Source organism: Erigeron canadensis, chromosome 7 (genome assembly GCF_010389155.1).
Source record: "Erigeron canadensis isolate Cc75 chromosome 7, C_canadensis_v1, whole genome shotgun sequence".
NCBI classification, from domain to species: Eukaryota; Viridiplantae; Streptophyta; class Magnoliopsida; order Asterales; family Asteraceae; genus Erigeron; species Erigeron canadensis.
The window spans coordinates 33,603,843-33,657,427 of record NC_057767.1 but is presented as its reverse complement, the minus strand read 5'-3'; the positions used below and the strand labels follow the sequence as shown (position 1 = coordinate 33,657,427).

The window sequence follows — 53,585 nt, the reverse complement described above, 5'->3', positions numbered from 1 at the left end:
TTGGTCTCAACCCACTTCTATCGTTATCTTCGAATTCTTTTTATTTATTACTGTCTTTTTTACAGCCAGACATAATTAAATAAAAGAAAAAGTTATATTTTTGTCCTTCACATTGACAAGATTTTTAGTTATTTTTCTTAAGTGAATTAATTATAGAAAAAACCAAGAAGTTGATCAATTTTTTCACTTTTCACTCCGTGACTAACAGCCGTCTATTAGGTCCGTTAAGTGAGGGGCGATTCGTCATTTCACTATGATCCCATCTTATTCTTCTTCTTCCAAACTCAAACACAAACCCAGATTATAAAAATCACTGCGGCTGGAAAACAAAATGTTAACTCAAAAACACACACCAAGCGCGAGCACACACACACGATGACTCAACTGCTTTGGACTTATGGTCTACTTGATAAAACTGTTCTGTGCACTAGTACCTTATGAATAAATAAGAATCTTAATCGGAAATATAACGACATAACGTTAGTATCTGCTACAAAGTGTGAGAAGAGTGTTTCAGCCCGAAAGACTTGGTACTTCCATGTTATTTACAAGCCCAGAACAGGAAGAAAAAAACTTAGTATAAGTCCATTAGCATTCAAAACAATTCATATGCCAAATGCCTCTACTTCTCTGCCAAAATGGACTAACAAGAGAAATCCAAACATATAAATGTATAAAAAGTAACAAATTTATACCTTACTAAGCGTTGCTGGCACCATGAAACGAAAAAGATGGTTTTGGCATTTTGGGTAGATCAAGCTTCAGAGTCAATTAAGATAATCGGCCAGTGCAAACATACGCTTCAAGGATGATTCAAGAAAAAGTGAAAGAGAATGAGGACAATTTGTTTAACTTACTCCAAAGTTTACCATACAGCCAACGGCGATCCACAAACTTACCCACAATGAAAAAGTCAAGTCATATTGACTCGATCAAGCATCTGTTGTGATAACAGGCCGAATTTTCTTGTGTACTTGGTGGTTTCTTGCTTAGAGGCTCATTTACAAAGAGTACAAACTATATATAACTACTAAATGATATAGAAGATAATTTAAGATAATTAGCATAGATTTAATTCACATCAAAAGATGCATGCTTAATAATCAACATAAACTGTTAGACAAGTTAAGAGTGTAGACTGTAGAAAAATACTCATATTGTTTCAGCCCGAATGACTTGGTGATTCCACGACATTCAGAATTCTAAACGCAGTAGTTTTTTATAATTATCATAAGTCCATTAATTAGCATTCCAAACAAATCATAATTCAAGGCCTCTGCCACTTTGCCAAGATGGACTAATAAGAGAAACCAAACAAAAAAGCATACAATATACAAAAGATAACTTGAACAAAGACTGAGATGAATAATTGAAACTTTGATATAGTAACTTGAACTGACTGTACTACAAATACATCATTGACTAATGCTATAATCAAAACTCAAGAATGTTCATGTTGATTCACCATTTAGTTCAGGTGACAGTTCCTCCTCACTTATCATGGGTATGATATTGGTTCGAATTGTAGATGGAATATGTGATGTGCGTATGGTTTCCATCTCTACAGCTACTTCTTTCATTGTTGGTCTATTTTTTCCATTCATGTTCAAGCATCACATAGCAAGGTTAGCTGCCGAAAGAAGCTCATCCCTAGTACCCTCTTCAATCACCGTTGCATCAAAGGTAGACATAACACGCCCTTCTTCCATAGCCAACATAAAGTACGTAGCCAGACTTTTGTGCTCTCTGGATCTAGATAGCGAGATTGGCCTTTCTCTTGTTAAAAGTTCAACCAAAACAACTCCAAAGCTATAAACGTCACTCTTCTCGGTAAATTGACTAGATTGGAAATATTCAGGATCTAGGTAACCAAACGTACCTTTGACTAAGGTAGTCAAATGAGTTTGATCTATTGAAACAAACCTTGAAGTTCCAAAATCTGAAACTTTGGCCCTGTATTTATCATCCAAAAGAATATTAGTGGATTTAATGTCCCTATGGTATATTGGAATGGAAGTTGCTGAATGCAAGTAAGCAAGTGCCCCTACAACCTCGGTAGCTATTTGTAATCTCATCTTTAAAGAAATGGGAAAGTCAATAGCCTCGTTGTGAAGATGTTCGTGCAAGGTACCGTTTGGAATGAATTCCGAAACTAGCAAAGGAACATTTGTCTCTAAACAACATCCCAATAGCTTGACCACATTCCTGTGATTAACTTGTGAAAGAATGACGACCTCATTAATGAACTGCTCTAACCGGCTTTCATCAACTATCTTAGATTTCTTCACTGCCACAATTCTTCCATCCACCAGCATGCCTTTATAAACTGTGCCTTGGCCTCCTCGGCCGAGAATTCTGTTTTCATTGAAGTTGTCTGTAGCTTTATCTAACTCACGTGACGTGAAAAGTATAGTTCTATCGACTATAAAAACTGATGAGTTTCTTCTTGTTGTTTCAGAAGCAAACCACCATTACGTTTGAAAAACCTCTTTCTTTGTCTCTTCTCTTTTGATTTTTTGATTAGTTTGTATAATGCGTAGCTAAATATGACAAAGAAAACTGCACCCATGCTAATGGTAACACCTGAACCAAAACCAATGTAAAATGAAAAGTTAGACTAATTATGATCTTCCTAAATTTATATGCATGCCTAAAATCCAAGATGTTCATATAGACTTTGAAGATAACGTGTAAAGAAATATGATTTGTTCATATATACACATCAACGTTATCAGAGAAATTTTATTACAAATGTTCATATGTGTGCCAAAAAAATTTATTATTACTTTTTTTTCATAAGTATTATGTGTTCTTACTAGAAGAAACACCTCTAAAATAGATAATGATATATATTGACTAAATCATATGTCTACTATATAATACATGTTTTTCAATTTTCACCCATTTTTTTCATCATCTCTACCATCTTGTCACCTGTTTTAATCTCTTTTAGGCAGTGGCGGACTTTAATTCTTTTTTGGAGGAGTCAAAATAAACTTTGATGTTAATATATAATTTTTTTTGAACCATGAAAGATGTCAATTTGTTATCCATAACATATATTTAGTTCTAGATTTATATAAATAAACATATAGTTAAGTGTATATTTTTTATACGAGAGATAGTGCCCGCGCGTTGCGGCAGTGAGATGGTGGAGGTGAGAAGTCAAGTTATAGAGTATGATAGCCAAATGCCTTAGCCGTACGCGATCCGCCCTCAGATTTAAAAATTCGTCAAAAGTATATCGAATGACATCTCTGATGAAAGAGCATGAAATTTTAAGATTACCCACACAATTTTTATAATTTATCGATATACGGTTTTTGAGATAAAAGATTTTGAATGAATTAGAGGAATAAAATGGTTTATGGATGAGAGAGAAAATATGAGTGGTTCCGATTTAAGGAGAGAGAGAAAAAAAAATGAATGGTTGAGATTTAAGAGTATTATAGGTATATTAGGTAGAGATGTTTATATTAGTGAATAAAACAGAAGAGTAATTTAGGTAGTTCAATTACTTAATTAAGATCTAAAAAAATGACAAAATGCTTTATAGGATAATATTAGATATTAGATAGTTATAAGTGATGTTAAGTATGAGCTATTATTATGTATTTGGCGGTTTAACTATTAGTGAAAAAAGAATGGTTTAGTATTAAGAAATATATTAATGAAATAGATAATAATAATAATAATAATAATAATAATAATAATAATAATAAATGGGAAGTGATAAATTTACAACACTTATTAGCTATCTATAACAAATGTACATATTTTACTGCACAGTTTACAACTGCGTAAAGCATATATTGTTGTAGATTGGTAATAATTGTTTGTAAATAAATCATTCCACATAATAAATAGCCTAGAAGTCTCAAACCTTGATCAAACAAACATGGAGCACCTTGTACAAGTAGCCTTGACCAGTTAGACTAATTGGAACTTTGTTTTACCTTTTCGAAATCTAGAATATACAGACATTTTGAGAGGGTCATGACCCCTCCTTGCCCTTTTTAAGTTTTGTCGTTATTTTTAGGCCTATCTTTAAGCATATAAATTAAGCACATTAATAATTATGTACCTAGAATGACACCCAAGGATGACTTGCCCGGTGTATATGAATGATAACAACTGAGGGTCATGCTAGTGCTGTAATCACAGAAATTTCTTTTTCCTTTAGCCCTGCAACTTGCACACTCTTCCTTAACTAAAAACACGTAAAAAAAAGTTTACATTAAAACAAATCTTATTATTAAGTGAAACGAGAGATGGTATTCGTGCGTTACGACGGTGAGATGGTGGGGGTGATAGTTCATAGAGTGTGATAAGTCATTGGAGGTGATAGGTCATAGAGTGTGATAGCCAAATGCCTTAGCCGTATAGGCTCCGCCATCGGATTTAAAAACTCGTCGAAAGTATATCGAATGACATCTCTAATGAAAGATCATGAAATTTTAAGAACACTCATATAATTTTTATAATTTATTGATGATTAGTGTTTGAGATAAAAGATTTTGAATGAATTAGAGGAATAAAATGATTAATGGAAGAGAGAGAAAAAAAAAATGAGTGGTTGAGATTTGAGGAGAGAGATGAAAATGAACGTTAAAAGTTGTGGGGCATTAATGTATGGTATATTAATCATTATCATGTATACATTGTTAAAATTGAAAGTTGAAACTTTATTTGCTTTATAATATAACGAGAGCAAGTACCCGCTTGTTGCGGCGGTGAGATGATGGGGGTGATAGGTCATAGAGTGTGATAGCCAAATGCCTTAACCGTACGGGCTCCGCCCTCGGATTTAAAAATTCGTCGAAAGTATATCGAATGACATCTCTAATGAAAGAGCATTAAATTTTAAGAACACCCATATAATTTTTATAATTTATCGATGTACGGTTTTGGAGATAAAAGATTTTGAATGAATTGAATGAAGAAATGATTTATGGATGAGAGAAAAAAAATGATTGATTGAGATTTGAGGAGAGAGAGTGTTAGGTAAATATAAAATTGATATATGGACATTTTAAAAAAGTAAATGTTGAAACTTAAAATGTAAACATGAGAGATCTACTTTATAATATAGTATAGATATAAATATAGATATAGATAATCATTACTATCATTTTTTTTTAAAACGACATGTTAGATGCTTCACATTTTAATATTAATAAATCATAAAATTATATTGATTGGTTCATCTCTAATGAATATTGGTTTCATATATCTATTATTTTATTTTAAACTTATTTATTATGTGAGCCTTCCTGTATCAATAATTCAGTTATATATATATAGTCTGTGCTATATTAACTTTTACGCATCATTTTTACCATAATCTAGTGAATAAGATTTTATTCTATTTTTTTATTTACTTTCATACTTGTAAAAAGAACCTTATCTATAAACATATAACCAACACGATACTCACGTAATATGACGGTGGAGGCATGGGGATAACAAAATGTGGTGGTTGCAATGGGTGTTGATGGAGGCGGTGACGAGTGAGGCGGTGACGAGTGGTATAAGTTGAACTATCTTAGATGTAGATTATTTCATTAAGATAAACGTTTAAGATGTAGATTATTTTATTAAGAACAAATTGAGTAATTTCTAATAACTCTTTTTATTAGAGGGGGTTCATTTAGAGCAATTGAATCATTTTTAGTGTAACGTTCTTCTAACTATTTCAAAAAAAAAGGAGTTTCAGAATTTTTATATAACAGTAGAGATAATAACATGTACTAGTATTGCAATAGAATGTGTAAAAAACTTACGAGCGCATCCATCTCTTAAGTAAATGTTTCCTTCAAGTTCCGACGACGGGGAACACCACATTATATGCGCAATAGTACCATTAGGCATGGGCACACTTTTCTCAAACCCGTAATACATGAAATCGCTGATATCACAACAAGTTATTTGTTGGAAGTCAAGGTCTGTAAGATCCCATTCAAGTGACACCGGAACAAGCCCGTTTGAAAACCTTCCTTTCGCATACAACTCTTCTTCCACCAAAAAAGCCGACCCACATAATGAATCTCCTCCTCTATCATCATCTGTTTTCATCAAGGAGCCCTTGATCAGCTCCACTGTGTATGATGTTGGATCATGTGGATAAATTGTTGTTTCGCAAGTGATACCAAAGCATTGTCTTTTCTCTCTAACTTCAGTACTACTATCATTATTACGACCGCAAATGGTGGAACACCCACTGAGGGCTTTTCAGTTGTGAGAGATGACAGCATTGCCACATCCCTCAACCACTAGTTTGTTTCGTGACCCGGAAAACATAAAGGGGCTCCTATCAAGATTGGCACTTTTTATTTTCAGAACTGTTCTGTTTTGGCAATCAGAGACTAATGTTGGCGAATTAACAGTGATTGTCTTATTTAACAAATTAATAGCCATGACTTCAAGGTGGTTGAATGCAGCAGCTGATAGATATGGTGTGGACAAGTTGCAACTGATATCGTACCATTTGTTGAGAGAACAATTTGAACCGATGCCAAATGGAAATGGGATTTTCACATCATTTCCACACGTATCACTGCAACCTGGCTTGGCAATGTGCGGCCGATTTCTTGCAGTTGTTGTTAGTACTGTTAATGAAAGGATGATGATGATGATAAGCACATTGTAATTAGCTTTAGTAGATAAGCTCATCATCATCTTTGTTAAAAAACAAACCAGTACTAACTAATGATACTGCTACTACCAGAAAATGGAAGGAGGTGGTTAATTAAGTTGTTTAGAAAAATGATGATACTTCATTAATTAAGAGAATGGGATTTGTATAATGTGGATGTTTTTAAAACTCATACGGAGTATGATATAACTAGATGACTTAATTATTTGTAGATGTCATTATATTCTCGGAGGAAAATACTCGGATGTCAATGGCGTTGGTGGCTCATATATTGATAAGGACTTTGACCTTTGGAATTGATAAAGAGGTTTTTTAGTGTCCCGATTTTATCCCAAGAATACGTGTAATTTAAAAGTAAGAGGTAGAGAGACTCTATCTGGTATCTTGTGCATGAACAATTCAAACTTGGAATTTATTAACTACGTGGCTTTTTTCTACTATTTATTGAATTAAGATTGCAAGAGCATCAAGTTAAGATCTTATAACTAACCAAAATATCATCTCAACTCGACATTAGTTTTCATTATTTAGTTAATATCACTTTGTTCGATAAATTGGTGATCTTGTTTGGAACTTTGCTAAGACTCAAGTTTGATCCGAGTTATTGGTTAGTTGGTTGCTCAAATTTGGAGTGCATTCTCCGTTTTTGCTAAGGTCCGCATTTTGTTGGAATTTCCCATTTTCTTTCATTATTTACATTTCTTCGAACAAGATTGTCCAAAATTTGTTCAATTATATTCATTTATTTTAAACTAAATTGTTCGAAATTTTCCAAACTCAATCTTTTTCGAACAAAGATGTTTGATTTTTTTTAAAACCCAAACAAGTTTTCTTGGATATTGCTTAAAAAAAAGAAGCAAGAATAATGAGGATTAGGCCCTCCCCAATGCTAGTTTTCTCATTTTTTCTGGGCCTTTTTCTGAGAAAAAGGTTTCAACTTTTTCTCAAGAGAAAACAATAGAAAGTAGAGAGAGAGGGGCTAATGTGAGTATAAGATTGTTTTTTTTTTTTTTTTGAGAAAAAAGGGTGAGAAAGAGGTATGGTTGATAGTAGTATTTTCTGGAATATAAAATGAGAAAATAGATAATGTAGTGCTAACGTGTTAGTGAGAAAGAGGTTATGGTTAGGTAAGGCCTCAGTGAATTATAAAAACTTGAGGTATAAAGTAAAGGATTATAGAATATATACACTACTTCCAAAGTCAACCATATGTGTGTAATGCAGATTATAAAATATGCCCTGATCACATAGTTGCATTTGAACGGTCTACCTTATAGATATTGAATGTTATTGAATGTTATTTACTAAATTAGCAAGTCTTTTAGAGTTGATGCTAATATAAGTTGGGTGGAGATCCCTCAAAGGCCAAAATGAAGATTTTACCAACTTAACCAATTTAAAAAATCCTTACCCATTAAAGGACAAATTGACAAGATGCCAAAAATTTACCATTTTATACTCTATTATAATATGTATTCTATTTTTAAAAAATCTCCTAATCTTTTAAAACATTTATAAACTACATCTTTTAACTACTAAACTACATTGATTAACTCCTTAAATTACATAAATTATTTTACATCAATTATCTATCTTACTCGCCGTTGTTACCACTATAAGTCGCCACTGCCACTACCAACATGCCGCCGCCTACACTGCCCCATTGCACGGGTATTCGTCTAGTTGAGGGTTCAAGTCCCTCCTTCCGCTCCCGGCTTCGCCTACTGGGTGGTTCGCGTTTGTTTCATAGAATTTGATGGAATTGGAATTGAACTTCATTCCTTAGTGTGTTTGGTTGTTCAAAGAAAGAGTAATCTCATTTTGGTGAATGTAAACATTCCATCATTTGATAAAATCTCCATTCCTTTGGTGGAAGGAATTTCATTCCTGCCGTCACTTGAATTTTCAAAAAATCAAAAACATTCCGCCAAATTGCATCCTTTCAGATTTCAATTCATTCGAAAGATTTCATTCCTTCCAAAAAACATTATGTTAATTAAACACGCCCTCATATTTTTAAATCTTAATTTTTGAATCTAATACAATTAATCTAACTTCTAAAGGGAGTCTTACCCAATTGTTATTGACTTTATTAGAGTTAACAAGATTTTTAGTCAACGTCTATTTATTCCCTGTTAAAAAAAAGTTATTGACTTTAGCTAACATGTTTTTTGGTCAACCTCTATTTATTCCCTGTTAAACAAATAATCCATTAGTTTCAAACATGACTATAATATGTATAAATGATTAATCATCAGCCAGTTTGACATTAATATGTAACAATAATTAAACAGGAACCAGATTGACAATAAGTTTTTTGGAATGACTAATATAATTAGATAGCGTAAACATATGGAAAACATTTACTGGTAAAAATAACTAATATAATTAGATAGCTTGTCAACTGTTTCAGTCCGAATGAATTGGAAATCCATGTAACTGGAATGCCATAACAGTTAAAGACTGCAGTTGATATAAGTCCATTAGCATTCAAAGCCGTTCATCGCCAGATGGCTCAACTGCTTTGCCAAGATGGACTAATTAGGGTCTGATTCATAAATTTGTACTATTCAGCACCTTATTATATAAAAAATTATATATATTAATCAGTATATAAAAATAAACAAAAAATGTTTCAGCCCGAATGACTTGGTTCTTCCACGGAGATTAGGAAGACCAGAACAGTAAAAGACTGAAGTGTTTTAATTATTATAAGTCCATTAGCATTCAAAACAATTCATTAGCCGAGGCCTCAACTGCTTTGCCAAGATGGACTAATTGACCGCATAAACCAAAAAAGATAAATACAAAAGAAAACTTATATTTAAAGACAATGAAATCAACAAACTAAAATTGAAAATTTAGTTCGATATGTGTGTATATATATATACACACATATACATCTGAGTTGTTAAATGTATCTATAGATAGAAAAAACATAAGCACACACTAAAGAAGGCTGGAGAGATGCGGGTGGCCAGAAGATCATCTCCGCCTCAATGGAGATGCGGGATGGGTTTATAAAGTTTATAAGGAGGCTGGAGGTGTGACTCGTGAGCTGCGAGGGTTTGTTTAGGTGTGTTTGGGCTCAATGTGCTAATTTAATGATTTGGCCCAATGTTTCTATATCGGGCTGATTTAACGATTTTGTTGTATTGTATCTAAATTTGTTAAACAGAAAAAGTGTTACTGTATTTGTTTTTATTTATAAGAGTATAGACATAGATAATTTGAGTTATGTGGTGATGAAAAATGGTTTTTTTTTTTTTCAAAAAATGTTATATATGCTTAAAATTCATGAGTACAACATGTCTAACTTATGTATCTTTTTCCACATGAATTCCACGAATAATTTTTTTATTATCTTAATTTTTGTAGTTTTTTATTATCTTCATTTTCTATGTATACTTGTGTCTTGATTTATTTTAGGCATATGTTTAGACATATTGTAAACTTTAAGCAAATGTATCAATTTTCCCTATATATTTTTTTCATTATTGGTAGCATCTTGTGAATAATAATTGCGTCCGTGGTTGCTAATGATAACGGTGACGGACTAACGGTAGCAAAAGAGTGGGTAAAAGTAGGTTATGTGACACATTTTGATTGCTCGCTTGCACTGATTTTAGACCGGGAGTGTGTGGGTTTGTTTAAAAAGTTTTAGTAAATGATATAGATGACAACTCAAGTTTATGTTTATAAGAAAAACCGTAATGAACCCTATATTACAATGAACCCTACACATAATAAGCCATTATACCACCAAAATATATAAACAAGAAAAACTAAAAATAAAAAAACATGCGCACACCTTTTGACAACTCTTGTTCTTTAACTAGCTAAATTCAGGGGCAAAATTATATAGAGTTTAAGGTTGGTCGTGTTTCATCACTTTGAAAAAATGACCACTAGTGTAATCTTAGTATAATGTTAATTTTATTTTTATTTTTCTTATTTGTAAATTCAGCCCACTCTAGTGATTTTTAACCTAGTTATCAAATAGACTTGCATGATTAAATGACTATTTTGGTGCATATTGGTTTTTGACAAATTATTTGACATTTTGACTCATCATAAAGCAAAATCTTGACTCTGTCATATGATATATCCAAATTAAGTTTTGCAATCGAGGATGTGTTTGTGACTTGATGAGATGAATCCCTAAAAGGGAAGGATAGAAAAGTAAAAAGAACCAAACAACTTACAAGTCAATTTGTTATGATAAATATGGATTTTAATAGTACAATTTATTGTGCTTACAACTTAGTCTCCACTTTATAATACAAACACTTTTCCACTTTCCATACTGTATACCTTTCATGGTTCTTTACCAAATAAATTTACAACATGTAATGTGCTCTCAGCTAGGGACTCTAAGACAACATCTCCAAGTTAAAAAAAAATGCTAAAATTGAGGATCATATTGAGATGTTGCAACTTGTTCTTCAAACTTTCTAATCTCTTTTTACAACTATTTTCTTGTTTCATCCACTTCAGCTTTGTAGTCAAAGTTTTTCGCGACAAGGAGGAAGAAAAGGAAGTTCATGGAGCACAAAACCGTGAAAAAGACATAGTAATAATCTAGGTGTGATATGTTGAGGTTGTCAAGGATCCAACCTTTTTGTCCATAACGTTTTGTAACATTAGCCACACTCGATAGGATGAAACTACTAAGAAAAAACCCGATACCAAGGCTAGTTGTAAAATAAGCCGTCCCAAGACTTTTCATTCCTTCGGGTGCTTGATCATAGAAAAACTCAAGTTTTGCTACTTCTAAGAAACAATCAGCAATACCCATCAATGCAAATTGAGGAAGAAGAATGAATATACTTAGAGGCACAGTTTTCCCTTTCTCAACTATACCATGATCTCTAGCTACATGTAGTCGTCGACTTTCTACTATACTGGCAATGATCATAGTAATGATTTGGAGAGCTATGCCAATTGCCATTCGTTGCAACAATGTGATGCCTCTTGGATTTTTCGTATATCTTCTAACCAAGGGAACAAGGTAAAGGTCATAAACAACAATGGTGATAAGCATGGAGATTGTGGTGAATACGGCTAGACAAGCTGGTGGCATCTCAAAATATGGGCCCATGGACCGCACCAACGTGGTGCCTTGTTTGAGGAAAAGTGTGTGACTTTGGGCCAACAATGTACTAGGAATGAATGTTGCTATCAAGATTGGGACCATTTTTATCATTTGTTTTGTTTGCTCTACTTGAGTCACTGGACATAGTTTCCATTCAGAAATTGGTTCTTCAATCCTCACAGCAGCTTTGTCAAGGAACCTACATGCGGAAATGTTACTTCACGTCTTCATAACTATATTTAAGTTAATGGAAGTATTGAACGGGTTTACCTTAGTGAAGATGAGTAGTTAATTTTAGGCTTTCCCAAACTGGAGTACTCATCTGAACTCAACTCGTAAAGCTCGTTAGGGTCAATGGGTACAACTACATTTCTCTTTCTTGCAGCCGCAACTAATACTTTGGCCATTTTACTAAACGGGCTTTCTGAAGTTGGCTTGTGTCTATAAACGGGTGTCCCAAAGAAAAACATTACTATGGCCACAACTAGAGCTAATGTAGGGATAGCATACCCGAATCCCCAACCTACATTATCTTGAATGTACACCAAGAATGTATTTGCGAAGAGGGTGCCAAAAAAGGCACTAAACATCCACCAATTAAAGAAAGTGAGCTTTTGGGCTTTTTCTTTGGGGTCAAAATCGTCGAATTGGTCTGCACCCATTGTCGAGATATTGGGCTTAGTTCCACCTGTCCCAATCGCGATAATGTAGAGTGCACAATAGAAGATACCAACTTGGAAAGAAGTGGCCCTTTTATCGCAGTCTAGGTAACTCACATCTTCGCCACATGATGGTGGCTTTACGGATGGTAATGAAACCACAAGAGTCAATAAGCACATGCCCTGTACAGGCCCATAAAAATATAAGATTTGTGCTAAAGGCCCATAGGCCATAACATCTATGCATATGTCAAAAAACTAAGAAAATCTTGTAGACATATAATACAAACAAAGTTACATATGGGTTGAGTTATATACTTAATTACCAGAAGAGAAATGATAGAGGCGATCATGAAAGTCCAATATCTTCCCAAGTATGTATCAGCAATATATGCACCCAATATAGGAGTCATCCACACGGTGCCACTCCAATTCGTGACATTGTTTGATGATTTCACAGTGCCTTGATGTAATTCCCTTGTCAAGTATAACACCAAATTCGTTGCAATTCCATAGTACGCCATTCTTTCACACACTTCATAGCCTACAAATTAATCCAAAAGATCTAAAATTACCTATTTCCACTCTTACAACGTTCGATTTAACAATTATTAACTTTATATGTTTGCTTTGACTATATATATATCACATGTAAGGGTAGAAGACATATGCTTATAAAGCTATAATAACACTCACCCAGCATGAAGTAACAAGCTTTCCATCGCCCTGAAGTTGATCTTAAGACGGAATTACCCTTTAAGTCTGTAGTCCCGTCCTGTGTAAAGTCTTCTCCAACTCCCTTCTCATCTCCTGCAGCCATCAACTCCATTGCAGTAAAACACGAGATAGAATGAACATGCGTTGTTAATGTACTACGATCGGCCTCTTATAAACATTTGTGTCCATGGAACTCTACCAAATTATACCAAAACAATTTGGTATGAAAAATCCTAGGTTGAATATACACCTTACGTATAACTTTGGTCCCTTTTAAGTTGTACATCACAAAAGCTAATCATTTTTCATTTTATTTTTGTCATTATGCTAGCTTCTTAGCTTTTGATCATATTAGCATGACCATTGGTTCTTGTAAGGACAGTGAAACTATCTTCTGCCTGGTTGGTGCAGTGAGTGAGACAAAAAAGGTTGGTGCATGGTAGGCACAAAAGTCTTGTAATCCTGATATCGTCTATGGAATGTAGATTTTCTAATTTTACTTTAAAAAAAGCAAAATTACTAAAATAATAAATGTAAAGTTTTTACCATCCCGTGGTAATTATGATAATTTGTTAGTATTGTGTATTTTTTATAAGTTAAAATAATAGCTGGTTAGAGAAACTAGCTTCCTGCTTCACACAAGGTCTTGAGTTCGATTTTTAGAGATAAAAAAGCCTTGGGGTATTTCCCTCTCAACATTTGTAACGGCTTATGGTTAACATCTCGTTGTCTAAGGTACGTGCAAAGTTTCACCATTATACGGTAATGTTTTCCCAATGTCATATACCAACCTAATGTTGTACAATAACTCATCCTTTTCTTTTCAATATTTGTTTTTCCTATCAAAAAATATTTAGAGTATTTTATATTAATCTTTTGCACGACTTCCATTTATAATACATTATGGCATTATGCTATTATAAAAATATTGAAAATATCAAAAAAATCTCACAAGCATAAAGAAATTCCCAAACCGAACCGATAACTGTTCATATGAGACGTTCTATACCAAATTTCAATGATATTCGAGATCATTATCGGTCTATATCGAAATTACGGTCCAAATTCGTAGTTATGTAAGATTGTCATGTAACCTTTGAAGGACCATTGGTGTCATTATTTCCAAGTCTTATTTCCCTTTCTCATATATCCATTTTCTCACTCCAACAACTATTTCACAATCATCTCTTACACTTTTCTTCATCATTTAATTATAACTCCAATACTAATAAAAGTAATTAAAATAGATTGAATAATAACAATAATTAGAAGATAATGTCAAGTGATGGTTTTCCGGCAATGGTAAGGCAGTGGCGCTAAAACGGTGCTGTGGCTGTGATACGGCGGTGGTCCAGCAGTGGTCCAATGACGGTACATCGGCGGCCCAACCGTTTATAATTGAAGGTCACAATTCTATCAGCTCACAATTTTACCATTTTGGTTATTAATTATTATTGTGTTTCAAAAATAGGCCATTGGAAATAATTGTCGGCTAGCTAACTTCATGTTACAGAATATATTAACTTTATTGTTTTATTCTTGATATAATTATTGAAAATACTTAATTCTAGAAATATGTGGGATATTGTTGTCGACTTGTCGTATTCCTGCTACTACTATATATTTTTTAAGTAGACATTTTAGACTGGTGTAGTCTTAATTTATATTGGCCTTTAAGATAAGTTTGATGTTTACATGATTAAATAGGCATATTTAACTATTGATAAAATGTTTGAAGTACTTAAAGGCCGCGTTTGATTCACATAATTTGATGAAATCTGATAGAATTGGAATTGAATTTCATTCCTTAGTGCGTTTGGTTGTTCAAAGAAGGAGGAATCTCATTCCATAGGAATTTAAACATTCCATCATTTGATGGAATCTCCATTCCTTGGGGATGGAGGAAGGAATTTCCGTCACTTAAATTCTCAAAAAATAAAAAACATTCCGTCAAATTCCATTCCTTCAGATTCCAATTCCTTCGAAAGATTCCATTCCTTCCAAAAACATTCTGTTAACCAAACGTAATAAGTAGAAGTAAGAAAAGTCATGCATGAAAATCAAAACTATAATTTCAAGCAATTATGTTAAAACTATCTTCAATGCTACTCATGCCCTTAGCTATCACATTATATCGATAAATCCTTAAAAACCTAAACTTCATCTCGAACCCTATGAATATTCTTACCTTATAATTATCACTTTAATACCTACCCGTTACACACAATATTTAAATAATACCTACCCTTAGCTGTCACATCATATCGAATAAATCCTTGAAAACTTTAATCTTATCTCGAACCCTATGAATATTCTTACGTTCTACAATTATCACCTTAATACCTACCCATTACACCTTAATGGGGGGCACCCATCGCATGACCCGTGGCAAATCCATGTCCTTGCGCAAGGGTGTCTCTTCTAAAGACTTCATGATATGGATATGCTCCAATGGTAAGGAGTAAGGACATCTAAGTTCCTCTGAAGGCTCATCTCTAAGGGTGCCATTGGAAATAGGTTATCAATGATAAGAAGAAAAGAATATATATACTGGAAAAGGATATATGTGAACAAAATATACAAAAGAAGAAAAAAGAACCCATTGTCCCTACGTAGAAAAATATTACAACTTTCAAAATGCTACATATTTCTAATAATAATACAAAATGATGAAAATAGAAGTAAAAGTGTATCCCTATATTATAGCAGAAATAATATCTTCTTGCCTCCTACTAAAATTTTTAATTTGAAGATCCAGCAACATACCCTTGTTCTGTGATCTTCTTAGCATCTTTCAACTCGTGCTCACTTTCAATGACTTCAGCATTGTACTCAAAGCTTTGAGCCACAACAAGGAAAAAAATGAAGTTCACAAAGCTCAAAACTGCATAAAATGCATAATAGTAATCCAAGTGAGATACGTTGAGATTGTTTAGGATCCAACCTTTGTGGCCATCCCTATTTGTAAGATCAGCCACAGTTGATAAGATGAAGCTACTTAGAAAATACCCGAGACCAAGAGTGGTGGTAAAATATGCGGTTCCAAGGCTTTTCATTCCTTCAGGCGCTTGATCATAGAAAAACTCAAGTTTTGCTACTTCCAAGAAACAATCAGCAATGCCCATCAATGCGAATTGAGGGAGCAGAATGAATATGCTTAGAGGCACAGTTTGTCCTATTTTAACTTTATTGTGAGCTTTAGCAACACTAAGTCGCTGCCTTTCTACTAGACTAGCAACAATCATGGTAACGATATGAAGGACTATTCCAATTGTCATCCGCTGCAACATTGTGATTCCTCTTGGGTTTTTGGTGTACTTCCGAATAAAAGGAACAAATAAGCGGTCATAAATTGCAATGCTTATAAGCATTGAGATTGTGAGAAATACAGATAGACAAGCTGGTGGGATGTCAAAATTTGGTCCCATAGATAGATCTAATGTGCTCCCTTGTTTGATGAAAAGTGTTTGTGTTTGGGCCATCAATGTGCTAGGAATCAAAGTTGCACACAAGATTGGGAGCATTTTGACCATTTGCTTCGTTTGCTCAACTTGTGTCACGGGACACAGGTTCCATTCAGAAGTTGGTTCTTCGGTCTTTACTGCAGCTTTGTCAAAGAACCTATATATAGCAATGTAAATTTAGCTCATACTTTCACATTCATGTAGAAATGAATGTAAAAACCGAATATATTACCTTAATGAAGATGAATGGTCAAGTCTGTACTTTCCAGGGCTAGCATACTCATCCAAAGTTAACTCATAAAGCTCTTTTGGATCATCGGGAATAATTACATCCTTCTTTCTAGCAGTGGCAACGAGTACTTGGGCCATTCTTGTAAATGGGCTTCCTGTTCTGGGCTTGTGCCTATAATTTGGTGTGCCAAGTACAAACCCAATTATTGCCACAAGTAGAGCCAGTGTAGGGATGCCATACCCTAAGCCCCAACCCACATTATCTTGAATATACACTAGAAATGTACTTGAGAAAAGAGTTCCAAAAAATATGCTAAACATCCACCAATTGAAGAAACTGAGTTTATGGGCCCTTTCTTTGGGCTCAAAATCGTCAAACTGGTCAGCACCCATTGTGGAGATGTTGGGCTTGGTTCCACCAGTCCCAATTGCGATGATGTAGAGTGCAAAATAAAAAATACCAACTTGAAATGAAGATGCCCTTTTATTGCAGTCTAGGTAACTAACATGTTTGCCACATGATGGTGGCTTTAGGGATGGGATTGAAACCACAAGAGTCAACAGAAACATACCCTGTTAAGTTAACAAAAAAAAAATAAAAATTGTAATTAAGAACTAAGAATGCCATTATCGAACCTACCATTGTACTTTCCCCGGCCCCACATCCCACCCACGAAAGGCACTGAAACTATAAAAACATACGGCGCTTATACCACAATAATACTATAAGATAGAATGGAATATTTTAGGGCCATGAGGCCATCAATTCATGTCATGTTTGGTTTGGTAGGTAAACATGTTCATATGTCTCAACACTAGGCGAACTCAGTTAGCTAATTGTGTCAAAAATTTAAACCATGATCCAAATAATACTAGACCTTCAAAAAGAAGGTCAGTTATTTGCCGCAGGTTTCTAGTGAGACCTATTCCTCACAATAGCAACAATATTTGGGCCTTATGTTGACAGTAGTACAACAGTTAACTTGAGATAAACTTTAGGCATGTATCTTCTGAGTCATACTTCATTCTAAGAACGGATATGATCCCAAAGATCATCTCTTGAGAATCTGAACTAATGGATCTCCCAAACGGCTAAACCTATAATAAAATACATCACTTTCTCTTGCTTACTATTAACGAACACAAAGTGACTCATCATTATAAAACACATACTAGTATGATTAATTACTACCAGTGGAAAACAGTGGTAGAAGCAATGAGAGGAGGAATGCTTATAAGTACGATAAGCCCATGATTCTTAACAGGTTTACAACTTAGCACATAAACAGAAGACCTGTAATGTAGACAATGTTGGTAAGATCTAGTGAAAAATGACCCATTATTCCAATTAGGCATAATTCTTTCTGAACATAGTAACTAAATCTACGGTTTAGGCCAAAAATGCGAACATTGACAGTGATAGTTTTACCATAAGATAAATAGCTGAAGCAATCATGAAAGTCCAATATCGTCCTAGGTATGTGTCAGCGATATATGCACCCAAAAGGGGAGTCAACCACACAGTCCCTGCCCAGTTTGTGACATTGTTTGACGATTTCACAGTGCCTTCATGCAACTCCCTTGTTAAGTACAAGACCAAATTGGTTGCTATCCCATAATATGCCATTCTTTCACACACTTCATAGCCTGCAAGTTAAGGTTAAAGAACCTTAATAAATGCTTCAATGAACAAGTAGCGTCATACAATATCTAACTATTAACTTTATGTTGAAGATAATAATCGAAAACGTATTAACTATATACTTTGAAGCATAAACAATAGTATCAGTTTAGTTAGAAAGTACAATACCAAAAACATCTGCCCTATTGATAGACTGCATCTTCAAGACTATCAATGGTATGTATTATTGGTCATTTACAAGAAGAAAATGATACCTATGCATGTTATGTATAAACTTTTAGGATGAGTCAATAAAGAACCTACCTATGTAGAATTTTATTTCAATTAAACCCCAGTTGAACTTGAAGTTATATGAGCTGAGAAAGGGTTCTTTTGTAGATGGCTTAGGCTAACAGGGGTGTCTCAAGCGCTTATGGGCCAAAAATTTCTAAAAGGGTCTTAGTGATTAGAAACTTTACGTATTAACAAATGGTTAAAGACGTTTGTTTTATCTATTTACAACTCGCCTCAAAAGTATAAACTCATAAAATTTGTCTTTTTTGTTCATGTTTATACTTTATAGGCACAAGCCTTAATAAAAAAATCAAGCACGTAATTTACTAATTTCAACAGCTTTATCCTTTGATATTTTTGTGAGCTAGACACACAATTCTTCTATGGTCTTCTTATAACAGTTGAATTTTGGCTGAACTAGTATATTAAAAAGTTGTAGGTATGATGGATTAACTATATACGAGAGCACAGCTTAGTAGCTTACTAAAAAGCTGTAGGCATGATGAATCTAGGATACCTAAGAACACATATTTTATTATTTTTCCTCGTATGTATTGCATCCTAGAGTATTTCAAGCTAGTAAACTGAACTTGTCATGTTGGTATTATATATGCCAGAGTGTTGTAAAACACTAGACCACATAACTCACAAGTCGACTTTAGCATGTTGTTAAGGGTTTATGAAAATGAATTAAACTCTTAAATTTTGCTATAGCATGTATATGATCTTATACCTTGTAATCCGTTGACATGACGCTATTTATGATGGCACTGAAATTTATATGGTTTCCAGTTCAACGGGAAAAAAATGATGACAATTTGGTAGCCAAGCACGTAGAATAATTATGAGTTGAAATCCATATACATTTAAAAAAGATTTTAAGAGTTAGATACATACAATAACAAAATGTGACAAACCTATTATTTTTTCATCCACTTGTCCCAGTAATAAAGATCTATGTCACTCACCTAGCATGTAATAACAAGCTCTCCATCTCCCTGTAGTTGATCTTAGGGCAGGTCTACCTTTAAGGTCCGTAGTCCCGTCTTGTGTAAAATTATCACCAACTCCTTTCTCATATTCCATCATTCCCATCTTACAAAAACATAAAAGAAAGGAAGGATAAAATATGTAGATCCTAATGCATACAGGTACTCCTCTTATAAACCTGTGCTTCCTGTGAACTTCGCCAACTTAAATTTTGAGATTAGAAACTCTAGTTTTTAACCACATTTGTTAATACTTAATACTTTAAATAGTCTCTTTCAATTGTCTGCATTGATACATTAAATACAAGGGTATCTTTTATCATATTATGTCTTTCTCTTTAGATTCTTTTAGATGGAGTCTTTTTATTTGTCATTGTGGCCTACCTCTTAGTTTTGATTTTGAATATCATATTAGAATGGGGATCCACGAGGAAGACATATACATTGATACATATCGCCAGTCGGCAACTTTTGATTCCTTTAGTTACTACGCTAGGTATTTTCATTGTTGTACTACGCACAACCCTCTTCTTCATACTTCTCAAAGTCTTTTATAAATGTCATTTATAAAGTTTGTAAACCTTGTACAATCTTTATATTAACTTTTTTGCTTTCTAAAAAAAAATAATTGCAAACTGAATCAATAAAATGTTACATATGTATGCATGTGTTGCATCTAAAGTCAAAATATAACATTGGGCTTAGTTAACTTTTAATCAACTCCTGTGAGTTTTTATTTTCTTTCACCGAGGGATCTTGAGATAAATAGTTTCATTAACATATAAATATACCAACATTATTAATATTGCAAGTATATAACAGTTACATTCATATAATTAACCGGACAACTGTACGCTGCTTGTAACTAATAAAGTCCGAGTGATTAGTTTGATATGAATGCAAAAGGCGAAGTCACGATATATCCGCTTATTCAGCTACTTGTACCATGTTGAAGGTATATATAGGAAATTAGGCATATATATGCAATTTATTTCATTGATCTTGAATACATCCTCTTTTTTTCCTTTCTATTTTTTATTATACCATTCTCTAGCAAGTTTTGTCTTTTTTTTTTAAAGTAAATATTGAAATGTTTTCTAAAGATTCGTCATACTCTTCAAAGTTTTTTATACTACATTAGTGAAATAACTCTAAGGATTTATATAAGCGTATGGGCTACTCCTATCATCATATGATTTAAAGCGGAACCCTGTTAGGCTTAATTTGGGCTAGAATCCGTCCTAACAAGTGGTACCTGAGCCATCTTTGTTGATACAAAATGGGAATCTGGGAACCTCTATCACTCAGAAGGTCACTTGAAAGGAGGCTGTCCACATGGGAAGATGAAGTTAGATGGTGCTCAGTAGAAGATTTATCGAGATGAGGGTTCTGATTTCGATTACGATGAGTAAGTGTCTTGAATGGCTGTGAGCGTTATTACAAGAGTTGAATGGATCATGAATTTGAGGGGTTCATATCACTTAGCACTAAGGAGAGACTATCTGTTTGACTCTGAGGATTCTTTGCGGTCACGGGGATGAGTAGAGTGAGGATACTGATGGGTGATGGTATAAGTTTCTTTTGGATCAAGGAACTAGGAAAGTGTACAAGACTCACAGTTTAATCTAATAGGGTGTTTAAATTCTAACATGAATACTTGATAAAAAAAAAATTCCGGCATAACAATATTATGAGTAAAGCAACGGCCACAATAGTGTCAATAGACAAGAATTCTGTAGTGGTTGGAACCATATCGATAAAATCTCCAATCTATAGTAAAAACTTTGGTTCACAAACTAAAATTATATTATGTTATAATATAATATATAGCAATATGCTAAAAGGAAGATTAACATACATACAATGAAACAAGTGGAAAATAAAACAAATACACAAAAGCAGAAAAAACAACCCATTGACCCTAACGAGAAAATTTTACAAAATGAGAAAAATGCTACATGTTTACTTATTATAAGATTTAAAAAAGCCAACAATTACATTATCCTGGCTAGAAAATATGTTGCAATCTAGGATCCGGCAATATACCCTTGTTCTGTGAACTTGCTAGTATCTTCTTTCAACTCTTGTTCACTTTCTCCGATTTCGGCATTGTAGTCAAAGTTTTTAGCCACAACAAGGAAAAATATGAAGTTTACAAAGCTCAAAATAGCATAAAACGCATAATAATAATCTAGGTGAGATACGTTGAGATTGTTTAATATCCAACCTTTGTGTCCGTTCTTCTTTGTAAGATTAGCCACGGTTGATAAGATGAAGCTACTTAGAAAAAACCCTACACCAAGACTGGTTGTAAAATAAGCAGTTCCTAGACTTTTCATTCCTTCGGGTGCTTGATCGTAGAAAAACTCAAGTTTTGCCACTTCTAAGAAACAATCAGCAATGCCCATCAATGTAAATTGAGGAAGGAGAGTGAATATACTTAGAGGCACAATTTGTCCCTTTCCAACTATACCATGATCTTTAGCAACACTAAGTCTATGCCTCTCTACAAGACTAGCAACTGCCATGGTTATGACATGAAGAATTAGTCCAATTATCATTCGTTGCAACATCGTGATACCTCTTGGATTTTTGGTGTATTTTCGTATAAAAGGTACAAAGAAGCGGTCATAAAGTGCAATGCTAATAAGCATGGAAATGGTGAGAAATACAGCTAGAGATGCTGGTGGGATCTGAAAATTTCCCATAGATCGATCCAATGTGGTGCCTTGTTTGATGAAAAGTGTTTGAGTTTGGGCAAACAACGTGCTAGGAATAAAAGTTGCACACAAGATAGGTAGCATCTTAACCATTTGTTTTGTTTGCTCAACTTGTGTCACAGGACATAACTTCCATTCAGAAGCCTGTCCTTCCACCTTCACTGCAGCTTTGTCAAGGACCCTACATGTAACGATGTTTCAACAGGTTAGAGATTGAAAGTCAAATTAGGGAAAACTGAAATATACTTGGAAAAAAGAGTTTCTAGTTTTTACCTTAATGAAGATGAATGGTCAATCCTATACTTGCCAGGGCTAGCATACTCATCCAAAGTCAGTTCATAAAGTTCTTTAGGGTCACTGGGGACTATTTTGTTCCATTTCCTAACAGCAGCAACTAGTACTTTAGCCATTCTAGTAAACGGGCTTTCTGCTTTTGGCTTGTGCCTATAAATTGGAGTTCCAAAGGCAAACGCTATTATGGCCACAAGTAAGGCTAGTGTAGGGATACCGTACCCTAAGCTCCAACCCACATTATCTTGAATATAAATTAGGAATGTGTTTGAGAAAAGAGTGCCAAAAAAGATGCTAAACATCCACCAATTGAAAAAAGTGAGCTTGTGTGCCCTTTCTTTGGGCTCATAATCGTCAAATTGATCTGCACCCATTGTCGAGATGTTGGGCTTAGTTCCACCTGTTCCAATTGCAATGATGTAGAGTGCACAATAGAAGATACCAACTTGGAATGGCGACGCCCTTTTATCACAGTCTAGGTAGCTCACATGTTTGCCACATGATGGTGGTTTTAGAGATGAGAGTGAAACCACAAGAGTCAATAAACCCATACCCTGTTAGATAAGGGGGAAAATTAGTGAGTAAGAAGACCCATTATGAATACTCTAGAGAATGTATCCATGATGCTAGTTATAATGGTACAACGTTACATTTTTTCAAGATTAAATGGCGTAAGTCCAATTTTAAGCTTATGATCTGATCAAAGCCATTCGTGCTTCTTATCTGGTGTAAAGCTTTAAACATAAATTGAAGATATGTAGCAGGAACTATGGATATGGGTTTATAATGGTACATATAGCATAAGACATAAAAGCACAAATTAATGACGAAAATAAATATTGGATCAATCGGGTTATTCATGAGTTACATGTCAAACGGGTCATAACATATGGGTCAAGTTATGGTGGTACCCGGTTATCTGGCTGGTCACCGGCAGTGGAAAAAGTCTATTTAGTTTTATATTACCTATGTTTATATAATTGTTTTATTAACTTGATATTAATACGTAAGTGTACATCGGTCAATATATTGACCGAGTGATTAAGAAGTAAATGCATGGAGATCATAGCCTAGAAGATATCATGGGTGACCAAGAAATTAGGAGTAGACGTGCATATGTTAGTTGGTTTATTTACTGTGTTTTCTTTGTTATGTACCATTTCCATATTAAAATAAACAATATTCTCAGTAAGACTCTCGTTTATATTACTCCATACACACGCATATATAGCGTTACTGTGCATGACTGTGAGGCCTGTGAACCCAACGGAAGCTAGCAACCCTATCTACGCTTAATTAAACCTAAGTTGAGAATTAAATTTGTTCACATATGGTGCAAAAATATCATAACTATACCGTAAGATAAATGACGGAAGCAACCATGAAAGTCCAATAACGTCCTAGGTATGTGTCAGCAATATATGCTCCCAAAAGAGGAGTTAGCCACACTGTTCCTGACCAGTTTGTGACATTGTTGGATGATTTCACAGTCCCTTCGTGCAATTCCCTTGTTAAGTACAATACCAAATTTGTTGCTATCCCATAATATGCCATTCTTTCACACACTTCATAGCCTGCATACATATTAGGTTCAACAAATCGAATTAAAACCAAAAGTGTAACGTTAACAGTATCAACTAGGCCAGAACATTATAAAGTTTGAAGCCCGACACCAGATTCTGTACTCGTGATCCACTTCAATTGCTTGTTTGTTTGTTTGTTTTTTAACGGGAGAATACTATTAATTGTTTGTATTTTTCATATTATTGAAGAGCACATAATACTCTTGCTAGACGTGTGCTACTAGCAAAGTAATTGCGGGAATATGGTTCGTTATATTTCTAATTCGAAAAATAACATGGTCGAGCATGAACTTAACTTGCATGAAATTGTAGATGGTTTTTGGGCTAAACCCTCTATAACACATACTATTAATTAAGATAGCCGTTTACTTAAACAAATCAATAAATCACACAATGGACATTATTATTTTAAGTAGTAACATAAACTTTTCTCTTTACGATGTTATATACGAAACCTACGTAACCAATTTGTAAGCCGTAGCGCGTATATATAAAGATTGACACTCACCTAGCATGTAGTAACATGCTCTCCATCTCCCACTAGTTGATCTTACTGCAGGTCTACCTTTAAGATCAGTAGTCCCGTCTTGTGTAAAATCTTTTCCAACTCCCTTTTCATATTCCATATCAGTAGTCCTGGCCTGTCGCAGGAAATGGCAAGAACGTACGGTAGAGAAAATGTGTGTGCTTTTGCATGTTCTCCTACTTATAAAGACCTATATATTCTTGGAACTTAACCAAATTTCGTTGAAAAGATTTATTACACAATTAAAAAAAACAGTTGTTATTAGCATCAACCTGCATTTAACAATACATCTAGTCCTTTTCTGTTATCTACCCTACTACCCTTTTCTCTGATACTGGATACATCACAATGGTAATTATTAGTAGTATATCATATTCATTGGCCTCTTGTAGTTGGAATGTACGAAATTGTCTTTGTTGCTGCCTCTTAGTCTTGTATCATGCGTATCCATGACGGAGACATGTTGCATGATGACATGGGCTAAAATATACTACGTTTAGTTCATAATCGGCAACTTTTTGATTCCCTTTGTTTGCTAAATATTTAAAAATATATCCAACTTTTTTCTATTTCTGAATTTCAGGTGTCTTGATATAGATTAAAAAAAATTATCATAAAATGGTATGTAGTTGTGTGAAAGCAAACAAAAAGGAACTTTTATTCACTATTTATTAATTTTGTTAATCTTATCATCTGTCTTGTTTCACTTAACATGATATATAGGGTACTGTTTTGTTGCCAGCTTCATATAAATAAATCTATAAATAAAATCACATTGAGCATGTCATGTAATTCATCGAACGAATTGAAGGTTTAACTTAAATGTAACACTTTCGATATGTGTGTTGGTATGTTTTGCGATTCATCAAGATTTATTAATGATAAGTACTTATATTGAATGAATGATACAAAAGGACAACCAACTTCAACAATCTCATTCAAGTTAAGATCATGCTCGACTATGTGTAAGTTAGTTTTGATATGTATGATGTGATAAAAATTCTAAAATAGCTAAAGATGGAATTAGTTATTCAGTTGAGAAATCTTTATGCAAAGAAAAACTGGACCATAATAACTTTAAAAGTGAACTTGTTTCAACCTTGGAAAAGAAAATTTAATTTAGGCAGTTGAGAGAAAGTGATCGCAAGTCGACCTAGCTAGACCGCCAAGTTTGAACATACATTTAAGAAAATTTCGATGACCAATAATTCTTTATATAAATCTTGCTATCAACACTTAAATATAGTTTAAAGACTTATATGACGATGTGACATAAAATTATAAAGTCGGTGTCGTATGACACATTTAATTAAGCCAAATATATCTAGGAGTGTTTAATTTATTATGAACTTGGGGTGTTTGGTAAGAGTGAATTAAAAAGAATGAAAATATAATAGAAAATGAATATATTGAGAAAGCAAATGAGTATTTGGAAAAAAGAATAAATTTCGTTCTTTAATACCAACAGAGAATAAATATATGAAATATAAAAAAATTTAAATAATAATTAAATCTCTATATATAATAAAACAAGATTGTTTCCTATAATTATTTTTAGAAAATTTTTAATGTGGCAAATCCATATTTCACATTAAATTTTTATTTATTTAATTATGATGTCATATATATATATAAATAAAATAGAAATAGCCATTTACATGTTTAATAAAAGATTTAATCATTTATTTAAAGAAAAAACATCTTTCTTATATAATATTACAAACAAAATGTCTTTTTCTTATTTACTTAATGCGGTAGTCATTTCTATTTTAAAATTTTTTATTGTGTTAGTTGATTTATTAACTATATAATTATTGTATTAGTTGAATTACTAGATTTATACCAATGATCCTGTAGTCATTTGCCCGGCTATCCCCTCCTCCACCCCATGCTCGGAAGGAAGTTTCTTTTGGCGGAAGTTATAATGTTTTAATAACAAACATTATATATATTTTTAATATATTTTATAATTTTAAATTTTAATTAACAAGCCCGGGTTGATTAACTAGTTTATTATATATAACATCATTAAAACAAAAATAAAAATTTACATTTTCATCCATTCTCTACAATTTATAGAGAATACAGGGAATGAAATCGATTTTCACTTCTCGATTCTCTTTCTCATTTTTCATTGCAACCAAACATGAGAAGTCTTTCTCATTCTCTTTCCACCCTTTTCATTCCATTGTACCAAACACCCCTGATAGAAAATAAGAATGAGTTTTGAAACTATATACCCTTTAATTATTGATAGATTTTCGATTTATTATTATAGTATTTAACTTATCTATATTATATTATAAAGCAAAAAACCTCTAAATTTACAACACTGAGCTTAAATTTTCAATATTGATTATAAAGACTTTTCCAAAATGCCCCTTCTATCTATTATATAGAACGAAATGCATTTTTGGTCCTTGTGTTATCACACCATTTACAATATTGGTCCAAACATTTGCAAAGTGGCGATTCTAGTGCCATAAATGGAAAAGTTTCGCAATTTTGGTCCATTTTTAACTTTCCGTCCATTTTGCTCCGTTAGAGAAGCCATGTGCCAAACACCAAATGGGCAATAATGTCTTTTTATACGAAACAAGGACCATTCTTGCAAATTAACTCATTTTTTTTTAACTATTTGTTTATCTATTTATCATCATCATAATCATCAAAGAACAACATCCTTTTATCTAGATTTCTAAACAAATTGTTAAAGATCATATTAATATCTCTCAACCTCTTTTTCAAGAAAACATATCCCCAAATATCGTCAGATTTTTCAAGGCAACATATTCCCAAATATCTTTCATTTACATACGTCTCTTTTCCAGTAAATCTCTAAAATCTTAACTAACAAACCTAAGTTAAAACATCTCATACCATCCATAATTCATTCCATTCATTTATTACTTTTGGATCCATCAGTTTAACCTCCACCACCCACAATTTCATTTTGATTTTCTTCTCGTTTTTTTTTATATCCATAAAATTTGACTTCAACTAATAAACCAATCTAGATCTATACATATATATATATGTGTGTGTATGCGTGTATATATACATATGAATATATATATACATATATATAGTGGTGGATGATGTTAGAGATCTACAAGCATTGGTGGTTAGTGTTAGAAGCAACTGCTAATGGTGGCGGGTGATGGAAGCGGTAGGTGGTGGTTGTGGGTGGTAGAGATCCGACGGCTGTGAGTGGGTATATTGATGGTGATGAAGAAGAAGATGAAGAAAAACATACAATGGTGGTGGTTGTCACCGGTAGAAACATATCCGATCGATGCTCCTTTCATGCCGCCACCGTCGCTCTTTCCTTGCTAATTTTATGATCACAGATTCCCAATAATAACAACAGTTAGTAAGTGTTTCTGATTGAGTTAGTTTTTTTTTTTGGTGAGATGTTTATTTTGAATGAAATTAAAAAATGTAAATTCGGAGTGAAGTGGTGGCGGCGAGTACTTCAGATTCACAACCCTTCAGATCCATCGTAGCCGCCACCTTCAGATTTTGTTATTTGGCTTGTGGTCAGAATTCTTTGGCCGGATTTTCTATTGCAGTGGGTATGTACATGTTTTTATTCTTTTTAATGTATATCATAGTTGTAGTGTGTAAATAAATTTGAAGAATGACAAAAAGAAACTTTTTTTTGTTGTTATTGTTGTTGATAATGATATGATTTTTCTGGGGAATCAGTTTTTGTTGTGTTTTTGCAATTTTGGTCCTATGGACATTAAACGGACGAATCTACCCGCACGTGACACACACGTGAGTCAAATAACAGAGGCATATAGAAGGAAAGTTAAAAATGGACCAAAATTGCGAAACTTTTCCATTTGTGGCACCAGAATCGCCACTTTGCAAATGTTTGGACCAAGATTGCAAATGGTGTGATATCACTGGAACCAAAATGCATGTCGTTCTATTATATATTTACCTAAAATAACTATAATAGCCTTTTTCTCTCTCTTCAAATTTCAATTAATCATTTTTTTTCTCTCCCCTCCATAAATTATTTATTCCTCCAATTAATTCAAAATCTTTTATCTCAAAATCCGTACATCGATAAATTATAATAATTATATGGGTGTTCTTAAAATTTCATGCTTTTTCATTAGAGAACCAACCAAAGTAGCAGTTCACTTAAAAACCCAACAAAGGGCTTCGCCGGAAAACTGAATCAACCAACAAGCAATAGTGCATCGATTAAACCAGAAACCCCAAAAAAGGGGTCGCCAGAAAACCGAACCAACCAAGTAGTCTATAGCCAACTACACCTTTGCACAAGCCAAAATAAGTTTTGGCCGGAATGAAACTGAACGTTTTTGGCTGGCAACGACGGATACCCCAAAAAGGGTTTTCGGATCTCACCGGAAAGGGTGATATATCACGTTAGGAGCATCGGCAAGTTTTATCGGCACGTATTCTGGCAATAGAAGCTAAGAAAAACGTAGATCATACCCTCATATTGATTTTTTAGGTTTACGGCGAGTGGCACAAGAACAAAAAAAAACAGTCACAAAGTACACGCTCCCAACGTTCACTACCATCGGCCAAAACATGCCGATATATATAGCCAAAACTTTCCGATTGTGTTTGCCGAAACTAGCCGGTACACGTGCTATAGAGTAGCCGATTCTTGCCGATGGTTTTTGCCGATAAAACAAGCCGACTACACCTTTGCCCCTTATATGAGCATATATATATGTAATCTTAAAAAATCAGTTGTTGATCACATGTGCATATATATGGAATCTCAAAGAATTAGTTGTTGATCACATGTGCATAAATGAGCATATATATTCAATCTCAAATAATTAGTTATTGATCACATGTGCATGAACAATTATATGAGCATATATATGTAATCTCAAAAAGTCAGTTGTTGATCATATATGCATGAACACAATAGTTATATGCAATGTATTGGTAGTGATTTTTTGATTTTAGATATCAAAATAAAAATAAATAGAAAAAACAATCATACAAATTGGTGGGTCGTATATTGTTAAATTATTTATATTTTATAGAAAGTAAAAGAATATTAAAGAAAAAGAAGCAAAATTATTTATATTTTATAGAAAGTAAAAAAATATCTAAGAAAAAGAAGCTGTTTACTTTGTAGAAGAGTTCGAGCGGTTTCGGCGAATTCATCGTTGGAAGAATTACACCTAATCATCTTCATATATTTTGAAAACCTAATAGGGTTTGATTTTACTAAATTAAAATTCATATACCATTTATACCCTTTTAAGCATATGCCGTCATTTTTTTTTTCTTTTTATTTACACTTTTGCCATTGTAAATCTTGACCATTGTTACATTTCATTTAATGGTTAGGATTTATTAAAAAGGTTTTTAAAAGTTCTTGCTATTTTAAAGGTTTTTAAAATAACTTTTCCTATAGAGTGAGAAAAGTGAATATGGGGTTGTTATGCACCCAATTTGGGTGAAAAATCCCTCACATACCAATATTTCAATATTTTGAATAAATATTTGGCCACCCATGATTTTTATGGTTTAAAAAAGGGATAATTACTAAAGTAGACTAATAAAGAAGGGCATTTTTCAACTTAGACTGCCTTTTCAAAAATATTTAATTTAGACAAAAGACCCGTGGGCTACATAAGAATACATCACGGATGAACTTCACCCAATTACGTGAAGACATGTGGATGGTGGGGGTTGTTGTACTTCAATAGCTCTATACATATTACAGTGTATACTCATTTTTATATCTTTCAAACATATTACTCATGTATGATGCATTATATACCCTTCTTCTTGCTCTTTTTTTGAAGAGTATATACTCTTGTTCTTGTTTAGTTAGCTGCACTTCAATATATTAAACAGATTAAGCTACAACCAATAAAAATAAATTACAAACGCAACAGCTTGAAGCTTTTCCACTGCGCAAGCAGATGTTAGCTATGAGGCAATGATCACAAACAAACTCACTAAGTGCAAGTAAAATTTCTCTGCAATGCTACTACTTCTTATTCAACAAAAAAGGTCTTAAAATAGACTTACAAAGTTACAAGTGAATAGACGTGGGAATAAAAACAATATTAAAATGCTAACTAATCCTACTAGTTAGTCAACATGTGTTGAACGAGCCCACGTACTCCTTTTCGTTTGCATCACAATAACAATCTGGACCAAGATCTTTAACTTCACAAACAAACGTCCCCAAATTAACCTTTAACCCATTTTCCTGTTGACCCGTATTGATCGTTCTCAACCCGGAACCATTTGATCCATACCCATCAAGATTAATCCAACAACAAATACATGCTCAGTGGCAACAGTCGAGTCATCAATGTAGTTGGCCTGCGCAAAGTACCCAAGAAATGTATACAGAGAAAACATTATATTTGATACCCATATTTAATGAATACAAAACAAGTATGACTCGAACAAAATAGAAGTTATCCTCAATTAATGTATCTTGAGCTATATAATTACTGACATAAACCGAAAAGGTCTCAAAACTATGAGAAAAATCAATTTGTTTGCTGACATAGTTGTGAAGGCACGACTGACCGTACCCCTGCACCAAACAGTTGAGCTCAATTGAAAAAAGGAGGGTGGTTCGGTAACAAGAAAAAAGGAGGAGGTGTGGGTTTTGTCGCACAAAAAAGATGAAATTAGAAAGATATAAGAGATCTATCACATGATGTTTTGATATATATGTGAGATAGATATGATATAATAACGTGTATATCATATGTATAAAGCTATTGAAGTACAGCAGCCCCCACCATCCACATGTCTTCACTTAATTGGGTGAGGTTCATCCGTGATGTATTCATACGTAGCACACGAGTCTTTTGTCTAAATTAAATATTTTTAAAAAGGCAATCTAAGTTATAAAATGTCCTTTATTAGTCTACTTTAGTAATTATCCCTTTAAAAAAAAGTATGTGAGGGGTTTTTCAGCCAACTTAGATGTCTAACAGCCTCATTTTCCCTAGGTTGGGTATTGTAAAACAAATGTTAAAGTAAAACAAATAGGACAAGATCTTAACCCTTAGATTATGGTTAAATTGATACACGAGGATTCACGAAGCAATTGATGCACGATGAATTTAATGATGCACGGTAATTTCTAATGAAGAGAACCCTTTTGTTTTATGTGTTTTACTTTAATACTTATTTTATTTTACCTAAACATATATATATATATATATATATTCTTACTAAAATTATATTACAATATTTACCTTTGAATTTTTAAAATAACTACAATAAGCTACATTACTCATTACCGACTTCAGTCACTGCCATCATCATGTTGCCGCTACCATCATTGCCATCGTATTATGTGGATATGCGTCTAGTTATATATTATTGACATGTATCTTTTTTTCTTTGTATAATGCAATCTATTAATCAAAGATTACAATAAATATGTATCACGTCTATTTTACAAACATCATTGACGTTTGAAAAGCTTATGCTTATCTGTTTGCTTATGTACTGATCTATCAATTTTGTTACAATATTATCAGTTGTTCGTCGATTTGGCTATACTTTAAAACGTCTAGAATCTCAATGAATCTTTCATAATCATATCTTGTTTAATTACTGGAGCTTTCAAGTGCAAATAAACAAAGCATACTTTAGAGTTAAATACAAATTTAGTCCCTATGGTTTGTATGTTCTTATAATGGAGTCTCTTTTTAAATTCACTAAGTCATGGAGATCTATACGATTTGTATTTTTTGCAACTTTAGTCCAAATTGATGTAAACGTAAATAGTTTATAAATAAATAAAAATAGTTTATATATAGTTTATGTCAAATATCATATGAAACCATAAAAACCATATCATGATACAAGCACCAAATTTGTTGGACATATTTGTAAATCTATAACTATTCGAAATTTAATAAGTTGTATATCTAAGTGAATGTTTACTCTTTAATTTTGTTACACTTGTAGACTAATATAGATAACCAAAAGAAAAAGCTTAACACCATTTTTTAATGTTTAAAAACACATATTATGTTTGCCTAAAGCCTAAAACACATTCGCTTCTAGTCAATCATAATCCATTGTCGTACCACCAAGACACCAGCACCTTAAAACACCCACCACGTTCGACAAAGTTTTTTCTTTTTTCTTATAATGAAGTTAAAACACTTGTCAAGTAATCATTATCTCTTCCCTAGTGTCATGGTATCACATGGATACAAACAAAACTATCGATTCTAATAAATCAAAAAACGTCGCATCTTTAACAATAGAATAACAGATTATAAAGGTCAATCTTTTGAAACAGTCTATAGTGAACTTTTTTTCTCTTTTTATAAATTTAATCATTATCCTTTTTTAAAGGGAGTGCCTATTTACACACCGTTTACTGTTCATCTACACACCGCTCATACGCCCGTTTCATGTATAACTCCCCGTTTTAGTGTCCAAAACGCCCCGTATAAAGTAAAACGGGGAAAAAAACGGTGTGTATATAACACTGCACTGTTGCACTGACATGTTAGAGCCTGACACCTCAATTTCAACATATATTAAAAAAGTAATATGGACCGTCACATTTTAAAACGGTGGATATTTTATATTTTTTAACAAAATTTTTCACTATTTATCACTTATGGTCCCTCTTTCTTAATATTTTCCAATATCAATCACTTACCATCCCCACGTTAACCCCATCAATAGGTGTCCCATAATTAACCATATACTATAAAACGGAGAATATTTTATCTGGCTAATATAATACGGTCCGTATTAGATAAATGACATAATAAGTAAATCAATAGGTGTCTCGTTATTATCCATATATTATAAAAGGGAGAGTATTTATGGTTGCTAGTCCATATTATATAAAACGACATAAAAAGTAACATTTTTTATTAAAAAAAAAAATTAAATTAATTTGATATGCTATGGGTCAATATGCTTCTCAAATGGGCCTATTGGACTTTATGGGCCAAATTATGTTTATCATTTGTATAAATGGGTCAAATAGGTTGTATATGAACATCTTTTACTCGAATGGGCCTATTGGGCCTAGTGGGCCTTCACACTCGTTTGATATCTCATAGGCCTATTGGGCCTAAATACTTGTTTCATATCTCATGTGAGTCGTATGTATGTATATATGGATATATGTATGTAATTTCCAAAAGATCCGTATCGTTTGATATCTCATGGGCCAAATGGGTTAAATGTGCTTGTTTTTCACTCGAATGGGCCTAGTGGGCCAAATTATGTTTATCATTTGTATAAACGGGTCAAATGGATTATATGTGCCCGTCTTTCAATCGAATGAGCCTATTGGGCCTACATACTTGTTTCATATCTCATGTGAGTCGTGTGTGTATATATTGATATTAGTATGTAAATTCAAAAGATCCACATCGTTTGATATCTCATGGGCCAAATGGGTTATATGTGCTCGACTTTCACTCGAATGGGCTTAGTGGGCCAAATTATGTTTATCATTTGTATAAATGGGTCAAATAGGTTGTATATGCACATCTTTTACTCGAATGGGCCTATTGGGCCTAGTGGGCCTTCACACTCGTTTGATATCTCATAGGCCTATTAGGCCAACATACTTGTTTCATATCTCATGTGAGTCGTGTGTAAGTATATATGGATATATGTATGTAAATTCCAAAAGATTCATATCGTTTGATATCTCATGGGCCAAATGGGTTAAATGTGCTTGTTTTTCACTCGAATGGGCCTAGTGGGCCAAGTTATGTTCATCATTTGTATAAACGGATCAAATGGATTATATGTGCCCGTCTTTCAATCGAATGGGCCTATTGGGCCTACATACTCGTTTCATATCTCATATGAGTCGTGTGTTCATCAACTGTTTAAACGGGTCAAATAGATTATATGTGCTTGTCTTTCAATCGAATGGGCCTATTGGGCCTACATACACATTTCAAATGGGTTGTATGTGCTCGTCTTAAATAAAACGGGGTGTTTTATGTACATAAGTTAGTGGGCCTTCACACATTTGATAGCATTTTGAATTTCAATCATTATAATAATTGACAAACTTAGTGAGTCGTGGTTATGTATATATGGATACATGTATGTAAATTCAAAAGATCCACATCGTTTGATATTTGATGGGCCAAATGGGTTGTATGTGCTCGTTTTACATAAAACGGGATGGTTTATGTATATAAGTTAGTAGGCCTTCACACAAATTACTTATATATAACTCAACTTTTTTCTCACACCTAAAATGTCAAAACAATTGTTTTATGTAATGTTGAGCATTTTTTAATTTCCACCATTATCATGATGGACTATTAGCGGATGATGAGCGAATCATACAAATAAAGCTTATATATATTACCTTCTGGTTGCATACACATGTATTCGGTATTTGTATTTTCTCACACCTAAAAATGTGGTTGTATGACAGTCTCTTTGGCGACGAACAACTGTATCCATCAGATGTCAACCAGGCAAGTTGCATACTAAATACATATTTATTACTTATCTATTTTTTCTTATGTATATATGTAAAATATTTACATATTTGCTACCTGTATTAATTAATACGGTAAGAATTACTCAGTATGTTGATTTATATGGGTAGAATTTTAAATAAAATGTACGTTATGGTATTCAAACTATATATTAGGCGTATCATTATATTTTATTTACGTTGTTCTTTTTTAAGTTGTATTATTATCAAACCATATATTAAGTGTTGGATATTTTTGGGTAATTGGATTAACTTGTTTGATCAATAACGTCATAATAATATGTCAAAAGAATTAAATTGTTCTTTTTTAACTTGTTTGAAAAACTCATATTATTAACATAATAATGTTATTGTTTGTATAGAGAAATAACTGAGATTTGAAAGGTGACTGCAAATACTATTGATAATTATGACAAATAGTGTTATTTGAAAAAGGGTGTATATATGTGAGTATATTCTCTTACTATTGGTATATAGAAACCTACCCATATCTTATCTAACTATCGTTGGAAACAAAAAAAAACCATATTACCATCACCGTTTTACATAAAATGAACCATATGTATTGTCTGACAATGGTACATTCGAACACCTACCCATATATTCTTTGACAATTTTTAGCTATAAAAAATATCTACCACTACCACTGTTTTAAAGAAAATGGACCGTATATGATAGAGTATAAAAACAAAAATATTGGTCCCCCCTTTCCAAATCAGTCCACCCATTTCCTTTTTGAAACTAAACCCTAGAAATAACCACCAGCACAATGAGGTCGATCCAAGCACCAAAGAGGCTTTAATGGCCCGTTTATGTAATATTTTGTGTTTTAATGCCCGTTTAATCTGTGTTTGGTTTATTATTTATGGTTGTGTTTGAAAAATAATTGTGTTAACAAGTTATTTCCCATAAGTGAAAATGTAAAATGCGGCAAAATTCTTTTAAGGTATACATTCATAATGTCAAATGTATCGGTTGATACAGGGGATTGTCAGGAGGTGAATACCTTATGCCGTGAGATTAGAAAGAGTTTTTATGTTAGTATATCAAGTATTTTACAATTATTAAATTTTTTAAAAAAAACTTATACTAAACTTATATAATAAACATATCAGTTAATACAAAGAGATTTTTATGTTAACATATCAAGTATTTTACAATTATTAATTTTTTTAAAAAAATCCTTATAATAAGCTTTGTATCATCTACACGCTCATATCAATGATTTCGTACATTATTAAGAAAATTAGAGGGAAAAACTAAATTTCACCGTTATAAAAATTTATAATAAGCTTTTCAACTAATTAAAATACCCCGTTTTACAACATATAGATAATACAAGACACCTATTGATGGAGAATTAAACGGAGTTAAAAGGGGTGACGTTTGTATTACACTTTTAGTATAGTAAGGATGGATAATACAAAATCTTAACAAAGAGGGGCAATAAATGATAATTCCCTGAAAATATAGGGGAACTTTATGTATTTAACTCATTTATATAAAACTCACCGTTTTAAATCATATCCACCATATTGTTGATTATGATGTGTCATTCTCTGACATATCAGTGCAACAGTTTAAAGTTGTTTACATACCGTTTTTTTACCCCGTTTTACTTCATACGGACCGTTTTCATCACCAACACAGGGAGTACTACATAAAACAGGCCGTATGACCGGTGTGTAGATCAACAGTTGCCGGTGTGTAAGTAGTAACACCCTTTTTAAAACTCAAGTATTAGATTTCTGGTCATTTTCATAATTTATGAAATATAAGTAAGAAATATGCATACCTAATCATGAAAAGTAATACCTACTTTCATACTGTGAATTTTTAGACCACCTCTTATTTTATTACATCATCTTCATGTATGTGTTTCTCAACTTATACACACATCACAAACGCAAACACAAACAAATTTAACAATTACTAACTTGAATAATAACATGTTATAAATAAAATTTGATTGAATCCATTGCATATTTGCATTGAGCAAAAGTTAATTCTATCATTTAAAAGGGGAAAAAACGAACAAGTTTAAGAGAGAGATAAAGATACTTATTAAGCGAGAGGATTGAAAGAGAGATCGAGAGAGAGAGTGTTTTATTAAAACCTCACAAACTTTAGATTAAGAAATAAATAAGATAATATTAATTCAAGTAACAAATCCATGGCAAGGAATCAGATTGAATTACTGATACAACAAATGTTGATGACAACATGGTACAAGGGGTGTTTCACCAAAGATCGAATCTCACATCCTACAACAAATGTTGATGACAAGTGTTAATAGTTTTGACCTTGGGATAGTTCATCAAAGTTCGAATCTCATATCCTACATTTGTGAGGTGGATTATTAAAGAATTTATAAATAAAAAAAAAATCAAGTTAATAATGATAAAACTTTTCCTGTTAAAGCAAGACAACTCTGGACTCTCCAACCTGCCAGAAACGTCTAGGCAATTCAGACAGTTGTGATAGTTTCATGTACACCTTAGTTAAATTTAACATATTAAAACGAATGGCGTATTTTGTTCATTTTTTAATTAATTTTGAAACATTTTAACATGTTAATAAAGTTACAAAAACTCTACTATCAATAACCAATTCAATTGTTTTAGATCAACCGATTGTTTTCGATACTTTTGATAAAGCTTCCGTATATAAAATTTAAAAATAGAACTAAATCTCTGGTAAACCTGTATAAACATTAATCTATCCGTAAATTTTGTAATGGTAGTAAATGTTTAACAGTTGAAATATGTCTAAACCATTAAAGGCAACCAGAAAACTCACAGATAAAATCAAAACTGTAAGTACCAACTACCAAGCAACGATTATTGATACAAAACCCACAAACGTTATGGAACTAAAACCACTTCCTAATAGATTAAAACGGATGAGATTTTCACTATTTAGGTTACCCAGAAAGGCCGAGTCTTTTTGACCAACCGGGCATCCCGTGGCCATTTCCCACCTGTTCCCTGACCAACTCTAAAAATTGTACCTAGCAAGATTCGGACTTGAGACTTATAGTACTACTAAGCCACCTTGAAGATGGTTAGACTTCCTAATAGACTGATACGAAATTATGATTAGTAACGGGTGAATAGGTAAGAAATTTTTGTCTGTCTAGATTTTTTCTAATTGATCTAAGTTATTGGCTAGCCACCATCCGTTGTTATATCATGCTTCACGGAAACAAGATTATCTGGCGGTGGAAGTGACAGCAGTGCATGGTGATGCTGACAAGGAACGTGAATCTCCTTTCATGCATACAGATGAATAATCACAATAAAACAGCCACAAAATTTGTTCTGCTGTAAATAAATCAAATATCAAAAGAGGTGGCAAAATGTACAGGTTTGTTTACATGTGTCAATAACTATAGCAGGTGAAAGTGGGTAACCTTAGAGGTGGCATAATGATCGGATTTAGTATAGGATAGAACAGGTCAACCTTATAGTATTGATCAAAACGGCCCGAGTCAGGCTTTGATTGACCCGGAACACTTTTTAAATAGTTTTTCTTTTTGTAAATATATAGAATCAGCTACTCAGATATCAGCAAAAAAATTAATTTTAATACAGATATAATTTTGAATAAATGATTTAGGTCATCAGTACACTTTTGGCCTATGGCCAAGGCCAACTTGACCTGTTCTCTTTTAGGAGAATTACTTTTTATTTAACCATTCACATACATAATGTAACCCAAAAAGGCCCATTTATATATAAATGGTTTGAATTTGCAGTACACAACATGGAATGTGAAAGCAGAGAAAAACAAATAAAGCATTCGAATTGACTTACCCATTTGCCCAAACTCAAATTCGTGCAATATATGTTTAAGATCTACCTCCTGCATTTTGGGGACAGGGCATCAAAGTTCAACCACCCAAGAACTCGACAGCTATTACTGATTGGGTTCATAACTCCAAAGCTTCATTACTTTGTTACTTCCTGTAAAAACAAAAGGAACATAACAGGGGAATAATTATGCCTCCAATAGTAACCATCATCACTAGAACCATAGCTACGTGCTACCACTATTTACTCTTGCTTCAAGAACATGGCTAAAATATCATTAGCTAAAGATCCTGTCAAGTAATTCCTCTATAAAAAAAATCAATCATAAGATTTAAGGCCTGCGTCATTGGTTGCATGCACCTGCTACTTTAACTAAAGAAAAGAAAGATCGAAGCATTTAACAAATGGAAAACGAACAAATCAACTAGCACATATTGAGTTAGACACTACAACTTAAGCAAAGAAGCTCATAATGCAAATACAACTACAAAACATAAATAATAGTGATAATGATGCTACTAAAATAGCTCTGGAACATAGTACCAAGATTCAGGCAATCCAACCCGTTTGGAGTCTGGTACTGCGCATTCTTTAAGTGTCGGATCTCCAGGCAGCATTAGAGTAACCAGGCTGCCCGTTATAAGGACCACCCATATAGCCACCACCACTTGGCCCTTGTTGATCTACGCCACTTCCAACCATGCTATTTGCAGCAACACCTGGCCCAGGTCGGCCACCAGCTGCTGCTCCATATCCGGCAGTATTTGTATTGTAGCCTTCATTAGTCCCATAGTTACCATACCCATAACCTTGGTTCCCATAACTGGAACCCCCACTTGGAGATTGACCCACCGGTGCACCATAGCCTGCACCACCATAACCCGTGTTCGCACCATAACCTGCACCGCCATAGCCCGTGTTTGCACCATAACCTGCACCACCATAGCCGGGAGTCTGACCACCACCCCATGGGCTTTTCAATGCACCAGGATTACTACCTGCATTTGGGTTGCCATATCCTCCAGCGGGAGCACCATAACCAGCAGCACCATAACTTCCATAACCAGTATTACCATTCGGTGCACCATAGCCATAACTTGGTTGACCATAACCCGAATATGCAGGGTAGCCACCACCTGAGTTTTGTTGCTGCGTGAATCTATTACCATCCATCTGACTATCAAACGAGCCAGCATTGTGACCTTGATAACCTCCACCACGGCCGCCGCCGCCACCACCACCACCTCCGGGGTTTGCGTCTTTAGGGAGTGCTCGTTTTACCTCAACCAGCTTATTGTTGAGCTCATGGAATGTCTTCTGAATGACTCTATCAACAGCATCTTCTGTATCAAAGGATATGAAACCAAATCCACGAGGCCTGTTAGTATTTTGGTCAAACATAATTACAACATCAGTAACATCTCCATAACTTTCAAAATACTGGCGGAATTGTTCTTCTGTTAATGTGGAAGGCAATCCACCAACAAATATCTTTTTGGTTCTGTAATTTCCAGTTCCTCCAGAGTTTCTGCCGGCATTATTCGCAGGCTTAGACGCTTGTTGTTCTTCTCTGGATAAAGCCCTCTTAGCTTCCACCTGCAAACCAAAGATGGAGTATTATAGTGACACAAAAGTGTGGAATATTTATAAATTATAAGTGCACAATATTCTCAGATATCATAAAATTTCCAGTATACAATAACCTATAGTAATGACAACTGATGAATGTATCAAACCACAGTCAAACAAGAATCTTAAAAATAGGGAAAGCTCCTTTCCTAAAAAAAACTGAATGACGAAAGACAGCCAACACATTGTACACTAATTGCAAATCAACATGTTTCGGACACGTTGGGAAGCAAGCCAACGCTAGTCAAGTTGGAAACTACAATTTCATAAATTGAAACCCAATAAAACAAAAGAGGACCAGCATATAAAACTATAAAAGAAGCAAGTATCACAAGAATGAAGACCGATGGAAGGAACCACCAAACCATCAGACCTCCATAACCCTTAAGTAAACATATAAACTTACTGATGCATATTGCATAGTATTAAAATCCAATAAGGCTTTACACATGAAAAGCCCAATTATACAAGCAACATCTAATAAATGAAAACACAGTATATAAGATCTCCAAGTTAGCTGTCAATGGAATTGCTAAACATCATCGTATTCGAACACCCGTGAAAAAGCAATTAAATTTGAGAGATTGAGACTAAACTGACAAAATTCAACTGTACTGAACTACTTGACGAGGCACAAAATATCTATGATCAATTAGTTCCTTCAAAAAAAAAGCAACCATTCTCTAATCCAAAACTGCAGCTTTGACTTTGAACACATGCTATCACTGAAATGATAAACAAGCTAACTGCAACAAAATTTGAGAAAAAACAAGACACGTTTTACTGCAATGTGCACTGGACTTCAAAGTCGTCTATTGTACGCATCAAACTTACAACTTTACTATTGTATGTATCTGACCTCATATAATGATAGAAATTGCTAACCAGTGACACAACACCCGTGACAATGACAAAACAACTTGTAACAACTGCCACATAAGCAAAATTAGTAACTACCTAGCCAAACCATATATATACACACAACAGAACTGTTCATAACCATAAGCTGAATACTGAATACACACAACAGAACATGACAAACAAGATACATTTCGATACACTTAACCCCATTAAACTTTCGATAAACAAAACCTTCTAATTTCAGAAATTATCCAAACCAATACATACACTAAACCAATAACCAAAAGATAATTCCCTGAAAACATACAAAACACACATACACACCACATTCTTCAACCCATAAAAACCACATTTAACCAAAACAAAAAAAATTACTTATCGGTTTTCTTCTAAAATACTTTCTATAAATGGGTTTTCTTTAATCAATGAAGATAGGTGTCGAAAGCATAAAATTTACTCGGTTAATCTACTCGCGGGTAAAGATAAGACTGTCCCAGCTCCCCATTTCATCCTTGTAGCAAGATTTGGGTATTGTTGACATTAAAAACGAAAAAAAGCATAAAACTTTATCATACCCAGAATACAGTATCATTAATATTGACATCAAAAATGAAAAAAGCATAAAACTTTACAATAAAAATAAATAAAGAGATAAAGAATTTACATTTCTGCCATCAATGGTGTGTCTATCTTGAAGAACAGAATCAAGAACAGAGGGATCTGCAAAAACAACAAAACCAAATCCACGTGGACGACCAGTGATCTTGTCTCGCATGATAACAGTCTGTGAAACGACGCCGTATTTGGTGAAATAATCATTTAATCTTTCTTCAGTTGTTTCCCATGCTATTCCACCTAAGAAAAGTTTCCCTTCATCTGAATCCATTTTCAGCTTCTTTTTCTTTTTCACACACAATACGCGAAGTAGCGTATAAGTTTGTTTTTGTGTGTGTGTAATTAGGGTTTGCACCGATTTGAAAGTGTATGTTTTTGGGAATTTGGGTTTGGATCGAAATAGGAGATTACGTCATGCTTTGTAAGATGGTACGACGCCGTTTTGATTGTTGTATGGTGATTTTTTAGGTTGCTACCCTCCCTAGTCATTAGCCTTAGCCTGTGTTCTCGAGTTTGTATGTAAACGAAGGACAAAGAAGAGAAAAGGGATGAATGGAAGAGAAAGAGTGGATTTTCCTTCCTTCCAAATCATCCCAAAAGTGGGTTAGCACGATTTCCCACGTCTTACGCACTAGCATTATATCTAACACGATTTCCCACATCTTACGCACTAGCATTACATCTAGCACGATTTCCCACGTCTTACGCACTAGCATTACAGCTAGCACGATTTCCCACGTCTTACGCAATAGCATTACATCTAGCACGGGTTAAGCTTAACACTTTCCACGTCAATCTCACGTATTTAGCTATAGCATTTCCCACGTATTTATCTTTCTTACTTTTACACACTAACACTAAGGCTAGAACGATTTCCCACATTTCACACTTTACTTTAACATTAGGTATTCATTACCTAATTAATTCCACATCTACTTTAACGTTTAATCCCACTAACGTGCACAACTCATAGCAATTCCCACGTGTATCTAGTAAACTAGACATGTCATACTTAAGTCTCACATACAAGCCATCACATATCAACATTAAGGCAACATTATCAACATCACATCACATATCATAAACATAACATGATGAAGTCCTTATAATCATCATCTTTTCATATGCACATACTTACTTTTACTTTAAATGTCAACGTATCAATACAAATCATTTCAACAACAAATATCATATATACTTCATGGAAACATCATTGTAATCATCACGCTACATATGCATATAATTACTTCAACTTTAAACGTCATCACAACATAATTAACTACTTCAACATGCATATGTTCCCATATAACCTCCCGCATGACCCGGATAACCCGACACACATAAGATAATCCGATTAAGAGGTTAATTAGAGAAAACTACTTTTGTTGTGCCTCCAGTGTGATAAAAGTCATGTATCTTACCTCGTTGAAGAGCACATTAAGAAACAATAAATGATAACGTAAGTTATCGAGTGCAATTATTCCCGGCTTACCTATAATCATTAAACGACATAATGAGCTAATTAAATATCCACTTACTTATGGTCATAACTCAGGTCTAGATACCTATAAACATGACCCATGACAAAGCTTGATGCATCATAGGTTCGATTAATGTTTTAGAGCTTACATAACTCGATGGAACTCGACATTCACTCACTAAATTAACCTTTTTGAAAACTTGACATCATCATCATCTTTTAAAAGCATTATCATTAGAAAATAGACTCTCTCACGATTCCGTGCAGAGCTTATTCGTCAAAAACGGAGTTACGGTTCAAAAGTTATGGTCGTTTATAAATGTTAACAAAATCAGTCCCTAACGGGAGTTACGAATATTTGTAACAGGAGTTACGCGCCTAACGGGAGTTATGAAAATTTGTAACGGGAGTTACAGTGGAGGTGTTATCGCAATTACCTAGCTAACGGGAGTTACGACGACCAGACGTGAAAAACAACTTCAAAACCTAACCAAACACATCCTAAACGACCCATAACCTTATGAACGACTTTTGTACCTCAAATTTCATCATTTTAAGACCATAATGATGCAATGAAATCATTGATTAACCCCTACTTGATTTGCATCACAACAACAAACGTTTTAGGTTACCGAATCGATCAAAACACACGTTTTTGACATCAATTGATCCTCTAATAACCTAGACCAGTTATGGATCTGATTATATGATTAAAAGGACATAAAATCCATGTAATAATACCTCAATTACCTATAGATTGATCAACATATTGAAAACCAAGCAAAAACTCTTCCGAAATCCCCTGAAATCGCTTAGAACTTGAAGAATTAACCTAGGGTTTGTGTGTGAAGCTTTCTTAGGGTTCAGATCTGTTTCTCCAGCCTTATGCACGAATTTTGAGTCCTATTTATACTGAAACAACTTTCACAACTTTACATCTAGGCCCTCGCACTTCGTTATAACTCGTTTAGGCACTTAACGACTCGTTTAACGCAACCGGGAACACTTAACAACTCTTATATCTTACCGGGAATACTAATTGACTTTATAAATCATTATCAGCATTAATTTCATTACTTTAAATCACTTTAACACATATCTCACGTTAATCATTTAATTAACATAAGCACATATAAAGCACATAGTTTTCAATGGTCGCTGACGGAAAATTAACGGTCAACGTCAAAAAGTTTTGGGATGTTACAGATATCCTCATCAGTAATGATACCAACGTCTCCGGGATGAATAACCAACGACATTGGAATGGTAGTGTGAATTGTTAAGAAATTGAGGTCATTGCGGGGTAGTTCGTGTGTGAAAGGTTGACTTGGGCACATTGACGTCGGTGTAAGTTAGGATCGTTCCACTTTGTTTTCCTTGTGTGTGTATGTGTGTATGATATCAAAACTTTATGTTGCGAAAGTCAATATTAAAAGAAATTTTTTTATCAAGTTCAAGTTCTAGTGAACTATTACTAATGTTCATAAGTAAACCTATTGGTTCTTCTTTCTAATCTCATTCTTGTTTTTTTTATTTTTATCAAATATCATAGTCAATTTTTAAAAAGATTGCTCAGAAAAGTATAAATAATTTTTGACTAGCATAGTACTTTTGCAATGCGATAAGACAAATAATATATACAATATCATAATTTTGTACAATATAAAGTATTAGATGATAGTTATCAAGATGTGAGTGTAAAGATGTTGGAGATATCATTTAGTTTTTCATGTAATATGATATTCAATTGGTTGAGTTTAATTTTTTCTATTTATTAAAGAATATAAGATATTATCCAAGTTATCATATCACATTAGATGACTCGGGACAAATGAAACTCTCTTCATTTACTATTAATATGGGGTGATAGAAAACAATAAATGGTGAAATTTTATTATAATATGACAACAAACATGATATATATCACATCAAGTAATGTTAAAAAATAAATAAAAAATATAAGATAGAGTGACATTTAAGCAAAAATTTTATTTGTCAAATAAGTAATATACCATCTAATTTCAAATTTATCCTCTAAAAAAAGACCTTATTGGATATATAATCCAAGTCAAGAGTAGAGTTACTAAGTGACTAAACTTCAAAGAAAGAGGATTGAATGCGGGTTAGCCAAGTACTTGTTGACGTATACTAATTTATAATATTTTGATTTTTGACAATAATCTTTTTTTCTTTAAAATCTATTTATTTAATAAATTAATCTTTATAGGATAAGACAGATTTTACATAAGGAAAAAGTTAAATTGATGAGAAAATCTTAAATGCTATTAAAAGTATAAAAAATTCAGCCCCTGTATTTTACACGTGGAATAAAAAACCAACCCCTCTCATACAATGGGAGACAACAGGTAACTCCTGGTTAACAGATATGGGCCTAATAATTTATTTATTTTAACAGCAAGATGGGCCTAATATTCCAGCCTGGTCATGACAAGCCCCACCACCACAAATACTATCATCATCATCATCATCACTCCAACGGTCATATCCCACTCCTTTTCCTTTCTTTCCTTTTGAATCTCACATAAACCCCAAATACCCTTTTGATTTTTTTTTCTTCTTCTTACAAAAATTCGACCGTTTTCTTTGCCTTTTATCTCTCTTTTTCTCTTCATTGTTATTTCTTAATAATAATATCAGATTAATGGAGATCCTTTAACACTAAAACTTATAATAACAATTCAATTCCTTACATTGCAAGAATTGTTAATTAGATTTTTTTTTAAAACTCTGATCAGAAGAATTTGAAGGAGACAAATGGGTGGTTGTTTTCTTGGCTGTTTCGGTCCGTCGAAAAAGGACCGAAAACAACGAATCAAACAACAGAGCTACAAAGTTATTTCCAGAGATCATCAAGTAAGTTATATCACCCCTTTTGATCTATATAATCACCCCTTTTGATCTATATAAAAAACTAAAGATTGGTTCTTGATTTACTTGTTATGTTTGATTCTTGAAAAAGAAATTAAAAAGCTTCAATCTTTTTTATTTAAGTGATTGTTTTTATTTATGATTCTTGGGTTTGATTCTATATTGCATAAAGTTTAATCAAAATTGTAAATTATCAAATGAAATTAAGTGGGTGTTTCTTGATTTACTTGTTATGTTTGATTCTTGAAAAAGAAATTAAAAAGTTCTTGTTATGTTTGATTCTTGAAAAAGAAATTAAAAAGTTTTTATCTTTTATACTTAATAATGATTGTTTTTATTTATGATTATTGGGTTTGATATTATATTGCATAAAGTTTAATCGAATTCGAAAATCATCAAGTTTTAGACCAAGAAACCGGGATTTTAGGCGAGTATAGAAGTTATTTTTCATAGTGATTATATGGAATTTTTTTGAAATATTGTCTTAAGTTAAAGGCCCATTAGTAATTTTGACAAGTACCCCATAAATAAGAATCTTGATTTTGGGTTAATTTGTGAATTTTGTGTTTCAGGTTCCTAAAATTCAGAATCTTGTGCAAGCTGATGTATCTTTGGTGCAAAGGATCACAGACAAGCCTTCTATTTCGCTTCCAGACTCGAGGTAACTTATCTTTTTATTTTGTATTAAATAATTTGTGTTCATGATGTTATTATGTTTCTTAGGTTTTCGTATCTTAAACATGTAATTTTTTTCGATATAGTGAAAAGAAAGAGGAGCTATTGAGTGTGAGTACCAGGAAAAAAGTGACATTTGATACAAATGTGACAACTTATGAGCATATTCAAGTGTTTGACAGTACTGAATCTTTATTGGAAAAGAATGAAAAAGGCGAAACTTTTCCCAAATCGGTCCCAGCTCATACGGATTCTGGCTCTCAGGATGATTCTGATGTGGTTAGTGTTGGATCCTATCCACCAAATTATCGGTATGGAAACTGTGTTGAAAGTGATGATGAATTGGAAGATTTTGAGTGTGAGGATGAAATTGAAGAGGGGTTAGATGATGAAGAAGAAGAAGATTATTATGACGAAGACAGAATTATATGTCAAGAAGTATGGTGCGAGTCAATTCCAGTTCTATCGGAGGAATCACGAAAGGAATCCAATTCAGTTGTGAAAAATGTATCAAATGGTAATGCACGCGATAGAAGTGTATATGTTGATCCAGTATTGAATCCAGTTGAGAATCTTTCACAATGGAAAGCTTTGAAATCAAAAGGAATAGTGACACCAGTACCGAAGCCGTTGAACTCCAACCTGCAAAAGGAGAATTCTTTTCTGAATTCCGCTTGGATACCACCTAAGAATAATAACCAAGAAATAGCTGTTGATGCAAGCCTTTCAAATTGGTTGGGCTCGAATTCTATACCAAATAACAAGAGAGTTGATAGTATTTCTTCTGGAAAAAGCTTGTCTCAAGAATCAACGACGACTTCAGTCATGAGCAATGAAGAAAGACCAATTTTAGGAGCCTTAACTTTAGATGAGTTAAACCAGTTTTCAGGGTCAGCTTCGACACCAAGAAAGTCACCAGGTCGAAGCCCTGATGATATGGCCATAATTGGCAGTGTCGGGAGCTACTGGAGTCACACCGGTTCGGCCAATTCTTTGAGCTCAACTTCATCATATAAAGGCATCCCAAATACCACCAGCAAGTATAGAGAGGTATACTCATAAATTTCATTTATGTTTTGTAGAGAAAGTTTCATGAGGTCGAGTAGAAAAGCGCACAAGGGTCATTTTTTCTGATGTTTTTTGGGTGTGACAAATCAACCCCTAAGCCTTACGAGTAGGCTGATTTTGAGTTATGCGGGGCATCTTATACAGATCAAATCAGTAAAAGAGTATTTCAAAAGGAAATGGGTCAGATGGGTTTAAGTCTCCGGAAATGTATTTTAACGGATTTTTCTAAGCCATCTTATGCATGTGGATTGGTATTGAATTTATATAACACCCGTAATCATGTTTGACACACTAACTTATTTACTAAAACTTAATAATATAGGACAAATGCTACTGGCCCATACAAAAACTTCCCCAAATTGTATTTACCCAACCTACTCGGCCCCCTTATTTTGCTACCTCAAACCATGATATATAATTTTAAAGGGATGCACTGTAATATTAATTTAGTAACTTCAACATGCACTGTAATATCATATCTTGTCTAAAGAATACCAAACACCTTGAGTATATGTCGATAAGAACGATTTGTGAACAAACATTTGTTGTGTTTTATGTATAACTAACGTATTTGCAATTGGTTTACAGGATAAAAGGGTGAATTGGCACAATACTCCATTTGAAACAAGATTGGAGAGAGCTTTGAATAGAGATACTGCTGAAGCTTAGTAATTTTTGCTCCTTTGTATGGTTTTGTGAGATTTGGTTTGGATTGTCTCATTATATATTGCCATGTACTCATGTGTGTCCATCTAGTTTTTGCACAGTTTCATTAAGGGTTGGATGGTTGTAATTCTTTATTGGTTTTTGGTGTTTATAAGTATAAAAGATTGGGTTAATTTCATTCCTGTGTTGTTTATAACTTTATATTGATGTCTTGCAATAGTAGTAAGTAGTTGGGTCCATGTGCAACGTATCTCGAATAATGGCGAGAATGAAAATGCCAGCATACAGTTTCTTCATTAACGTCACCTATGTGGCTAGCCGGCTATGCTTTTCAAATTTTCTATCAAAATTCGAAGGTTATACTAAACTGCAAAAGTATGACAGAACACTATTTCTGTTGCATTGAAAATGAGATAGGATCAAGATAAGCCACCGGCATGGGAGGGAAGCTGCAACTGAAAGGTGTGGTGCGCGTGTTGGAACTGTTAATGAAGGTTGTGGAATCTTATTGCTGTAATTTTGACTTAAGCATAAGGACTCTTATTACTGTTATTTTTGACTTGGGCATAAGGACTAAAGTGACTGTTTGTTGAAGATAGTTGGTTTAAAGGGAGTGTTAGTTACAATGCTGATTTGTGTATGTATTTGTTGGATATGATGCAGTATAGATGTATTTTCGCTCTTAACTAGTAGGTGTTTGGGCATGTCCATCACTCAAATTTGATACGTTTCTTTGTAAAACAATTTTGGTTAGTAATAAAAATATGAGGTACTGCCTTCATTTAGATTTTAAAAAAAAATAAAAATTCAGCCATTGGGACACATCAAATGTTTAGCTCTAGGAAGTGTCTTATCCCAAATCGTTTATCAAACACTTGCTGGATTTCCATCTTTTTTTTGCCGTTCAGTCAAAGCACTTAAACACTGCATCAAGGATTGTGCGTACAATAAATTGCGATAGTCATATATCTGAACATATCCCGCACTACCAAGTGGTAATACGTGTAAGTGTTGCCCTCTCATACCTAACCATTCGGCAGTAACCGGATTCAGTTGGTTTATTTTTGAATTGAACAAAAAACAAGTTACATACTTACAACAAACACGTTTAAACAGCGTTACACAGTATATATATTTGTCCACAGTTACTTACTTTTTGGGGCACAAATCCTTAAGACAAAAAATTCACGGACTGTCTACTGCCGTTTTTTACGGGTTTTGGGCCCAATACTTCGACAGTGTAAACTATAGTAGTTAAAATTAGACTTTTCATATATAATTGAAACATATAAGAAATGACTAAATTAGAATATGATACTAACTTAATTATAGATGAGAAAATTTGTATGGACCAAAGTGACCCACACAAAAAGTTGCCTATATTGTATTTACCTACTTCTAACCACAGATTATAATTTCTAAGAGTTGCACTATAGATTAGCTATGAATTCATATATTTGGTTATACTTAAGACATGAAATGGATATATTTCCTCTTATTTAACATGCTAACAGCCTAACATCAGGCTGGCTTATTGGATAGAACGTCAAGATAGCAAGTAACAATACATGCATGACATGTTACATTGAGAAGGGAATAGGATCAACACGAGCCACCGGGACACATACCAAATGGTTAGCTCTAGTAAGCGTGAGCCCAAATCCCTCTTTCATATCAACTCTTGGTAGATTTCCATCTTTCCCAGCCTTCCAGTCGAAGCATTGAATCATTGTGCCAAGTGTTGTGTGTACCATAAACTTTGCTAGTGATATCCCGGGACACATCCTCCTCCCGCTACCAAATGGTAACATGTGAAAGTGTTGCCCTCTCACATCTAACTCATTCTCTTTTTCTTGGAATCTTTCAGGCCGGAATTCATGTGGGTTTTCCCAATGGTTTGGGTCTCTACCAAGGGCCCACACATTAATAAAGATATGTGTTTTTGCTGGAATATGGTAACCAACTACCGTGGAATCTTCTGTTGATTGTCTCGCGATCACTGGAGCACCGGGATGTAGACGTAATGTTTCCTTCACAATTGCTTGGAGGTAAGGAAGATTTGGTATGTCCGACTCTTGCAAAAGTCTGTTTTCACCAACAGCTTGATGGATTTCTTCACGTGCTTTTTTCATGATATTTGGATGATTGATTAGTTCCGATAAACCCCATTCTATGGTACTGGCTGTTGTGTCTGTCGCAGCAGCAAATATATCCTATAATGAAAAGATAAGAGCATAAATTCGTTAAGAGGGAAAACACTGAAAGTGATTTATATTATGAAAAATTGTATAAGCAAAATAGAGTGTGTTAGATACATATATAATAAAATAATCAGACTATCAATTATAATAATGTTTGATAGTTATGATTAACGTTCAAGAGTTAAGTTAAATAGTTGCACCAAATAATCAGATCACAATAATTAGTTTTTGCTTCTATGTATATTCAACATAACACTTAGAAAGACATTCCCCAATTCCAAAATGAATAGTAAGATGATGTATTAATGAGTATGAAAATGAAATTCCATTATAAATGTTACCAGGATGAAGGCTTTGATGTTTTCTCTGCTTAGCTTTATCTCCATGCTCTCATCTTGTTGTATATCGAGTAAAATATGAAGCAAGTCTTTCATTTCTCCACCATGCTTTCTTGCCTCTTCATGCTCGGTTATGATCCTTTCTATCATTACATCAAATCTTGCTCGAAGCTTCTTCACCTTTTTCCCAAGTCCCTGCAAGTCTAGACTCTCGAACAACCATATGTAATCTGAAAGGTTAAAGTTACCTGCTGCTTGAACTAAATCAGCCACCAATTTCATCACATTGTCTGCGCCCTCTTCCATGTCTGTACATCTTTCACCCATAAGCATTATCGAGATCACATTGTTAGTCAACTTCATCATCTCGTTACCAAGATCCATTGCTTCCCCAACTTTGGCACTTTTTGATATTGAACTTATAAAGCCATTGATCTCCTGGTGCCTAACTGAACTAAGCATGTCAAGTGTTTGTCCATTTAGAAGTTTTGACATAACTAACTTTTTCATGAACTTCCAATAGGGTCCATAAGGACTAAACACCAAGCCTTTTGATCCATAACCTATGTAATCCGCAGTTGAGTTTGTGGCTCTATCTACAAACACATTTTCGTTTGTTTTAAGGATTTCTTTCGCTATTTCTGGTGAACAAACAACAAAACAAGGTTTAGACCCCAAAAAGACACGAAAGATGGGCCCATATCGAGATGAAAGCTTGTAAAAAGCTTGATGTGGGATTGGAGAAAGAAGGTGGAGATGTCCAATGATTGGAAGCGCAAATGGGGTTGGCGGAATATGAGACTTAGGACGAGTAGGTTTCAAAAACACCCATACCAAGATGGTGGAGATGAGGCATACAAGAAAGAAGGGGAAGTAGGCTTCTAAGTTATCCATGGTTAAGTGAAGTTTTAATCAATAATGTGCAATAACAAGTAAAACCATGCTAGAATTTATACAAATCAAAACTCATTAAGTCAAGAGAAAGGATGATATGGTTAATACAATTCAATTAAAGACCCTATAAGATATGCTTAAAAATTAGCGCCAAAGATAATTTTGTTTCCGATATCTTGAATATTCAACATATTTCTTTATCTTTGCCATTTATGTTTTATAAGGGGGAGAGGAGTCATGTGGCTCAATTTTTCATCCCTTCCAAATTTCACCAATCAAATATCTTTAACTCAACTTTCCTTTTCAATTCTCCCAACCAACCCTCTCAACCATTTTTAATGGCATTCATCACCTTCTCAACCCTCCCAAATCAATTTTTTTTCTTTTTCATTTAATTTAATCAAACAATTAAAAAAATTTTTTTAAATAAAACATAAACCATACATACTAAAATTAAACAAAGTTCATTACATATTTAGACAAATAAAAATTAAAATGTTCGACACATGAAAATAAATGATAGATTAAAAACATAAAAATCACTCATTAAATTCACATCCGTAATTTTATATAATAATCATAAAATTTTTTAAATATAAATTATTTTAAAACAACTTTATAAATAGTTTAAACTATAAATATACATAAGTAAAAAGGACTTTGGTACAAATGGGTTGAAAAATATAAAAAAGAATAGATTGCAGAGTCGTCTTCCTCCTTTGATTTTCAGCCGCCGTCACACCTTAGTTCACAAGATGAATTTTTTTTTTAATTCATAAACGGTCAAATATTTGCTTTGGACCCACTCCCACATGCTCCCCAACAGTCGTCTCCCCCTTATGCCGTGGCTGGCTTTTAGCCCGCCGAACTCCATGCCGTTCACATGCCGCAGGGATGGCGGCGGTGTGCAGCCAGCGGCTTGGCCAACCCGCCATGTATGCCGCTGCTACTCTCTTCCCCCTAATCGTTTATATAAGTTTGTTATTATATGTGTTAGCCTATTTTTAGAATATCAATTAAGTATGACAACATTATATCTAATACAACGATCACAGACAATTTTCTATAGTCTCTCAATCTATTTGATACTTTTCTAAATCGATAAAAATAAAATTTGTCATAG

The 53,585-nt window shown here is 33.7% G+C and overlaps 6 protein-coding genes and 1 pseudogene across 9 annotated transcripts; 1 reads left to right on the top strand and 6 right to left on the bottom strand.

Annotated features, from left to right (window-relative positions):
• Positions 1-1,415: 1,415 nt before the first annotated feature.
• On the bottom strand, positions 1,416-6,678 carry LOC122609368 (annotated as a pseudogene).
• Positions 6,679-11,027: 4,349 nt separating this feature from the next.
• Positions 11,028-13,254, bottom strand: LOC122608474 (protein NRT1/ PTR FAMILY 5.2-like). Its single transcript, XM_043781579.1, is given in 4 exon segments — positions 11,028-11,949; positions 12,021-12,592; positions 12,736-12,953; positions 13,106-13,254. Coding segments are annotated over 4 exon segments (1,812 nt in total). The 5' UTR covers positions 13,239-13,254; the 3' UTR covers positions 11,028-11,060.
• A 2,590-nt stretch (positions 13,255-15,844) lies between these two features.
• LOC122608520 (protein NRT1/ PTR FAMILY 5.2-like) lies at positions 15,845-19,831 on the bottom strand. The gene is made up of 4 exons (XM_043781625.1): positions 19,705-19,831; positions 18,251-18,468; positions 16,823-17,394; positions 15,845-16,747 (listed from the first exon to the last, which is right to left on the bottom strand). Exons 1-4 carry the CDS (start codon positions 19,829-19,831, stop codon positions 15,868-15,870), a joined length of 1,797 nt encoding a protein of 598 aa, XP_043637560.1. The 3' UTR covers positions 15,845-15,867.
• Positions 19,832-21,658: 1,827 nt separating this feature from the next.
• On the bottom strand, positions 21,659-25,071 carry LOC122608360 (protein NRT1/ PTR FAMILY 5.2-like). Its single transcript, XM_043781455.1, has 4 exons — positions 24,828-25,071; positions 24,093-24,310; positions 22,719-23,290; positions 21,659-22,626 (listed from the first exon to the last, which is right to left on the bottom strand). Exons 1-4 carry the CDS (start codon positions 24,943-24,945, stop codon positions 21,753-21,755), a joined length of 1,782 nt encoding a protein of 593 aa, XP_043637390.1. The 5' UTR covers positions 24,946-25,071; the 3' UTR covers positions 21,659-21,752.
• Positions 25,072-37,460: 12,389 nt separating this feature from the next.
• Positions 37,461-42,644, bottom strand: LOC122607382 (heterogeneous nuclear ribonucleoprotein 1-like). 4 transcript variants are annotated; one of them, XR_006325034.1, is made up of 4 exons: positions 42,301-42,644; positions 39,690-40,742; positions 39,150-39,299; positions 37,461-37,598 (listed from the first exon to the last, which is right to left on the bottom strand). XR_006325034.1 is itself a non-coding variant. In XM_043780346.1 (3 exons), the coding sequence occupies exons 1-2, from the start codon at positions 42,520-42,522 to the stop codon at positions 39,738-39,740; spliced, it is 1,227 nt and encodes a 408-aa protein (XP_043636281.1). In that variant the 5' UTR covers positions 42,523-42,644; the 3' UTR covers positions 39,047-39,299; positions 39,690-39,737. The 4 variants fall into 4 exon arrangements, 2 of the variants coding, with proteins under 2 accessions (XP_043636281.1, XP_043636280.1); XR_006325033.1 differs by lacking the exon at positions 37,461-37,598 and adding an exon at positions 37,618-37,779; XM_043780346.1 differs by lacking the exon at positions 37,461-37,598 and having other exon boundaries at positions 39,047-39,299.
• A 3,723-nt stretch (positions 42,645-46,367) lies between these two features.
• LOC122608227 lies at positions 46,368-49,207 on the top strand. The gene is made up of 4 exons (XM_043781315.1): positions 46,368-46,605; positions 47,193-47,281; positions 47,382-48,345; positions 48,952-49,207. The coding sequence occupies exons 1-4, from the start codon at positions 46,507-46,509 to the stop codon at positions 49,030-49,032; spliced, it is 1,233 nt and encodes a 410-aa protein (XP_043637250.1). The 5' UTR covers positions 46,368-46,506; the 3' UTR covers positions 49,033-49,207.
• Positions 49,208-50,609: 1,402 nt separating this feature from the next.
• LOC122609553 (cytochrome P450 93A2-like) lies at positions 50,610-52,462 on the bottom strand. The gene is made up of 2 exons (XM_043782582.1): positions 51,572-52,462; positions 50,610-51,242 (listed from the first exon to the last, which is right to left on the bottom strand). The coding sequence occupies exons 1-2, from the start codon at positions 52,460-52,462 to the stop codon at positions 50,610-50,612; spliced, it is 1,524 nt and encodes a 507-aa protein (XP_043638517.1).
• Positions 52,463-53,585: the final 1,123 nt, after the last annotated feature.

Excerpts from the sequence above, each read along its gene's own strand:
- LOC122608227 (XM_043781315.1), top strand. The coding sequence starts at position 46,507 with ATGGGTGGTTGTTTTCTTGGCTGTTTCGGTCCGTCGAAAAAGGACCGA. Across the intron at positions 47,282-47,381 it reads ATTTCGCTTCCAGACTCGAG|TGAAAAGAAAGAGGAGCTAT; the intron begins GTAACTTATCTT and ends TTTTCGATATAG. Across the intron at positions 48,346-48,951 it reads CCACCAGCAAGTATAGAGAG|GATAAAAGGGTGAATTGGCA; the intron begins GTATACTCATAA and ends ATTGGTTTACAG.
- LOC122607382 (XM_043780346.1), bottom strand. The coding sequence starts at position 42,522 with ATGGATTCAGATGAAGGGAAACTTTTCTTAGGTGGAATAGCATGGGAA. Across the intron at positions 40,743-42,300 it reads ACACCATTGATGGCAGAAAT|GTGGAAGCTAAGAGGGCTTT; the intron begins GTAAATTCTTTA and ends TTTGGTTTGCAG.
- LOC122609553 (XM_043782582.1), bottom strand. The coding sequence starts at position 52,462 with ATGGATAACTTAGAAGCCTACTTCCCCTTCTTTCTTGTATGCCTCATC. Across the intron at positions 51,243-51,571 it reads ACATCAAAGCCTTCATCCTG|GATATATTTGCTGCTGCGAC; the intron begins GTAACATTTATA and ends TTTTCATTATAG.
- LOC122608520 (XM_043781625.1), bottom strand. The coding sequence starts at position 19,831 with ATGGGAATGATGGAATATGAGAAAGGAGTTGGTGATAATTTTACACAA. Across the intron at positions 17,395-18,250 it reads CTTCAGCTATTTATCTTATG|GGTATGTTTCTGTTGACTCT; the intron begins GTAAAACTATCA and ends TTAACTTAACAG. Across the intron at positions 16,748-16,822 it reads GACCATTCATCTTCATTAAG|GTTCTTTGACAAAGCTGCAG; the intron begins GTAATATATTCG and ends TGCTATATATAG.
- LOC122608360 (XM_043781455.1), bottom strand. The coding sequence starts at position 24,945 with ATGGAATATGAAAAGGGAGTTGGAAAAGATTTTACACAAGACGGGACT. Across the intron at positions 23,291-24,092 it reads CTTCCGTCATTTATCTTACG|GGTATGGGTTTATTGACTCT; the intron begins GTATAGTTATGA and ends CTTATCTAACAG. Across the intron at positions 22,627-22,718 it reads GACCATTCATCTTCATTAAG|GGTCCTTGACAAAGCTGCAG; the intron begins GTAAAAACTAGA and ends CGTTACATGTAG.